At 53.1% G+C, this 60948-nt stretch overlaps 6 protein-coding genes across 8 annotated transcripts; 1 reads left to right on the top strand and 5 right to left on the bottom strand.

Annotated features, from left to right (window-relative positions):
- Nucleotides 1-204: 204 nt before the first annotated feature.
- On the bottom strand, nucleotides 205-2655 carry CHCHD5 (coiled-coil-helix-coiled-coil-helix domain containing 5). The gene is made up of 4 exons (XM_080361388.1): nucleotides 2582-2655; nucleotides 2368-2508; nucleotides 2134-2285; nucleotides 205-496 (listed from the first exon to the last, which is right to left on the bottom strand). Coding segments are annotated over exons 1-3 (294 nt in total). The 5' UTR covers nucleotides 2584-2655; the 3' UTR covers nucleotides 205-496; nucleotide 2134.
- Nucleotides 2656-2756: 101 nt separating this feature from the next.
- On the top strand, nucleotides 2757-23764 carry ATP13A1 (ATPase 13A1). The gene is made up of 26 exons (XM_080361436.1): nucleotides 2757-3095; nucleotides 4489-4578; nucleotides 5738-5928; nucleotides 6228-6300; nucleotides 6434-6589; nucleotides 6701-6770; nucleotides 7304-7410; nucleotides 8012-8141; nucleotides 8406-8461; nucleotides 8959-9085; nucleotides 9308-9445; nucleotides 9587-9707; nucleotides 10401-10558; nucleotides 11747-11922; nucleotides 12038-12148; nucleotides 13700-13825; nucleotides 15259-15367; nucleotides 15711-15910; nucleotides 16738-16834; nucleotides 17951-18132; nucleotides 18388-18502; nucleotides 18698-18894; nucleotides 19972-20114; nucleotides 21618-21729; nucleotides 21906-22049; nucleotides 23450-23764. Exons 1-26 carry the CDS (start codon nucleotides 2769-2771, stop codon nucleotides 23558-23560), a joined length of 3567 nt encoding a protein of 1188 aa, XP_080217562.1. The 5' UTR covers nucleotides 2757-2768; the 3' UTR covers nucleotides 23561-23764.
- Nucleotides 23765-23920: 156 nt separating this feature from the next.
- MVB12A (multivesicular body subunit 12A) lies at nucleotides 23921-26958 on the bottom strand. 3 transcript variants are annotated; one of them, XM_080361419.1, is made up of 9 exons: nucleotides 26479-26950; nucleotides 26299-26394; nucleotides 25859-25955; nucleotides 25629-25755; nucleotides 24837-24944; nucleotides 24627-24688; nucleotides 24293-24357; nucleotides 24167-24217; nucleotides 23921-24085 (listed from the first exon to the last, which is right to left on the bottom strand). In XM_080361419.1, exons 1-9 carry the CDS (start codon nucleotides 26557-26559, stop codon nucleotides 24023-24025), a joined length of 750 nt encoding a protein of 249 aa, XP_080217545.1. In that variant the 5' UTR covers nucleotides 26560-26950; the 3' UTR covers nucleotides 23921-24022. The 3 variants fall into 3 exon arrangements, with proteins under 3 accessions (XP_080217545.1, XP_080217544.1, XP_080217543.1); XM_080361418.1 differs by having other exon boundaries at nucleotides 23921-24217; nucleotides 26482-26958; XM_080361417.1 differs by having other exon boundaries at nucleotides 23921-24217; nucleotides 26479-26955.
- A 121-nt stretch (nucleotides 26959-27079) lies between these two features.
- DSN1 (DSN1 component of MIS12 kinetochore complex) lies at nucleotides 27080-30620 on the bottom strand (the record flags this gene model as incomplete). Its single annotated transcript, XM_080361323.1, has 10 exons — nucleotides 27080-27245; nucleotides 27335-27422; nucleotides 27514-27661; nucleotides 27738-27809; nucleotides 27954-28013; nucleotides 28093-28180; nucleotides 28437-28509; nucleotides 28639-28712; nucleotides 29066-29395; nucleotides 30440-30620. The coding sequence occupies 10 exons, from the start codon at nucleotides 30618-30620 to the stop codon at nucleotides 27157-27159; spliced, it is 1203 nt and encodes a 400-aa protein (XP_080217449.1). The 3' UTR covers nucleotides 27080-27156.
- A 172-nt stretch (nucleotides 30621-30792) lies between these two features.
- PBX4 (PBX homeobox 4) lies at nucleotides 30793-42809 on the bottom strand. The gene is made up of 9 exons (XM_080361411.1): nucleotides 42539-42809; nucleotides 39091-39164; nucleotides 35744-35985; nucleotides 35224-35414; nucleotides 34211-34346; nucleotides 33850-34003; nucleotides 33650-33756; nucleotides 33186-33272; nucleotides 30793-31619 (listed from the first exon to the last, which is right to left on the bottom strand). Exons 1-9 carry the CDS (start codon nucleotides 42736-42738, stop codon nucleotides 31527-31529), a joined length of 1284 nt encoding a protein of 427 aa, XP_080217537.1. The 5' UTR covers nucleotides 42739-42809; the 3' UTR covers nucleotides 30793-31526.
- Nucleotides 42810-47255: 4446 nt separating this feature from the next.
- Nucleotides 47256-51478, bottom strand: LPAR2 (lysophosphatidic acid receptor 2; the record flags this gene model as incomplete). The annotated part of the gene is made up of 2 exons (XM_080361383.1): nucleotides 50740-51478; nucleotides 47256-47557 (listed from the first exon to the last, which is right to left on the bottom strand). Exons 1-2 carry the CDS (start codon nucleotides 51470-51472, stop codon nucleotides 47256-47258), a joined length of 1035 nt encoding a protein of 344 aa, XP_080217509.1. The 5' UTR covers nucleotides 51473-51478.
- Between the last annotated feature and the right edge of the window lie 9470 nt (nucleotides 51479-60948).

Genomic DNA, 60948 nt, shown 5'->3' with positions numbered 1-60948 from the left:
GACCTACGTGGGATGTTTTCAAGTGGGAGATTAAATCAAAGAAACCTTAGTCCAGCTCAGGGAGCAGCTTCTGTCACCAGCGGGAAAAGCCACGAGTGGTTTCGGATCTTGAAAAGCACGCGGGGGTGTTTGGTTTTTAATATTGTGCTTAATTACCGAAGGAAGCGTCAACGAACAGACCGCGAAAATAGACGTAAGGGCTGGTTTTAGCTTTTGGTTCTTATTCAAGGCATCTGTTGCTGATCCTTGTGTGTCGCTTCGAGATGGTTGTGTTGTTTATTGACTCCTAAGGTTTTTAGAGGCAACCGGGCAGACAAAACCCAGCAGTGAGGGCACGTGGGTGCTGACGGGTCAGGAACGGCCACTCGGAGTCCAGAAAACCAAGACAACCACAACTTCATTTCCCAGAGGGGAAAACCCAACCCGGCCAAGCGCTGAGACGACATTCAGAGCACAGGAAGGTTGTTCATTCACTCCTGATGACGAACTTTAACTCCTATGAATAAAACAACACAAATAAAAGCATCAGGCAGGTCCGTGCGGACGCAGCGCACTCGGTATGAGGGACATTTAACCCACGCGGCCGTTTCTATACATTCGGTAACACGCTATTTATTTTAATATCTCTCCATAGACACAAGATCTTCAGCAGAGCCGCGAGCTGACCCACGCCAGCAAAACCAATCCATTTAATTCCTCTACTAAACTAATTAACAGGTTTGGATGAAGATCGTTATTTGACCTCCCCAAGGTACATTCACCCCAGAGCCTTTCGCCACAGATTTAATCTGACACCGAGAACTAAAACACATTTAGAGAAACATGCTGTTGTGTTCACAACCACAACGGCCCCGCGCGTATCACGTACCGCCCCGATAACCCAATGAATTACCACTCTTAGCCCAGATCAACTGCCTGGCTGCGCTCTCTATTATTTCTAAGACAGGATGGGAAGGTGGGTGGGAGATAAATAGGGGTCTCTGTGTATTTTAGGCTGGACTGTTCCACTGCAGCTGGTTAAACGCGCAGCTCCCCAGCAGACGCTGTTGTCAGGATTCACATCACAGCCTTTCAGTGCTTAAAAGGGGCTGATAATGAAGATGGGGATGGGCTTGTTGTGACAGGACAAGGGGTGATGGTTTCACAGGATATCAGGGGTTGAAGGGACCTCAAAGCTCATCCAGTGCAACCCCCCGGAGCAGGAACACCCAGCTGAGGTGACACAGGAACGTGTCCCTGTCCTTGAACTGAGGGGCACAACTGGACACACTATTCCAGATGTGACACACTATTCCAGATGTGGCCTCCCCAGGGCAGAGCAGAGGGGCAGGAGAACCTCTCTGACCTACTGAGCACCCCCTTCTAACCCCCCCAGGTCCCATTGGCTTCCTGGCCACAAGGGCCCAGTGCTGGCTCAGCCCACAGCACCCGCTGTTCCCAGCTGGTCTCCCATCCAAGCACTGACCGGGCCCGACCCTGCTTAGTTTCCCACATCAGATGAGATGGGGCGTTCTCAGGGTGCTATGGGTGTGTATATTATATATATGTACATATATATGTTCCCCAAGTATATCCTGATAGTATCTGAACTAAACCCTTTTTTCAAGGGCAGAGCAGAGGGGCAGCAGAACCTCTCTGACCTACTGACCACCCCCTTCTAGCCCCCACCATTGGTCTCCCATCCAAGCACTGAGCGGGCCCGACCCTGCTTAGCTTCCCAGATCACACGGGATGGGGCGTTCTCAGGGTGGTACAGCTGTATACATTATATATATGTATATATATATGTTGCCTAATTATATCTTGATAGTATCTGAACTAAACCCTTTTTTCAAGGGCAGAGCAGAGGGCTCCATCCTCCTGACACTCCCTCTTTCCATATTGATCACCATGAATGTCACCCCGCAGTCTCCTCCAGCCCCACAGCCCCAGCTCTTTATTCCTTTATTCCCTTTTTTACGCTGAGGGTGGTGAGATCCTGGCTCAAGTTGCCCAGAGATGGAGCCACCCCAAGCTGGACGTGGCTCCGAGCACCCCGAGCTGGTGACAATGGTGGGGGCTGCACTGGATGAGCTTCAAAAGTCCCTTCAACCCCAATTATTCTATGAGAACAACCTGCAGCCCATCACCCACCTCAGGCCGAGCCCTTCACCCGGTCAGCGCAGAGCAGGAAGGCGTTGACGTGGTCGCTGCAGTTGGTGACGGCGGCTTCATTCTCCTTCAGACACTGCTCGAAGGCGGCGAACGGCCCCGCGCAGTCCCGCCGGATCTGCTGCACGATGGGGCTGCGGGAGAAACACGGACCCTCAGCCCCGGAACGCGAGCGGCCCCGCCCGGCCCCGTTATCCCCGTTCCCCCCGCACTCACTGCGCGGCGGCGCAGCGGGAAATGCGGAGGCGCAGCCCGTGACAGTCGCGCTGCCACGACGCCGGGCTGGCGGCCACGCACCGCCCGTACTGCTCCATCTCGTCGCGGCAGTAACGCGCCGTGATCTCCAGGGCCGCCTGCCTGCGGGGACACGGCACCGTTAACGGGGCAGCACGTTAAACCGGACCCAGCCCTCCCACTGCCCGCAACTCACATGCCGCCGGTAAAGCGCCGCTCCGCTATGCGCCGTTTCCGCCGTACAGCTGCGCGGTTTCCGCCGTACGGCTGCGCGCATGCGCAGCCTCTGCGATGCAGCGCTCTGATTGGTTGCTGCTCAGGCGCCGGGCACCTCCCCCCCCGCGCCGGAAGCGGAAGTGGGCCGGTTGCGGCTTTCTCGGAAGATGGCGGCGGCCGCGCCGGGTGCGGTGGACGAGCTGGTCTCGTCGGTCACTCTGTACCGGCGGCGGCCGCGGCTCCTCCACGGCACCGTGTTGCCCTTCGTGGCGGGGCTCTACCCGGCGTGGCTGTGGCTGTGGGGCCCGCGCGTGTGGGCGGCATGGGGAGAAGCGGCGGCGGAGGAGGAGGAGGAAGGGCCGGGAGCGGGTCCGGGCCCCGCGCTCCCCGAGGCCGCGCTGCTGGCGCTCGCCGCGATCGGCGTCGTTCATCTGCTCACGGCGCTCTCGGGGCTGTGGTCGGTACACGCTCACTGCGCCCTCACCTGCGTGCGGGTGAGTCCTGGGGCTGCGGTTCGTTCCGCCGCCTCCCGGGCTCCTTTGGGGGTGGGAGCTGCTGAGGGCGTGGGGGCGCTGGGGCTTCACGGGGTGGGTGTTTGTTGCGGCGTGGCAGAGCGAGGAAGGTGCTGTGAGGGCCGATAAGACACAAGAGTGGCTGAGGGAACTGGGGGTTCAGCCTGGGGAGCAGGAGCTGAGGGGAGACCTCACTGTCTACAATACTTGAGGGGGGGATGGAGCGCGTTGGGCTCTTCTCCCAAGTGGCAGGATGAGAGGAAACACCTCAGGTTGCACCAGGTTTAGGTTTAGGTTGGATATTAGGCAAAAATCCTTCATGGAAAGGGCTGTGGGGTGTTGGTGGAGTCGCCATCCCTGCAGGGGTTTCAAAGGTGTTTAGAGGTTCTCAGGAATGCAGTTTAGCGCTGGAGTTGGGTTATGGTTGGACTATGATCCGAAAGGGCTGTTTCAACTGAAACGGTTCTATGAAACGCTTTGCACAGCGGCGCTTCTCCCTCGGGCAGCTAAACAAAAACCTTTAGGACAAGCTTCTTCCCCCAGGGGTGCTCACTGTCTACAATACCTGAGGGGTGGATGGAGCGCGTCGGGCTCTTCTCCCAAGTTATAGGACGAGAGGAAATGCCTCAGGTTGCACCAGGTTTAGGTTTAGGTTGGATATTAGGCAAAAATCCTTCATGGAAAGGGCTGTGGGGTGTTGGTGGAGTCACCATCCCTGGAGGGGCTTCAAAGGTGTTTAGAGGTTCTCAGGGATGCGGTTTAGTGCTGGAGTTGGGTTATGGTTGGACTATGATCCCGAAGGGCTGTTCCAATTGAAATGGTTCTATGAAACGCTTTGCACAGCGGCGCTTCTCCCTCGGGCAGCTAAACAAAAACCTTTAGGACAAGCTTCTTCCCCCAGGGGTGCTGGGGACCGGGCTCCCCAAGGAGGTGCCGCAGCCCCAACCTGACAGGATTCAAGACACGTTTGCCCAACGCCCTGGGACACACGGTGTGGATTTTGGGGCTGTCGCAGGGACCAGGGTTGGACTCGATGATCCTTGTGGGTCCCTCCACCTCCGAACGTTCCCTGATGATTCTCTGGGGGGAGCTGAGTGTTCAGGGCAGGACCCGGCGGCTTTTGCTGGTGTCAATCGTTCCATCTTTTGACGATGGGAGCTCTGTCTTAACAGCGAGTGAAGCACCGAATCTGTTTCCTGCAGTTGTACCGTACAATTTTGGGGGTGGATTGTGCTAATTGGAACATTTTTTTTGCTAACAACAGCAAAAGCGTCCTACTGCACAGAGCTGTTTTCTCTCGTTGCGATCCGACACGGATTCCTCGCAATTTGTTAAATGAATCAGGTTAATGAAGCGTCTCTCGTTTGCGTTGTAGGAGCCTTGCGCTAAGAAAGCCACGCTGGCCAAAGTCGTGCCCACCCCGAACAACGGGTCGGTGGAGCTGGTGCCGCTGCACAGAGACCAGGTGAGGACGCGGCTGTCGCGGGAACTGACCCTCATCCCTTCACCTGCTGCGCGGATTAACGGCTTTAACTTCAATAATTAGGGAAAAATCAGCCAAATCACGGCTCAACTGAGTCTGGATGAGCGGGATGAGGTGACTGCGAACTGGGGAAGGGAAGAAGCCAGAGAGTCGTGAGCAATGGGGCCAGTTGGGGCCTGGATCCAGTGCAGTGCCCCAGGGGGTATATTATTCAATATATTCATCAATGATTTGGACGAGGGAATAGAGTGACTGTCACCCAGTTTGCTGGTGACACCAAGCTGGAGCAGTGGTGACACTGGGAGCTGTGCTGCCATCAGAGACCTGGACAGGCTGGGGAGGAGAAATTCAATGAAATAGAACAAGTGTAGAGTGTTGATGTGGGCAGGAACAGCCCCAGGGTCCAGTGTGAGTTGGGGAGTGAGCTGTTAGAGAGCAGCGTAGGGGAAAGGGACCTGGGGGTCCTGGGGACAGCAGGGTGACCATGAGCCAGCACTGGGCCCTTGTGGCCAGGAAGCCAATGGGACCTGGGGTGGGTTAGAAGGGGGTGGTCGGTAGGTCAGAGAGGTTCTCCTGCCCCTCTGCTCTGCACTTGAAAAAGGGTTTAGTTCAGACACTATCAGGATATACTTGGGGAACATATATATATATATATATATATATAATATATACAGCCATAGCACCCTGAGAACGCCTGATCTCGTCTGATCTGGGAAGCTAAGCAGGGTCGGGCCTGGTCAGTCCTTGGATGGGATACCATTAGGGAATAGCGGGTGCTGTGGGCTGAGCCAGCACTGGGCCCTTGTGGCCAGGAAGCCAATGGGACCTGGGGGGGATTAGAAGGGGGTGCTCAGTAGGTCAGAGAGGTTCTCCTGCCCCTCTGCTCTGCCCTGGGGAGGCCACATCTGGAATAGTGTGTCACATCTGGAATAGTGCGTCCAGTTGTGACCCCTCAGTTCAAGGACAGGGACACATTCCTGTGTCACCTCAGCTGGGTGTTCCCGCTCCGGGGGCTTGCACTGGATGAGCTTTGAGGTCCCTTCGCCCCCTGACATTGTGTGACTCTGTGATCCTTTTATCACCTTTTGAAGCCTTTGGGGTGCGCTCACCTTGGTTGGTTGGTTTTCCCCCCTCTCCGCAGGGTGAGGACGGGCGTGAGGCTCTTTCCTTTGAGTTTCAGAAGATCAAATACTCATATGAGACAGACGGCAAGAAACAGTTTCTTCCTGTGGCTTTTCCCGTGGAACATCCGCTGTGTTATTACCAGAACGCCCGCGGGTACCAGGAGGACAAAGAAATCAGAGCGGCGGAGAAGAAATATGGCACAAACAAGTATGTTTTCCAGAAAACGTGTGTTGGGAAAAACAGTGTTGAACCACAACCCCACTCTCGTTTCTTTTACATTTGAATTATTCCCAGCACTTCAAATTCCTTTAAGGACAGAGAATTGTGTTGAACCAAGAGGTTTCCTCCAGTAAATGGGAATTAATTGCATGTAATAAATTAACTGAACGAAAGGAATTGAAAATAGGGGGATTGTGGGTGTTCTGGTCCGACCACTGAGGTTTTGGGTTGGGATTTTGCTGTGAATCTGCAAAGTGTCGGTTGATAAGTGTTCAATCATTTCCCAGGGCTGAGATGGTGGTGCCGGAGTTCTTGGAACTCTTCAAAGAAAGAGCGACAGCTCCGTTCTTCGTCTTTCAGGTAAAATAACCCAACAAAAAGAGATGTAATTACTTCTCCCTGCTACAAAACGCTTGCAAATAAACCCCAGCAACAAAAGGCCTTTGTTTTCTGGGGGCCGTCGGAGTAATTTCGGCGTCGCGTTCCCCGCCAGGTGTTTTGCGTGGGCCTGTGGTGCCTGGATGAGTATTGGTACTACAGCGTTTTCACCCTCTCCATGCTGGTGGCGTTTGAAGCTTCTCTGGTCCAGCAACAAATGAGGAACATGTCGGAGATCCGAAAAATGGGCAACAAGCCGTATATGATCCAGGTAATCAGACCCGCAGGGGATTGTGTGTGCGGTTTTCGATTTGTTGTTCCCTTTTCCCATCTTTTCCCCCCAATCCTGATTCCTAAAGTGGTTTAATTTCATTTCCTATAGGTTTACAGAAACCGCAAGTGGCGCCCGATTTCCAGTGACGAGATTATTCCCGGGGACATCGTTTCCATTGGTAACGGTTTGCTCGATGGTTGGTTAAAAACCGGGTTCTTTGCGGCGCGTTGGGTTGTGCGGTGAATTGAATTAGGTGCAAAATCCCGACGCTCTCGGTCGGGCGCTTTGGGGACTTTGATTTGTAGGTGTCACAGTTCGAGGGTCTAAGAGATTAATCCGTGGGCTGGATCTCTTGAACCTGCTGCCTGTCTTAAAGGCAAATACCAAGACTAAATCAGTCTCATGTTCTTCAGAGCGTGAAGGTGAAGAGTTCCCTTCCTGCTGACAGTATTTTCCTGTCTCTTAACCCTTTTAAAGCGCTTTCACCCCCACTTGTGATGCCTGAACGACAATAAGAACAAAGCGATTTGATTTTATACTTTCCTGGTCTCAACAGAGACCAAATAACATTCAAACCTTTTCATTTCTCAGCGACGCTGGGGCAGCCTGGGCAGGTTTGAAGCTTTAGGGATCTCCTGTCCCTCACCTAAACCGCGGGAGAGCTTTGCCGCGCCACGGCCAAACGCTTCTTGGTTTTAATCTGTATCGCAGGCCGGTCCCCGCATGAGAACCTGGTGCCGTGCGACGTGCTGCTGCTGCGCGGGAGGTGCATCGTGGACGAGGCGATGCTGACGGGCGAGTCCGTGCCGCAGATGAAGGTCTGTGCAACATCCTCTGCGCCCTTCCCTTATTGCAACCCGCACAAGGAGGGATATTCGAGCCTATTCGAGCCGCTGCGGCGTTTCGGAGGGCGAACGAATCTCTTGGTGCGAGCGCTGGCCCGAGCGACCCGCTCTGTTTGTTACCGGCTCCCTATCAGTGATTAATGGGCTCCGGTAAATGAGAAACAGCAACGGCTGGTTTGGCTGGCGCTGAATCCAGCCCGTGGGTCTGAACTCAGGCTCTGCCGTCGCCCTCCCACGCATTCCCCGCTTTGGATTCCTTCGGTGGGTAGATGTGGGACGAGGAACAAGTGCAGAGCGCTTCAAAGCCCCGAATCCTCCTTTTTGTGGCTTAAGTCGTGCTTGCAGAGCCTCTCTCACCAAATTCAGCGTGGTGAGTGCGAACTAGTCCCCCAAAAGCGGCATTTCCGCAGATGCCAAGCTCTAAACCCTGGAGCTGAATGTTCTGTTATGATCTAGATTCAGCTCAGGTCGCTTCGGCTGAAGCCGAGAGCATCACGTGGGATTAAACCAGAACATAATCCTTTAAATATGCTTGTTTAGAGCCGTGATTCTGAGCCTGAGCGTTATCCCGCAGGAACCCGTGGAGGATCTGAATCCCGAGCACGTCCTGGACATGCAGACGGACTCCCGGTTACACATCATCTTCGGGGGAACCAAAGTGGTGCAGCACATCCCTCCCCAGAAAGCCAGCACCGGCCTGAAACGTACGTACCTGCCCCAATTCCCTCGGGGACAGCGCTTTGTATGCTCACAGATTTATTCCAACACCTCAATGCGACTTTTGAAGGGTGTTACTGCGTCATTTTCATGTCGCTAACAATGATTATTTGACTACCGTGATGTTCTACAATATTAAAGTTGACTCCTTCCCCTTGCAAAGGAGAGGAGGGTGCAGCTTTGAGCACGTGTTCCCTATAAAAGCCTATATAAGATTTGCGTTAGATTGATGATCTTCATTCCCGTTGCAGCCGTCGATAACGGGTGCGTGGCGTACGCCCTGCGAACCGGCTTCAACACATCCCAGGTGAGGTGTGAACGCGCCTTCTCGCCTCGGCAATGCGGGTTGTGTCTCTAGCGCTCGAATCCTTAACGTGCAGCAATGGGGAATATAAATCAGGGCATTAAATTAATTGCAGGAGGAATAAATAAAGGTGGTGAAATAGTTGGATACAAGGGGCTGTTTGTGAGTGGCTGCAGCTCCTGTTTCTGTGATTCGAATTGTCAGGAAAAGGGATTTGAGTGCGTGTGTAGAGATTGGAGATGTGAATCTGAGCTTTTCCAATTGAAAATTAAAGGCTGCTTTAAAGAAATCATCAACTTAAGCGACGCAGCACGAGTTTGAGCGTTTTTAAATGAATTAATTATTAGTGGCTATTAAGAGAATCACAGAAATGGGCGTAATTTTCAGGCTTTAGCACCAAAACACCACAATGTGCTGTTAAACTTGGGTTCCACCGCTATATTTACCGACCCTCTGCGTGCTGCAGAGCGCGCTTCTCGCGCTGACGACCTTTTCCGCAGGGGAAGCTGCTCCGTACCATCCTCTTTGGGGTGAAGAGAGTGACGGCCAATAACTTAGAGACCTTCATTTTCATCCTGTTCCTGCTGGTCTTCGCTGTGGCCGCTGCCGCCTACGTCTGGATCGAAGGTGAGGTCTCTTCTTGCCCCTTTCCGCGTCTCTACGTGGGGTTTGTACCAAAGCTTTTCGGGCGGTCGACGTGATTTCTGGCAGTTAAGGATATGTGGGTTGGGCTGTAGAAGCGGTACAGCGTTCCGGTTGCTTTTCTTGCCTTTCCGAGGCTTCTCGTCGTAGTTCTGGGGGGCACACGGATTGAAAACGGGGGGTCCAGGTCTCCGTCTCGTTCCATAGGCACCAAGGATCCCAGCAGGAACCGCTACAAGCTCTTCCTGGAGTGCACGTTAATCCTGACGTCGGTCGTTCCCCCTGAGCTTCCCATTGAGCTCTCGCTGGCCGTCAACACCTCCCTCATCGCTTTGGCCAAGCTTTGTAAGTACCGAGCCTAAACGCGCAAAGATAGGACCGACTTGTCGCGTCGGGGAGGGGATGGGGGTGAAACGACAGCTGCTGAGCATCCTGTCGTGGCTTTTTTGGAGCTGATGTCTCAGAATCTCCTCTCCTCAATCCCAGACGTGTACTGCACGGAGCCCTTCCGCATCCCCTTTGCCGGCAAAGTGCAAGTTTGCTGTTTTGACAAAACGGGCACGTTAACCAGTGACCACCTCGTAGTGAGAGGAGTAGCCGGGCTCAGGTAGGTCCTGCGTGGGTTTTGCTACCTGATTCTTAGAATCATAGACTCATTTTGGGTAGAAAAGCCCCTCAAGATCATGGAGTCCACCCATAACCCACCCCCGGCGCTAAAATGTCCCCAAGAAGCTCCTTTGTTCCCCCCGCAGTGATGGCGGCTCCAGCACTGCCCTGGGCAGCCTGTTCAATGCCCCACAGCCCTTTGGGGAAGAAATCCCCCCTAATTTCCACCCTCACCCTCCGCTCGTGCAACTTGAGGCCGTTTCCTCTCCTCCTATCGCTTTATTTCCCTTGTTCTGGGCTATGGACGCTGTCGCCGAGACCTTCGTGGCTCCTCCACGCAGTAACATCCTGCGTCCTCATTCCATGCCCATAACAAGCTGTCCTTGACGACTCAGCGCCGCAGCAAAGCCGTCCGAGTCCTTTGCTTCTATATCTACTTCAGTGCGTTAATTCAGGCCCCTGTTTCTGGTTTTCTGCTCCAACTCAGTTTGCTTTGGACAACGGGCAAAAATTAGGGGGTTTGGCGCTGTTTGCCGTTGAGCCAGCGCCAACTTTGCTCCACCTTTGATCTCCCCATGGGAAGCTCCACTGTTTAGGGCCCTACAACAGGAATTTGGCCGAGATAATGGGAATGGGCTCTGGTAATGCAAACGGGCTCTATTTATTGACGGTGTTGAAACTTTCAACGCCGCAGGGATGGGAAGGAGGTGACGCCGGTGTCCGACATCCCCGTGGAAACGCACCGCGCCATCGCCACGTGCCACTCGCTGGTGCAGCTGGACGACGGGACGCTGGTGGGAGATCCGCTGGAGAAGGCCATGCTGATGGCCGTGGATTGGACCTTAACCAAAGGTAAAACCCCTTTTCCACCTCCGATCCCCGAGTCCCGTTGGCGCCGCGCTGGGTTTTTGGGGAGGCGACGACGATGACGCTGCTTTTGGCAGTTCCGAGCGGGGCGTTATGTAGCTTATGGAGGTTCAAGGAGTGAATTGCAGCTGGTGCGATGCCAGGAGGTGGGTGGGAGAGATTGAAATCCCCACCCTGTGTGTCTACGGGGCTGCGAACAGCAGAAATCCGCTCTCAGCGCTGCAAATCTGCGCCTCTTTGGTGCCTCTTCGCTCTCCTTGTCTTTGCTAAAATCAGAGCGTGACCGGCACAACCGCAGCGTGAAAACACAACGATGTGGGGTTTAGCGTCTCTCTGGAGGCTTTTTGCTCTGAGCTCTTGTATTTCACGTTCCCGGGGAGCTAGAGGAGAAATCTGCCACAAATACAACGTGCACGTCCCGCTGAACCCCGTGTCGTTGTGGGTTTTGCGTCTGGATTTTTACCCGTGATAATAATACGCGCTATAAATGCACCTTCCACCCGCCACGTACACACAGGCCTTATACCCCAGATGTGACACACTATTCCAGATGTGGTCTCACCAGGGCAGAGTAGAGGGACAGGAGAACCTCTCTGACCTACTGAGCACCCCTTTCTAATCCCCCCCAGGTCCCATTGGCTTCCTGGCCACAAGGGCCCAGTGCTGGCTCAGCCCACAGCACCCGCTGTTCCCAGCTGGTCTCCCATCCAAGCACTGACCGGGCCTGACCCTGCTTAGCTTCCCAGATCACACAAGATCAGGCGTTCTCAGGGTGCTATGGCTGTATATATTGTATATATGTATATATATATGTTCCCCAAGTATATCCTGATAGTATCTGAACTAAACCTTTTTCAAGGGCAGAGTAGAGGGGCAGGAGAACCTCTCTGACCCACTGACCCCCCGCTTCTAACCCCCCCCAGGTCCAATCCCCCCCAGATGTAAGTGATATAACATCACTTATATCCCCTAATTGTGTGCATGAGTCTTTCCAGCTCTGTTCTTGTGTCTAAAAGAGGAAATTCATGTGGTCTCGGTGACCTGTGGGCACGTCTGGGACCCAAAATTCTTATGGTCTTGGTGACCTGTGGGCTCCTCTGGGGACCCAAAGGGAGGGATGTTGCTTTTGATACCCAGAGACCTTTCAGGATTTCCTGATCTGTTTGTTTCCAGATGAGAAAGTTTTCCCCAGAAGTATTAAAACTCAGGGACTGAAAATTCACCAGCGCTTTCATTTTGCCAGTGCCCTGAAAAGAATGTCTGTGCTGGCGTCGTACGAGAAGATCGGCTCCACTGAGCTCTGTTACATTGCAGCTGTGAAAGGGGCCCCGGAGACGCTGCACAAGATGGTGAGAGCATCTCCCTGCGAGAGGAAGGGCCTATTTTAATGAGAAACGCTGAAATATCATACAAAACCACCTTTGGAATTGTATTAACGTGATGCTTTCCATGCGTCTTTCCCAGTTATCTCAGTGCCCGAGCAACTATCACGCCGTCCACACGGAAATCTCACACGAGGGGGCGAGAGTGTTGGCCCTGGGCTACAAAGAGCTGGGACACCTCACTCACCAACAGGTATTTCCATCTCGTTCAGCCTTAAATCCAACTCTTGCTAAAGTGACACCAAGCTGGAGCAGTGGTGACACTGGGAGCTGTGCTGCCATCAGAGACCTGGACAGGCTGGAGAGTTGGGTGGGGAATAACCTGCTGAAATTTAACAAGGGCAAGTGTAGAGTCTTGATCTGGGCAGGAACAGCCCCAGGGTCCAGTATAGATTGAGAAATTACGTATTAGAGAGAAGCGTAGGGAAAAGGGACCTGGGGGTCCTGGGGACAGCAGGGTGACCATGAGCCAGCACTGGGCCCTTGTGGCCAGGAAGCCAATGGGACCTGGGGGGGATTAGAAGGGTCAGAGAGGTTCTCCTGCCCCTCTGCTCTGCCCTTGAAAAAGGTTTAGTTCAGATACTATCAGGATATACTTGAGGAACATATATATGTAATATATACAGCCATAGCACCCTGAGAACGCCCCATCTCGTCTGATCTGGGAAGCTAAGCAGGGTCGGGCCTGGTCAGTGCTTGGATGGGAGACCAGCTGGGAATAGCGGGTGCTGTGGGCTGAGCCAGCACTGGGCCCTTGTGGCCAGGAAGCCAATGGGACCTGGGGGGGATTAGAAGGGGGTGGTCGGTAGGTCAGAGAGGTTCTCCTGCCCCTCTGCTCTGCCCTGGGGAGGCCACATCTGGAATATTGTGGCACATCTGGAATATTGTGTCCAGTTCTGGGCCTCTCAGTTCCAGCAGGACAGGGAACTGCTGGAGAGGGTCCAGCATAGGGCAACGAAGATGATTAAGGGAGTGGAGCATCTCCCTTATGAAGAAAGGCTGAGGGAGCTGGGGCTCTTTAGTTTGGAGAAGAGGAGCCTGAGGGGTGACCTTATTAATGTTTATAAATATCTAAAGGGTGAGTGCCATGAGGACGGAGCCAGGCTCTTCTGGGTGGCAAACAATGATAGGACAAGAGGTAATGGGATCAAGCTGGAACACAAGAGGTTCCACTTAAATTTGAGAAGAAACTTCTCAGTGAGGGTGACGGACACTGGAACAGGGTACCCAGGGGGTGTGGAGTCTCCTTCTCTGCAGACATTCAAACCCACCTGGACATGTTCCTGTGCGACCTCACCTGGGTGTTCCTGCTCCATGGGGGGACTGGACTGGATGAGCTTTTGAGGTCCCTTCCAATCCCAAACATACTGTGATACTGTGACTCTTTGGGGATGCGGTTGCCCAAAGCTGCTCTAACCACGTTGCTTTTGACCATCTGGATCTTCTCGGTGTTGCTTTGCGCTCCCAGCTTTGAATTCCTGCGTGTTAGCCGTCAAAACCTCTGTTTCTTCGGTTGTAAAGCAGCGTCGATTCTTTCCTTGTAACAGCTGAAATTGTAGCTGCGAACTCGTTTTTACGTGACGATGGGCACGTGGAACTGTGTTCTGTGGGTGCTCTGGGGTCGCTTTGCGCATCTCGGAGCAGCGTTTGCGTTTCTGGCGACGTTTTAATTGCAATCAAGCCGCCCGTTGGGGAAGAAAATAGAGCGTCAGGTAACGCTTTGTTCACCGATTCGCTTCGGCAGGTGAGAGAGATGAAGCGCGAAGCTCTGGAGTGCGACCTGAGGTTCGTGGGATTCATGGTGGTTTCCTGTCCTCTCAAAGCCGACTCCAAATCCGTCATCAGGGAGATCCAGAACGCATCGCACCGTGTAAGCGGCGCTTTGGGATGTGGGGTTTGGGGTCGAAAGCCTTTGCGAAGGCCAAGACTTCCCCGTGGTGAACGAGATTGTGTGGATATGATGTTGGGTGCGTTGGGATTTGCTTTGGCCTGGAGGAAAGGATTATGGAGCAGATCATCCTGAATGGAATCACACAGCACCTTCAGGATGGACAAGGGATCACCAGCCAGCATGGGTTTAGGAGGGGCAGGTCCTGTCTGACCAACCTGATCTCCTTTTATGATCAGGTGACTCACCTGGTGGATGAGGGGAAAGCCGTGGATGTGGTCTATCTGGACTTCAGCAAGGCCTTCGACACTGTATCCCATAATATACTCCTGCAAAAGCTGGTAGCCCATGGCTTGGACAAGTGCACTCTACGCTGGGTTAAGAACTGGCTGGAGGGCCGGGCCCAGAGAGTGCTGGTGAATGGGGCCGCATCCAGCTGGCGGCCACTCACTAGTGGTGTCCCCAGGGGTCAGTGTGGGGTCCAGTCCTGTTTAACATCTTTATCGACGATTTAGATGAGGGGATTGAGACCATCAGCAGCAAATTTGCTGATGACACCAAGTTGGGAGGGTGTGTTGACCTGCTGGAAGGCAGGAGGGATCTGGATAGACTGGAATAATGGGCTGATGCCAATGGGATGAAGTTCAACAAGGCCAAGTGGCGGGTGCTGCACTTTGGTCACAACACCCCCCTGCAGCGCTACAGGCTGGGTGCAGAGTGGCTGGAGAGCAGTCAGGCAGAAAGGGACCTGGGAGGACTAATGTCCGGGAAGCTCAACATGAGCCACCAATGTGGCCAAGAAGGACAATGGTGTCCTGTCCTGGATCCAAAATGGCGTAGTTGGCAGGATAAGGGCAGTGATGCTCCCCCTGTGCTCTGCATTGGGGAGGCCACACCTGGAGTGTTGTGGGCAGTTCTGGGCCCCCCAGGTCAGGAAAGAGATTGAAGTGCTGGAGCGGGTCCAGAGAGCAACAAGACTGGGGAAGGATTGAACACAAGCCCCATGGGGAGAGGCTGAGGGAGCTGGGCTTGTTTAGGCTGGACAAGAGGCTTAGAGGTGAGCTCAGCACTCTCTAGAACCACCTGAAGGGAAGTTTGAGCCAGGGGGGGATTGGGCTCTTCTCCCAGGAACTTCGCAATAGGACAAGGGGGCTTAAACTTAAATTTAGGCTGGAGATTAGGAAGCAGTTCTTCACAGAGAGAGTGGTCAGGCATTGGAATGGCTGCCCAGGGAGGTGCTGGACTCACCGGCCCTGGAGGTTTTTAAACTCAGATTGGACATGGCACTTAGTGCCATGATCTAATAAACGGACTAGAGTTGGACCAAGGGTTGGACTCGATGATCTCTGAGGTCTTTTCCAGCCCAGTCGATTCTGTGTGATTCTGTGATTTAACCCTTCTTGCTTTCCCCCCAGGTAGTGATGATAACGGGGGACAACCCGCTCACCGCCTGCCACGTGGCGCGGGAGCTGCATTTCCTGCAGAGGGAGCACACGCTGGTCCTGCAGCCTCCTGCGAGCCCAGGTAACATGTCACAGCTCCGCGTTTTGGGGTTCAACAGCCAAAATGATCCATGATGGAGGAAACGACTCGCTTTCCGGGATCGTTGTCCTCCTCGCTCTGTTTTGCGGCGCTGCGCTCCAAAATGGAGCCGTCTGAGCACTGAAATAACTCCTTGCTGCTCGGGTTCTGAGGGAGCTGAGAGGCAGAAAAGCCACGTAAAGGCCGTTTTGAGTTGGGATGTGGATGTGTTGCTATCCCAAGAAGCGAAGGGTCTCGTGTCCCTCGCACCGAGGGGCCGCGAACACCGGATTTGGTGTCTTTTGGGAGCGTTTCTCTTGTGCGGAGCTCTGGGTTCTCTCCGCAGGCTCCGGCTGGCAATGGCGCTCGGTGGACGGCGCCGTGGCGCTGCCCGTCCTGCCGGCGTCTCTGCGAGAGCTGACGCAGCGCTACGACCTGTGCGTGACCGGCGACGGGCTGGCGCACCTGCAGGCTCTGGACAAGCAGCGGCTGCTGCAGCTCATCCCGCACGTGCAGGTGTTCGCACGGGTGGTGCCAAAGCAGAAGGTGAGAGGTTGCGGATGGATAACGAGTGTAGAGTCTTGTATCAAGGCGAAAAAACCCCAAAATTGGTTCCCTTGGGGCTGCCATTTTGATCCCTGAGGCGATTCTGGCGCCATTTTGAGCCCTGAGGCGATTCTGGCGCCATTTTGAGCCCTGAGGCGATTCTGGCGCCATTTTGATCCCTGAGGCGATTCTGGCGCCATTTTGATCCCTGAGGCGATTCTGGCGCCATTTTGATCCCTGAGGCGATTCTGGCGCCATTTTGATCCCTGAGGCGATTTTGGGGCCATTTTGATCCCTGAGGCGATTCTGGCGCCACTTTGATCCCTGAGGTGACTCTGGCGCCACTTTGATCCCTGAGGCGATTCTGGTGCCATTTTGATCCCTGAGGTGACTCTGGCGCCATTTTGATCCCTGAGGTGACTCTGGCGCCATTTTGATCCCTGAGGTGATTTTGGGGCCATTTTGATCCCTGAGGTGATTCTGGCGCCATTTTGATCCCTGAGGTGATTTTTGGCGCCATTTTGAGGCACTTGGGGGTCGCTCCCTTGTTCTCCTGCCCCTCTGCTCTGCCCTGGTGAGGCCACACCTGGAATAGTGTGTCACATCTGGAATAGTGTGTCCAGTTGTGCCCCCTCATTTCAAGGACAGGGACACGTTCCTGTGTCACCTCAGCTGGGTGTTCCCGCTCCGGGGGGTTGCACTGGATGAGCTTTGAGGTCCCTTCACCCCCTGACACCCCGTGTTTCCATGAATCCAACGAGTCCTTCAGACCCGAAGCGCTTGGCCGGGCCCTCAGAACCGCTTCTCACCGCACGTTTCCATTGCAGGAGTTCGTCATCACGGCTCTGAAGAGCCTGGGCTACGTGACGCTCATGTGTGGGGACGGCACCAACGACGTGGGGGCTCTGAAACACGCCGACGTGGGTGAGTCGGGACCCCCCAAAGGAGGGGGACCCCCGCGCCCCCCTCATTCCTCTGCTGTTCGGATGGTTGCGATTGATTCCTCCTCATTTTCCCCCCTCTAAGCTTTCCTTCAGCAAACAGAACGTGTCTCGAGTCCCTGCCCGCCCGGCTCTGGGTAGAAATAGCGGTTGGGACTCCTGCTTGGTGAAAATGTTCTGCCAGCAAAGGGTTTACACCCTAGTTTTCTCCCTACAGCTCATGTTTTACCCTCATTACACCCCATATCCCCTACAGCTCATGTTTTAACCCTCTTATTACATCCCTTTTCCCTACACCTCATGTTTTACCCTCATTACACCCCGTTTTCCCCGCAGCTCATGTTTTTACCCTCTTATTACATAGTTTTCTCCCTACAGCTCATGTTTTACCCTCATTACACCCCATTTCCCCCACAGCTCATGTTTTTACCCTCTTATTACATAGTTTTCTCCCTCCAGCTCACATTTTAACCCCCATTACACCCCATTTTCCCTCCAACTCATGTTTTTACCCCCATTACATCCCATTTTCCCTCCAACTCACGTTTTACCCCCATTACACCCCATTTTCCCTCCAGCTCACGTTTTTACCCCCATTACACCCTGTTTTCCCTCCAGCTCATGTTTAACCCTCTTATTACACCCTGTTTTCCCTCCAGCTCATGTTTTTACCCCCATTACACCCCATTTTCCCTCCAGCTCATGTTTTACCCTCATTACACCCCATTTTCCCTCCAGCTCATGTTTTTACCCCCATTACACCCCATTTTCCCTCCAGCTCATGTTTTACCCCCATTACACCCTGTTTTCCCTCCAGCTCATGTTTTTACCCCCATTACACCCCGTTTTCCCTCCAGCTCATGTTTTACCCCCATTAAACCCCGTTTTCCCTCCAGCTCATGTTTAACCCTCGTATTACACCCCTTTTCCCTCCAGCTCACATTTTTACCCTCATTACACCCATTTTCCCCACAGCTCACGTTTTAACCCCCATTACACCCCATTTTCCCCACAGCTCACGTTTTAACCCCCATTACACCCCGTTTTAACCCCCATTACACCCCGTTTCCCCCCAGCTCACGTTCCTCTGCCCTCACAGGGGTGGCACTGCTGGCAAACGCCCCTGAGCGGCTCCCGGAGCGGAAGAAACGCCCTCGGGACGGTGCCAGCGACGCCAGATCCGCGTTGCCGACCACGGCGAGCGGCGCCGTCAAACCCACGTCCCGCGGCGCCAAACACAGGGTCCTGTCCCAACGGGAGGAGCAGTTGGCCATCCAGAGGGTTTGTAACCGCATATTTCACTTCTCCTTTCTCTTCATTCCTCCTCTGGTTTACCGGAGAGCTGGAAATAACGAGATGTGCTGGGAAAAGACCGGATTTGCGTGGCCGGAAAGGAGCAAAACGGGCTTTTCCAGCCAATCCTCCAATTCATGGAGGTATCGCAGGTTGGAGTGGGGGTGCGGGGAGAGGATGGTGCGAGATCCCAATGGATCTCAGGTGCTGTAATCACATTGATCTCGCTCTTATTCCCCACAGGAGCGCATCAGCCAGGTCCTGAGGGATCTGGAGGAGGAGCGTGTGCCGGTGGTGAAACTCGGCGACGCCAGCATCGCCGCCCCCTTCACCTCCAAGCTCTCGTCTATTCAGTGCAGTAAGTTCGCGCCAGGCACCAACAGCCCATCCGCACCTTCCCCGCGTCTAGATTCCAAAAGATACCCCAAAACGGAGCGGAGAAACACCCGCAAAGCCGTGGCGTCACCTGTTGTGTTTGGAAGCAGCCCCGGGGATGTTTGTTAGATACGAATGAAGCCCCAAAAACGTGTTTATGTTTCCTCTCGCTCCTCAGTCTGCCACGTCATCAAGCAAGGCCGCTGCACGCTGGTGACGACGCTGCAGATGTTCAAGATCCTGGCGCTCAACGCGCTGATCTTGGCCTACAGCCAGAGCGTCCTCTACCTGGAGGGCGTGAAGTTCAGCGACTTCCAGGCCACGCTGCAGGGGCTGCTCCTGGCCGGCTGCTTCCTCTTCATCTCCCGCTCCAAGGTGAGCGCAGGACACAGAATCACAGAGTGTCAGGGGTTGAAGGGACCTCAAAGCTCATCCAGTGCAACCCCCCGGAGCAGGAACACCCAGCTGAGGTGACACAGGAACGTGTCCCTGTCCTTGAACTGAGGGGCCACAACTGGACACACTATTCCAGATGTGACACACTATTCCAGATGTGGCCTCCCCAGGGCAGAGCAGAGGGGCAGGAGAACCTCTCTGACCTACTGAGCACCCCCTTCTAATCCCCCCCAGGTCCCATTGGCTTCCTGGCCACAAGGGCCCAGTGCTGGCTCAGCCCACAGCACCCGCTGTTCCCAGCTGGTCTCCCATCCAAGCACTGACTGGGCCCGACCCTGCTTAGCTTCCCAGATCAGATGAGATGGGGCGTTCTCAGGGTGCTATGGCTGTATATATTATATATATGTGTATATATATGTTCCCCAAGTATATCCTGATAGTACCTGAACTAAACCCTTTTTCAAGGGCAGAGCAGAGGGGCAGGAGAACCTCTCTGACCTACCGACCACCCCCTTCTAATCCCCCCCAGGTCCCACTGGCTTCCTGGCCACAAGGGCCCAGTGCTGGCTCATGGTCACGCTGCTGTCCCCAGGACCCCCAGGTCCCTTTCCCCTCCACTGCTCTCCAATAGGCAGCATCTCCCAAGAATCCCTCTCTTTATAAAAACCAATTGATTTTAATAAGCGAACGCTCCGCAGCGCTGGCGAGGGGGTTTAGTTTGGGTTTTGTTTTGGGGCTCTCTTAGGGGTTTAGTTTGGATTTGGGTTTGGTTTTTGTTTCGCGGTTTTCTTGGGGGTTCAGTTTGGGTTTAGCTTTGGTTTCAGGGTTCTCTTGGGGGTTTAGTTTGGATTTGAACAAAGGAGCATCTCATGATTTCAGGCTCATTCCCAAACCTTTGCTCAGGTCTCGAAGAGCATTTGGTATCAACAGTTTAATTGGGGGGCTTAACGAAGCTTTGGGGGGGTCTCACGTCCACCCAAAGCAAATCTCACCCCGGCGTTTCCCACGTAACACAAATTGGAGTCGAGATGCTCGAACCCGCTTTTCCTTTCGCAGCCCTTGAAGACGCTTTCCAAGGAGCGGCCGCTGCCCAACATCTTCAACCTGTACACGGTGCTGACGGTGCTGCTGCAGTTCCTGGTGCACTTCCTCAGCCTGGTGTTCCTGTACCGCGGCGCCCAGGCGCGCAGCGGCGCCAGGTCAGCCGGCAAACGCCGTAAAACCATCAGCACACATTTCATTTCTGGTTTGGGATAAAGAAGCAATGATGAGCGGTGGTTGCAGCGCCTGCGGCTCCGCTCTGAGCTGCAAGCGTGTGTGCTGGGGAGCAAACTGGGTTTTGCCCAACAAACTGGGTTTACACAAGACTTAAGGAAACTGTGGTCGCCCCCATCTCAGCCTTGTCCCCTGATCTCTCCTTGTCCCCCCATCTCCCCTTGTCTTGTCCCCCTATCTCTTCTTGTCCCCCCCATTTTGGCCTTGTCCCCCCATCTCCCCTTGTCTTGTCCCCCCCATCTCTTCTTGTCCCCCCCATCTCTTCTTGTCCCCCCCATCTCTTCTTGTCCCCCCCATCTCTTCTTGTCCCCCCCATCTCTTCTTGTCCCCCCCCATCTCTTCTTGTCCCCCCCATTTTGGCCTTGTCCCCCCATCTCTGCTTGCCTTGTCCCCCCCATCTCGCCTTCTGCCCCCCATTTCAGCCTTGCCTTGTCCCCCCCCATCTTGCCATGTCTTGTCCCCCTCATCTTGCCTTGTCTTGTCCCCCCATTTTGGCCTTGTGCCCCCATCTCTCCTGGCCTCGTCCCCCCATCATCTCCCCTCGTTCCCCCCATCTCCCCTCATCTTGTCCCCCCATTTTGGCCTTGTCCGCCTGTCTCACCTTGTCTTGTCCCCCCCATCTTGCCTCGCCTTGTCCCCCCATTTTGGCCTTGTCCCTCCATCTCTCCTTGGCTTGTCCCCCCCATCTCCTCCTTGTCCCCCCCATCTCCTCCTTGTCCCCCCCATCTCCTCCTTGTCCCCCCCATCTCCTCCTTGTCCCCCCCATCTCCTCCTTGTCCCCCCCATCTCCTCCTTGTCCCCCCCATCTCCTCCTTGTCCCCCCCATCTCCTCCTTGTCCCCCCCATCTCCTCCTTGTCCCCCCCATCTCCTCCTTGTCCCCCCCATCTCCTCCTTGTCCCCCCCATCTCCTCCTTGTCCCCCCCATCTCCTCCTTGTCCCCCCCATCTCCTCCTTGTCCCCCCCATCTCCTCCTTGTCCCCCCCATCTCCTCCTTGTCCCCCCCATCTCCTCCTTGTCCCCCCCATCTCCTCCTTGTCCCCCCCATCTCCTCCTTGTCCCCCCCATCTCCTCCTTGTCCCCCCCATCTCCTCCTTGTCCCCCCCATCTCCTCCTTGTCCCCCCCATCTCCTCCTTGTCCCCCCCATCTCCTCCTTGTCCCCCCCATCTCCTCCTTGTCCCCCCCATCTCGCCTTGTCCCCCCCATCTCGCCTTGTCCCCCCCATCTCGCCTTGTCCCCCCCATCTCGCCTTGTCCCCCCCATCTCGCCTTGTCCCGTCTCCCCATTTCAGCCTTGTCTTGTCCCCCCATCTCTCCTTGTCCCCCCATTTTGGCCTTGTCCCATCCCCCCATCTCAGCCTTGTCCCCTGATCTTGGCCTTGTCCCCCCATCTCCCCTCTCCCCCTGATCTCTCCCCGTTCTTCTGCAGGCAGGAGGAGTTTGTGGACCTATACAAGGAGTTTGAGCCCAGCTTAGTCAACAGCACCGTCTACATCATGTCCATGGCCATGCAAATGGCCACCTTCGCCATCAACTACAAGGCAAGTTGCGCTTAAACCCCTTAAACCCCCGTCTCCAGCAGCACCGCAGAAGCGCTTTTTGCACTTAAGCTGCGATAACATGAAACAAATTGTTTCACGCGGGGGTAACGCTCTCATTTTGGAAGGAGCCGAGTGCGTTTCGAGCCTCCGCTGAGGGTTTCTCGGTGCCGTTTCAGGGCCACCCGTTCATGGAGAGCCTGCGGGAGAACAAACCGCTGCTCTGGAGCATCGTCCTGTCGGGACTCGCCATCGTGGGGCTGCTCAGCGGCTCCTCCCCGGAGTTCAACGCGCAGTTCGGCCTGGTGGAAATCCCCGCCGAGGTGAGCGTGACCTCTAGCGCAATATCAAACACTAATAACTCACAGCAGCACTAAAACACCCTCGAGATTCCTCATATTGGGCTTTTTTGCCTCTAAAATACATTTGGTTGCAAGGAGGACTTGAGTGGAATTAGAGATGTTGATGTCAAAGAACATCAAGTGGTGGGTTCTTAGTGTTTAAACTCAATCAACGTTGGGAGCAACAGACTTGAAATTTCTTACGTTTTGGGCTCTTTTTGCCTCTAAAACACATGTGGTTGCCAGGAGAACATAAGAACTGAGCAGAATTAAAGGTGTTGATGTCAAAGAACACCCAACCAAAACGGGTGGTGAATTCTTAGTATTTAAACGCGATTGACACCAGGAGTGTTAGACTCGAGATTTCTTAAGCTTTGGGCTTTTTACCATCAAACACATTTGGTTACAAGGAGAATTTGGGTGGAATTGGAGACGTTGATGTCAAAGAACATCAAGTGGTGGGTTCGTAGTGTTTAAACTGGATTTACACCATGAGTGAGATGCCTTAAGCTTTGGGCCTTTTACCATCAAACACATTTGGTTTCAAGGAGAATTTGGGTGGAATTGGAGACATTGATGTCAAAGAACATCAAGTGGTGGGTTCTTAACTCAATCGACACCAGGAGCGTTAGACTCGAGATTCCTTAAGCTTTGGGCTTTTTACCATCAAACACATTTGGTTACAAGGAGAATTTGGGTGGAATTGGAGACGTTGATGTCAAAGAACATCAAGTGGTGGGTTCTTAGTGTTTAAACTGGATTTACACCATGAGTGAGATGCCTTAAGCTTTGGGCTTTTTACCATCAAACACATTTGGTTTCAAGGAGAATTTGGGTGGGATTAGAGACGTTGATGTCAAAGAACATCAAGTGGTGGGTTCTTAGTGTTTAAACTCAATCGACACCGGGAGCGTTAGACTCGAGATTCCTTAAGCTTTGGGCTTTTTACCATCAAACACATTTGGTTTCAAGGAGAATTTGGGTGGAATTAGAGCCATTGATGTCAAAGAACATCAAGTGGTGGGTTCGTAGTGTTTAAACTCTATTGACACCATGAGTGAGATGCCTTAAGCTTTGGGCTTTTTACCATCAAACACATTTGGTTTCAAGGAGAATTTGGGTGGAATTGGAGACATTGATGTCAAAGAACATCAAGTGGTGGGTTCTTAACTCAATCGACACCAGGAGTGTTAGACTCGAGATTCCTTAAGCTTTGGGCTTTTTACCATCAAACACATTTGGTTACAAGGAGAATTTGGGTGGAATTGGAGACGTTGATGTCAAAGAACATCAAGTGGTGGGTTCTTAAGTGTTTAAACTTGGCCGAGTCGCGAAGCCGGGGAGGAAAAGGGGATTAATAGGTCGTGTTTTGGTGTCCCCAGTTCAAGGTGGTGATCACCGAGGTGCTCCTGGCCGACTTCTTCCTGGCTTTGCTGGTCGACCGGATCCTCCAGCTCCTGCTGGGCAGCGCCAAACTCAAAGTGCCTTCGTGAGCCGGATCCACGTCACCGCGACACCGGGGGCCGCGTTTCGCCGCCCCCATCGTTCTGCCAACAACCCACGGAACCACCTCCGCAAACAACCCCTTTTTAAACCCTCCCGGGACGCCGTACGGGGGTTTTGTACCAACCGCCCTAAACGTTTCAAGGAAACGCGCAGAATTTGGTAACTAAAGGGAGAATCGCTGTGTTTTGAAAGGTGTTCGCAACGTCCTTTGCGGGGCGGGGGGGAGAGTGCCGGGGTGTTTATAATGGGGTGGGTTAAACCCCGATAAACACTCGACGCTCGGAATAAAGAGCCAAAGCGGCGCGTAGAACCAACACCCTGAATTTCAACCCCAAAAACTGCTCAAGGTGAGAAAATCAACACGTTTATTCGATTCCTCGGTGATTAAAATATCGATCCTTAGGAGCCCGATGAGCGTTAAGCTGCGGTTTAACCCCTCGAGGTCGGCGCTAAGAGACACCAGGCGGGAGCCGAGCGGCCGCCGTCCTTTCCACCACGAACGTGTAATTGTACTGCAAACGACCACAATTAATCAACGGAGATGAGATAATGAGCGGAATCACCCGTTTCACCGCCCCAGAAGAGCCCGTCACCTCTTTGTCGATGTCGGCGAGCGATTTGACGCTTAGATCGGCGAGAAGAGCCTGGAAAAGGGGGAAAACGGTCAAAACGAAGCCCTAGTGGTGATGGATTAAATGGGAGCTTAAGGAAGAACTCACGTTGGTGCCAGAGTTAAGCTTGGCTTCGAATTTGGGGTGCAGGGTGAAGGGGACGCCGTCCATCGCTGGGGAGAGAAGCGGAGACGCTTTAATACATAAAAACACGTCTAAAAAGGACCGAATTACTTAATTACTGCGTAGACGAGCGGATGGGAAACCTATAGAGAAGAGTCTGAGCGAGACAATCCAAGCTTAAGCAAACCTTTGTCTTAAAAACCGAGCTCAACTCCAGGCTTAGCAAAACTGGTGTGTGAACAAGCACTAAGCCTGGCTTAGTATTTTAAATACTCTAAGTATTGTTGCTTTACGCAGCTTCCTCGAGGAAATTATTTACCCGAGAGGCCGTAGATGCCGGAGGCGTCGTAGGGAGATTCGTGTTTGATGCTCATCGGAGACCTGGAGCAGAGATTAATTAATATGTAATCAATTAACGAGCCACAGAGCCAGGGAGGGGAACCACATGGTGGCAGCAGCGTCCATGGGGTTTGTACCCCATTTAGGGCCAGTTTAGGTAAGATGTGGGGCGCACGTGGGGGTTTTGTACCTGTTGGGGGGCTGCAGGGGGAGCTGGCGTGGGGAGGGGCGCATGGGGGGGCTGGGGGGCCCCGAAAACGGCCCCTTCTTGCACCAAATGGCAAAACCGCCCATTTCCCTGGAAAAAAACAAAGAGAAAACAACCCAAAACCCCACGTTTGGGGGTCCCAAATGCTTCCCTACCCCATTTGGAGGTATTTTGGGGGTCCCAGACCCTATTTTGGGGGTCCCATTCCCTATTTTGAGGTAGTCGGTGAGGTCCTGAACTCTACTTTGAGGTACCACGGGGGTCCTGTATCCCCTTTTGAGGTATCTAGGGGGTCCTGTACCCTCTTTTCAGGTACATGGGGTGTCCTGTACCCCATTTTGAGGTATTGGGGGTGGTCCTGTACCCCTTTTTGAGGTAACAGGTGGGGTCCCATACCCCATTTTGAGGTATTTAGGGGGTCCTGTACCCTATTTTCAGGTATTTAAAGGGGTCTCGTACCCCATTTTCAGATACTCAGGGGGTCCCATGCCCTATTTCGAGGTATTTAGGGGGTCCCATACCCTAATTTGGGGTACAAGGGGGGGTCCCGTACCCTATTTTGGGGTGTTCAGGGGGGGTCCCGTACCCCATTTTCAGGTATTTAAAGGGATCCCGTACCCCATTTTCAGATACTCAGGGGGTCCCATGCCCTCTTTCGAGGTATTTAGGGGCTCCCATACCCTAATTTGGGGTACAAGGGGGGTCCCGTACCCCATTTTCAGCTATTTAAAGGGCTCCCGTACCCTATTTTGGGGTGTTGAGGGGGTCCCGTACCCTATTCTGAGGTAGCCGGGCAGCGTCCTGCTCTTCCCGGTCACTTTGAGGTCGGTCACGGCCGTTTCGGCCGCCCCCGCCGGCAGCAGCTTCACGTACACCCGTTTCTTCCGGGAGGCGGCGGCTCCTGCGTTGGGGGGGACACACACAGGGGGTCCGGGAGGATCCGGGAATCGAACCGGGAACCGTTCCCGGGGTCTCTTCCCCCCCCCACCCCCCGCGGTACTTACGGGACTCCGGGAACTCGGGGACGCGGGTGTAACCGGGGGGGTGGGGGGTCCGCTCACTCAGCACTTGCACGTCGGTCACCACCGAGCCGGGGGGGGCCTGGAGGGGACGGCAACTGGTACCGGGTTGGGAACCGGGCACCGGGATGGGAACCGGTACCGGGATGGGAACTGGGTACAGGGATGGGCACCGGTACCGGGATGGGCACCGGGTACCGGGATGGGCACCGGGATGGGCACCGGTACCGGGATGGGCACCGGGCACCGGGATGGGAACCGGGTACCGGGATGGGAACCGGGTACCGGGACGGGAACCGGGCACCGGGACGGGAACCGGCACCGGGATGGGAACCGGGTACAGGGATGGGAACCGGGCACCGGGATGGGAACCGGTACCGGGATGGGACACCGGGACGGACTAAACCCGCTTCCCTGCCCCGCACCTGCGCTCCGCCGGTGCTCACGCACAGGTACCCGCCGCCCTTGTTCCCGAAGCCCTTGCCCAGGTTGGCCGGCGTTCCCTCCACGGTACCGGTGATCTGCGGGCACGGGGAGCGTCAGAACGGCCCGGGACCGGGCAGCGCTCCCCGCTCGGCGCTTCCCCCGCCGCCCCCCGCGCCCACCACGGTCCAGCCGGCGGGAGCGGCGTCGGGCGCGGCGCTCCAGGCCACCCCGGTGAGCGCAGATCCCTCCGCCGCCGCCATGGTCGCCGCTTCCGCGCCGGGAGTGGGGGAGCCCCGCCTCCTCCCCGCTGCTGAGCAACCATTGGATGGGTGTACACTACGGCTGCGGCGATTGGTTGGTGAGTTCTGAGCGACGTTCGCATCAACCACTAAGCGGCGAGCGACTCCCCCAAAGGGCGCGTTGGAACGCGGAAGTGCGGGAGACCAACCACCGCGAAGGCTCCGCCCCCTCTTCGCTGCTAAGCAACCATTGGGCGGCGCCGAAGACCAACCACCGCGAAGGCTCCGCCCCCTCTCCGCTGCTAAGCAACCATTGGGCGGCGCCGGAGACCAACCACCGGGAAGACTCCGCCCCCCTCTCCGCTGCTAAGCAACCATTGGGCGGCGCCGGAGACCAACCACCGGGAAGACTCCGCCCTCCTCTCCGCTGCTAAGCAACCACTGGGCGGTGCCGGCTACGGCTGCAGCGATTGGCTGGTGAGTTCTGAGCGACGTTCGCGCCGACCAATAAACGGCGGCCAAGACCCCTGAGACGCGTTGAAATGCGAAGAAATCGGGAACCGGAGCCGGTACCGGGTTCCCGCCGCCTTTATTGAGAGCAGCACCGGTTCCCAACCCTCAACCCTCCGGCAGCGGCGGCTTCCTGGGCGGGGTGGTGATGAGCTTGCGCACGGGGGAGCTCTCCAGCTTCCGGAAGGTCCTGGCAGCTGGAACAGGGGGGGGAAAACCCCGTTAACCTCCCGGTAACGACCCCCCCGGAGGCACCCACCCCAAAAACCGGGGCCGTCCCGCTCACCGAGCTGCTCCGAGAGGCTCCGGAGGTAGCGCTGACTGTCCTCGCTGAACCCCTGCAGCAGCTGCACCGCTTGCTGCAGCTCATCCAGCTGCAAAACCAAAACCCCATTGAAAAAGCCTGCAATAAAACCCCCAAATCTCCGCGTTTTACGCCCAAAACAGCCTCCGCGAGCTGCTCACCACCAGCTCCATGAAGCTCAGGACCTCCCCCTGTTCATCCAGGATCTGCTGGTAGTTGGGTTTGGTGCCCAGGACGTGCGCTTGAGACGGCTGGAGGGGACTCGGGCGCTCGGCCGCCCCCCCGTTCTGCTTGTGCTCCTCCAGCCGCCTGCGGAAACAGCGTTTACAACCCTTTTCACCTAAAAACACCCCAAACCGGTGAGATTTAGGGGGACAACCCCCACCTGGAACTTTCCTCCGCGCTCTCCCGGTAGCGCAACAAGAGCTCGTCCCACGATTGACTCTCGGCCGCGAACCTGCGGAGACAACACGTTTGTACCCACCAGAAAGCTCAGAAAACACCAAAATCATCAAAATCCACCCAAAAAACCCTCTCGGAAGGGGCGTCCAAACCCGTATTGATCTAAAGCGTTTCAGCTCATCCCGGCAGCCAATCCTACCTGGCGATGTGCTCCTTAATTTGCGCCACGGACTCATCCAAAGCCGGGTCCAGCGAAGCCCTAAAGCAGCGATAAACCATCTATAGATGGGCAGATCTATACGTCCCGCATGTATATCACAGGCTGCTCAGGTTTTGACCTTTTAGGGTCGTCTACGCAGCTCGTTAAGGTCCCATCTCGATGCAGCTTCTGCACGTAGCGCTTCAGCTCTTCGGAAACCGACTGCGCTGGAGATTGGGGACAAAATAGGACAAAACTGGGACATTGGGAACCGCTAAAGACAAGAAAAGGAGCCCAAATGTGAAGAAAACGCCGCGATTCCTCGTCAAGAGGTAATTGCGGTTGTTATTTTTAGCGTTTTAAAGGGATAATCCACCCCCGTGCGCACAGGTGATGGTTTCTCGTCCTTTAAAAAGGTAATTAGCACGTTTTTTGGTTGCGTTGGGTTTAATTTGGGGGGATTTTGGGGGGTATCGCACTGACCGTTGGCTTTGAAAAGCTCGGGGCTGAAGCCGTCGGTTTCCTTCAAGGTGTCTTTGAATTTCTGTGCTGAAAACTAAGGGGAAAAAGAACCTCTTGGTGCCACATCCAACAAAGTTTGGGGGGAGGATTCGTTATCAGAATGTTTAGTGGTAAAAGACAAGAGGAAAATGATACAGTTTTGTTTTAAAAGCAAGAACGTTACCTGGAAACTGGACAATAGGAGCAGGGAAAGCCGATCTGGCTCCGGCAGATCCAGGCTGATTGATTTGCTTAATTCTGAAAAGCCACAACAAAAGCGTTTCAGGACAATTAAAATTCAACCTGATTGATTTGCTTAATTCTGAAAAGCCGCAACAAAGCTGTTTCGGGACAATTAAATCCAGCGCCGAGCGGTGAAGGGTTGGGATGGGGCTGAAAGACGCTAAGAGCTGTTTTAACAAAGCGGGGATACAAAAAGCAGCGAAAAGAGGGAGAAACGGGGTTCCCAATGAGGAAAAGTCACAACCATGACAATAAACCATCTCCCGGACCGCTGAGACAGTGCGAATAACGCAATTAAGATGAATTACCCTAAACGTCAGGCTACGGGATTACATTAAGTAGCGAAAGGGTCGATGTGGAGCGCGTACCGGAGACGTCCTGGTGAACGGGAGGGAGAGACTTGCGGCGTTTATTCCCCTTGAGGCTGGAGCGGCGCCAGGAGCAGCGTTTGGCTCGCGCCGCGCTGACGACGGGTTTCGGGGACAAATTAAAGGAATTCATGGTGTGTTCTTTGCTGGAGCTGCTTCTCCAGGGCGACAATCGCCTGGGACTGGGGCTTTTCCTGGCGTTGCCGTGGGGTCTTTTCCTCGGGGCCGCTTTGCTGGGTTCGCAGGGACTGATGTTCTTGCGGACGGCGGATACGTCGGGCTGCTTTGGGAATTGCTGGGGATCCGCTTGTTGCTCACCAGGGGCACATTCTGAGGAATAAGAGATATCACGGGCGTGTAAACAGAGAAAAAGGGTCTTTCCCAGCGAGGTTGTTCTTTGCGCTTTGCTTTGCTCCCATCACCCCAGTGCTGCAGCCTCATCCCCTCCTTTGAATTGTAGAGTCGTTTGAGTTGGAAAAGATCATGGAGTGCAACCATAACCCACCCCGGCGCTAAAATGTCCCCAAGAAGCTCCTCTGTTCACCCCCCAGTGATGGCGGCTCCAGCACTGCCCTGGGCAGCCTGTTCAACGCCCCACAGCCCTTTGGGGAAGAAATCCCCCCCAATTTCCACCCTCACCCTCCTTCTCCAGCCCCTTCCCAGCTCCGTTCCCTCCTCTCAACCCGCTCCAGCTCCTCAAGGGTTTTAATGGCGTGAGGTGACCCCAACACCCCTGGGGCCGCCAGTTGAGCCCTGAGGTGATTCCGGTGCCAAGTTGAGCCCTGAGGTTATTTTAGTTCCCCCATGTTGAGCCCTGAGGTTATTTTAGTTCCCCCATATTGAGCCCTGAGATTATCTTAGTTCCCCCATATTGAGCCCTGAGGTGATTCTGGTTCCCCCACGTTGAGCCCTGAGGTGATTCTGGTGCCAAGTTGAGCCCTGAAGTGATTTTAGTTCCCCCATATTGAGCCCTGAGGTGATTCTGGTGCCAAGTTGAGCCCTGAGGTGATTTTAGTTCCCCCATATTGAGCCCTGAGGTGATTCTGGTGCCAAGTTGAGCCCTGAAGTGATTTTAGTTCCCCCATATTGAGCCCTGAGGTGATTCTGGTTCCCCCATATTGAGCCCTGAGGTGATTCTGGTTCCCCCATATTGCGCCCTGAGGTGATTTTGGCGCCATTTTGATCCCTGAGCTGAGGGTCCCAAAACCACCCCCAGGATCCGCAGTTTCCACCCCCCCCACACCCACCCAGTGCCCAGTTCAGGCCACTGCTCTGGTCCCACTGGCCACAGCGCTGGTGACACAAGCCAGAACGCTGGTGGCCACCTTCAGCGCCCCCAGGTCCTTTTCCAGCCGCCCCCCCCGCCTTCCATACCTGACACCGCACCGCGGGCTCCGCCGGGGGAACGCTGAGGGGAAAAGCGCTCCGGAGCTTGCCAGCGTGGCCCCCCCAGCTCCCCTCCAGCGCTCCCGTCCCGCTCAGCCCCGCCGCACGATGGCGGGGAAGCGTTGCTGCCGGTCCCCGCGTTTCCCGCCCGCTGCGCTCCCTCCGCCATGGCGGCGCCGCTGGGCGGGAAGCGCGGAGGCCACGCCCACCCTGCGCGGCGCAGGCGCGGGAAGGCCCCGCCCACCGATGGGCGGGGGGGGGGGGGGGGCGCCTCTCGCGCTTCCCGCCCAAACTGAGGCAAAGCGAGAGGAAACAATCCCCATTAAAAAAGAGCGCAAAAAAAGGCTTTGGACGTTTATTATCTTTGATAAAATCTCAACGGAAAGGGGTGGACTCTGTGCTAACAGCGGCGGAGATGCGCAAAAGCTCGTTGTCTGTGGAGAAGTCCGGTGGTTTTGTTTCCTTTGTGGGGTTTTGTTTCCCTTGTGGGGTTTTGTTTGTTTCTTGTGGTGTTTTCCTGCTTGTTTCACTAAACATTAAATCAGAATGACACCGAATGACACAGGATGGACCGTCCTACCCAAGAGCCAAGTCCACGAGAGTTTTGGTAAAGCCACGTTGTGATTAATTAGCTCAGAATGGATTCTAGGTAAGAAAAGCTTATTTCCCTATACAAAATTACAATACAGAGAACGCGTACAATTACGATACAGGGGGTTGAACTGTTAGGAGCTATCGACTAGAACAGAAACTCCATCGTAAAAAAACCTCGTGGAAATTAAAAGAAATCAAGTAAAACTCGAGACAAACGCCAAGTTCTACAAGAGACGCTTCCCGATTCCCACCAGAAAATCCGGATCTAAACAAAATTCGGTTAGGAAAATGAAGCGAGTTCTTTCACGGGAATAAGTCAAAAGAACTGGGTTGAGAGGTAGAGAGGTATCGTTATAATCACAATCTTCTATTGGTTCCGGGCTTTGCTGAGGTAATTTGCTGTGTGTCAACTCATACAAACGACAGTAAAGGACAAATTACACTAATGACCTCTTTCCTCTCATCAACAGGTCCTAAAAGCTTAATTAGACGCGTCCGAATTAACGCTCCCGGGGTCTCCGGCGGGCGAGGTGATGGATGAAGGGGTGGGAGCGTCTTGCCAGCTGCCATTAGCCTGTGGGGGGAGAAATAGAGTCGTTAAACCTTTAAAAATCAACTTGAAGGCAGCAAAGTGGGGCTTTATACACTTAAAACTTCTATAAGGATATATACATATTGCTCTGCAAAGTACGGTCTGTAAATAGTGTGTAAAACCTCCTCCCTCCCTGTCCTGCTGGAACTGAGGGGGCGACAGCTGGACACACTATTCCAGATGTGACACAATATTCCAGATGTGGCCTCCCCAGGGCAGAGCAGAGGGGCAGAAGAACCTCTCTGACCTACTGAGCACCCCCTTCTAATCCCCGCCAGGTCCCATTGGCTTCCTGGCCACAAGGGCCCAGTGCTGGCTCAGCCCACAGCACCTGCTGTTCCCAGCTGGTCTCCCATCCAAGCACTGACCGGGCCCGACCCTGCTTAGCTTCCCAGATCAGACGAGATGGGGCGTTCTCAGGGTTCTACGGCTGTATATATTATATATATATGTGTATATATGTGTTCCCCAAGTATATCCTGATAGTATCTGAACTAAAGGGCAGAGCAGAGGGGCAGGAGAACCTCTCTGACCTACCGACCACCCCTTTCTAACCCCCCCCAGGTACCATTGGTCTCCCATCCAAGCACTGACCGGGCCCGACCCTGCTTAGCTTCCCAGATCAGATGAGATCAGGCGTTCTCAGGGTGCTATGGCTGTATATATTATATATATATATGTTCCCCAAGTATATCCTGATAGTATCTGAACTAAACCTTTTTCAAGGGCAGAGTATAGGGGCAGGAGAACCTCTCTGACCTACCGACCACCCCCTTCTAATCCCCCCCAGGTCCCATTGGCTTCCTGGCCACAAGGGCCCAGTGCTGGCTCATGGTCACCCTGCTGTCCCCAGGACCCCCAGCTCCCTTTCCCCTACGCTGCTCTCTAATATGTCATTTCCCAACCTATACTGGACCCTGGGGCTGTTCCTGCCCACATCAAGACTCTACACTTTCCCTTGTTAAATTTCAGCAGGTTATTCCCCACCCAACTCTCCAGCCTGTCCAGGTCTCTGATGGCAGCACAGCTCCCAGTGTCACCACTGCTCCAGCTTGGTGTCACCAGCAAACTGGGTGACAGTCACTCTATTCCCTCGTCTAAATCATTAATGAATATATTGAATAATATTGGCCCCAGTACTGCCCCCTGAGGCACCGCACTAGATACTGGTCTCCAACTGGCCTCCGCACCATTGACCACCACTCTCTGGCTTCTCTCCTTAAGCCAGTTTGCAACCCACCTCACTACTCTATTGTCCAGACCACCCCTCCTCAACTTAGCAACTAGGATGCTATGGGACACTGTGTCACTTTACTGAAATCAGGGTGACCACATCCACCGCTCTGCCATGGTGTTAATGCTATTCCTTTATGGCAAAAATTCACAGCAACGCTCCAACGTTCTGGTGGGCAAAGCGACGGTTTAAATCGAGTCTCTAGGAGGGAAATGCTGGGGGGTTAAACTACATCTCTTCCAGCTTTTTGCTATGGGGGCAGGAAATACAAAGTGGCCGTTTCGTCGCTAATTAAGTGATATCGTGGTTCTTACGTCGATGCGCTGCGTCGTGTACAAAGGGTTCCCCACGATGGCGTCGTATCTCCCCGCCTGGTGGATGACGTGGTGTAAGGAATCCAGCTGCAACAGGGACACAAATCGAGCTGAAGAAACGCAGCGATACGTTGTACATCATCTACAAGGCCAAAATGCCTTAAATCCCGCCAGATTTGTCGCGGAAAGCGCGTTTTTCTTGCTATTAACTCAGCTACACCCAGTTGCTTATAGAGCTTATCACTTAGAGCTTTATGGCGGATTTTACGCCGTTCAGATGGATTTAGAAATTCAGCATAAAGCTCAAAGTGTGGCCGTTAAGCAGAAATCCCACGCAAAGTTTTACTTGTATAAAAAAAATTGACTCTAAATGAGAAAACACCGCTGGATTTCTATACTTTTCTATGGCTAGAAGAGCGGTATGTTAATTTAGGTATTAACGATGTATTTTCCCCGTTACTGACCTGGGGCTGCACGTTGGTTCCCACCGGGGAGCTCTGATAGGAACCCAGCGACTGCAAGTTTAGAAACGAATCTCCTGAATTCGTCATCTTGAAAGAGCCGGAGGAGGCTGGAAAACCAACCCAAAACCCGCCTTTTAATGAGGAATAAAACCCCCCACAAACCCAAACTCACGAACCCACGAACGCTCATTGTCGCTCACCTGAATTTGGCGTCGGGGGAGAATTCGCCTGGTTGCCTTGAGCCGCGTTGGTCGCGTCCACGGCTGTTTTTGCCGCGTAAATATTGGCTTCTTCTTGGAACTTCCCCATGTTCTTTTTGTACCGGATCCTTTTATTCCCGAACCAGTTGGAAACCTGGCGACACCGCATCAAAGTGTTACATTTTAAACTTTATTTGAAGCAAAGGTGACGTTTTTAACTGCGCTTCAAACAACTAAACCCTTCCCAATAACCTAAATCGTACTTAAAGTAGCAAAAAATGAAGCCCGTTGACAACTATATGCGAAAAATTCATCGTTAAAGGATAAAAAGGTCCCTTAATTGCGGATAAGCCCCGGTTACCTGTGAGACGGTGATGCCGCCTTTCTTCGCGAGCTCTTCTTTGGCCTCTTCGCTGGGGTAAGGATTACTCAGATGCGAATAAAAATACTCGTTGAGCACTTCCGTGGCCTGTTTGCTGAAGTTACGTCGTTTCCGCCTATAAAAGACGAGTTGTTCCTGTTTAAATGGTATTAAACGCTGCGCTTTGGGCTTTTTTACCTCTAAAATACATTTGGTTATGAGGAGAAATTGAGTGGAATTAGAGACGTTGATGTCAATGAACATCAAGTGGTGGGTTCTTAGTGTTTCAACTCAATCGACACTGGGAGCGACTGACTTGAGATTTCTTACGTTTTGGGCTCTTTTTGCCTCTAAAATACATTTGGTTACAAGGAGAACACAAGAACTGAGCAGAATTAAAGGTGTTGATGTCAACACCCAAGCAAAATGGGTAGTAAATCCTTAGATGTCAACACCCAAGCAAAATGGGTAGTAAATCCTTAGTATTTAAACTCGATTGACACCGGGAGCGACCGATTCCTTAAGCTTTGGGCTTTTTACCATCACATACATTCGGTTTCAAGGAGAATTTGGGTGGAACTGGAGACGTTGATGGCAAAGAACATCAAGTGGTGGGTTCTTAGTGTTTAAACTCGATTGACACCATGAGCGTTAGACTTGAGATTCCTTAAGCTTTGGGCCTTTTACCATCAAACACATTTGGTTTCAAGGAGAATTTGGGTGGGATTAGAGCATCAAGTGGTGGGTTCTTAATGTTTAAACTCAATTAACATTGGGAGCGACAAACTTGAGATGTCTTACGTTTTGGGCTCTTTTTGCCTCTAAAATACATTTGGTTGCCAGGAGAACACAAGAACTAAGTGGAATTAAATACATTGATGTCAACACCCTCCTGAGCCAAACGGGTGGTGAATCCTCCCCATTTAAACTTGGGAGCGACACACTTGACGTTCAACGCGCTCAAGCAATTAAAGGAGCTCAGGCCTCACGGTCTGACGGTGTTTTGGCCATACCTGGCGTCGAGGAAGCGCGACCGCAGGATCATGACGGCCTCGCATGTGCTCTGCTTCAGCTGCATCTGGATGGTGCTGAACTTGCCGTGGATGATGTTCACCATGCGCTCGATCTCCTTGGGCGAGATGGGCCGCGTCCGGCTCTGCTCCCTCAGCAGGTTCATCACGTGCGTGGTGAACTCGCTGCAGGCCTGAAAATACACACGTTGGTCTCCACCAACCACAAAACACCCGCGAGTTTTTTCCCCCCAGCGAGTATATCGCAAAAAATACACTTTAAAGGAGCTTTCATGTTTATTTACTCTTTAAAAAGGCAACAACGATAAGCGAGACGTTTATTATCTTTCATGTCCAACCCCTCTGTCTTCACCTGCAACGCTGAGATACGTTTGCAACGGGACTCGCTATCACCTGAATTCATTCTCCCTCCTCTCCTGTTCTCAAAACCGACACCAAAAGGGGGGAAAAAAGGGTTATTTGTAATGGAGATGATAAAAACTCTTCCATGCAGAAAGATCACCTGTTCATATTTCTCTAGCTCAGAGTGGTAAATCTGTCGGATCTGTGACAGCTTGGCCCTGTAGTCAGAGTGCTCAATGCTATTGTCATTTGGACAGCCACCTGATGCTGCTGCTACGGCCACCGATCCTCCTCTTCCTCTTTTCTCGGGCCCGGAGACGCCCTCGGCCAGCAACATGTTATCAAGTCTCATTAGCTGAGCGTCGGGGGGATCTTCTTCCTGAATACCGCGAATACTTAACACTGGATCAACACAAAAAAGGAAGCAAAAGGTTATTTCTGAATTGGGAAAGAGCATCCGAGCGGTGGCTTCGGATTCCAGCCAAGCCTTTCGACGCCTTTTGGGAACTTATAGAACATCCCGAGCTGGACGGGACCCACATGGACCATTGAAACGCACACGAAATATTGAGTCCACGCCAAAAACACCGAGAGCGTTTTGCCTCTTGATGGCGATTCGAGCTGCGCGAATAGTTTGTTCTCCACCTTGTGAAGCTACAAAACGCGAACAGCCTTTTCCCCAGCCATAACGGGTTAGGAAGATGTTGTGTTCCCCACACAAAGGGCCTCTTGTTACGCAAAGATTTGAGTGTGAAAGCAAGCGAACAATGTACAGAGATATTTTGTAGGCTCAATAGAAACAACAGCACAATTCTGGAGTAAAAAGGGGGTTTTGGAGTGGCTGCGGAACATCCACATCTTATCCAGAGCATCCCCAGGGCTTTTGCGAGCAGAAAAGGTAGGAAAAGGGCAGGAAAAGAGCAGGAAAAGAGCAGGAAACATATTAAGGATAAGAGGGTCATTAGGGGCAGCCAACATGGCTTCACCAAGGCCATGGTAGAGTCTTGAATCTCAGCAGGAACAAGCCCAGGTTCCAGTATAAGTTGGGGAATGAGCGGTTAGAGAGCAGCGTAGGGGAAAGGGACCTGGGGGTCCTGGAGACAGCAGGGTGACCATGAGCCAGCACTGGGCCCTTGTGGCCAGGAAGCCAATGGGACCTGGGGGGGGGCTTAGAAAGGGGTGGTCAGTAGGTCAGAGAGGTCCTCCTGCCCCTCTGCTCTGCCCTTTAGTTCAGATACTATCAGGATATAATTGGGGAACATATATATATCCATATATATAATATATACAGCCATAGCACCCTGAGAACGCCCCATCTCGTCTGATCTGGGAAGCTAAGCAGGGTCGGGCCCGGTCAGTGCTTGGATGGGAGACCAGCTGGGAACAGCGGGTGCTGTGGGCTGAGCCAGCACTGGGCCCTTGTGGCCAGGAAGCCAATGGGACCTGGGGGGGATTAGAAGGGGGGTGGTCGGTAGGTCAGAGAGGTTCTCCTGCCCCTCTGCTCTGCCCTGGGGAGGCCACATCTGGAATAGTGTGTCACATCTGGAATAGTGTGTCCAGTTGTGGCCCCTCAGTTCCAGGACAGGGACACGTTCCTGTGTCACCTCAGCTGGGTGTTCCTGCTCCGGGGGGTTGCACTGGATGAGCTTTGAGGTCCCTTCAACCCCTGATATCCCATGATTCTGGGATTCTGTGGTTATTGAAAATCACTGGTTGTTTTTGTCCAGCAATTTGTTCCTCAGGCTCTTTGCTCAAACTCACACTAAATTCAGCAGAAACCGCTATTTTGGCGTCACCTTCTCATCCGAACGTTGTTGCGCTAAACACCTTTTAATGCACATTACGATGCATATCAGGGCGCGTCGAGCTCCCAGCTGCAGCTTCATTTTCTGTCACTTGTCTAACGACGGTAATTAGCCATTAGTTATCATCAATTACACATAAGCTCGGCTCAAGTTGCTGCTGAGGAGCATGCGTGAAGCTCCTTCCAGGGAAGACTCTGGTTCTAATAAGCCAACCACGTATCATAAACTGCATTTCCAACCTTGAGATTCACACTTTTACTCCATAAACTCTCCCAAAGGTGAAGGGAACTACGAACTAATGGGTGCAAGAGGTTTGGTCTGTTTGTCTTGCTTCGTTGGGTTGATTTTCAGCTTTTGGTGTAACCGTGGCTTTATATATTACCCAGAAATCAAACCCAACGTCTCCTTCAATGGCACCTTTTGCTTTACCGTTAGTTTTACTCCTAGTATCTCCATAATACCAGGATAGAGTGTAAGTTACCACCACGTCACCTCCCGCACGTTCATCAACAACATCCAATAATTACACCCAGCCAAATGAAACCCGCGTCGTTTCTAATTAATCTCTCATTAAAACACATCGCAACCTATGGTGCCGAAGCCTCGCTCCGTATGCAAATGCAATCATCGCAATATATTTACATCTCATTAATTAAAGAGTTGCGGTTCTGCAATGAACTCCCTGGAACCGAAAGAAGCGATAAACACTTTGCTTTCCTTTCCAGATCTTCCTTCGTAGAGCAGAACAGCATGATAAACGCATTTATTTGGTATAGAATACACTGAGTTTGAGCAAACTCAGCGACAAAGTGTTTTAAGACAGAATTATGGTTGAATTGTATCCGAAATCGAGGTTTTGCTGGTCAGGTTACGCTTGTTGTATCGATGAAAAACACTCCAAATGCTTCTGTGAGCCCCAAAAACCCTACGGAGGTTTATTGGATTAGACGCCTCTTCCAATAGTTAAATATCGCCCAATATTTCATATTTATTGTTAAATATTGTGCGTATTTAAGACCTGAAAATCAGTATTAAATATGGCCCAATCTATTGTAATTCCTTTTTAATTAGAGGGAGAATTTGCCAGCACCTTTGAGTGGTTGCGACGGTGGACGGTTTATTTGGAGCTATTGTGAACGACACAAAGAGAGAAACAAGGGGTGGGGAGAAACACCTTTGAACCCCATTTCTGAGCTGGAAAAGAGGCCCAAAACCTCACACTACGGCCCGGCCGGGCTTTTGTTCACCCAGAGCCGCAACATCTGCTCCGTCATTTAAATAAGGGATAGACAGAGCAGCAGACGCCCCAAAACCAACCATGAGAGCGATCAAATAGATGTTCAGGAGGTTAAATGTTAATACAACCTCAAGTTAACAAACCAACCAACCCATAGTGATCTAGTTACGGATAACGCAAGTGGTTGTTCTCTAAACAAAGGTCAGAATTCTCTATGGTTTATAGAAATGAGATATATTAACCTATAGATGCTTCACATACAACAAAAACCATACCTGCAAACACTCCCCACACCTGCACGCAGCCGGCATTATAGAAACCATACCAAGCCATTTTCCAGCTTACGGAAAACTGTTAAGCCCCCAAAATTGGCCTTAAATTGGCGAAACTATGGGGGAAAATAGTCGCCAGGTTAAATGAGAGCAAGGCAGTGATTGAACGTGGGTTTTTGTGAGGCCAACACACCTGTTTTCTCCTTGATCTCGCAGAGCACGCTGAAGAGCGCCGGTTTCATTCTATGGCAGTTCAGGGCGTGTTTTCTGAAAGAAAATGAGAACAAATGAGCGAATGCCAAGAGGAAAAGACGCCGAGAACTGCGTCGCGCTCCAGAACCAGGTTAGTGCATCAGATGAGACCATCAGCAGCAAGTTTGCTGATGGCACCAAGTTGGGAGGGAGTGTGGAGCTGCTGGAAGGCAGGAGGGATCTGGATAGACTGGAGAATGGGCCGATGCCAATGGGATGAAGTTCGACAAGGCCAAGCGGCCACAACACCCCCCTGCAGCGCTCCGGGCTGGGCACAGAGTGGCCAAAAGGGACCTGGGGGGACTAATGGCCGGGAAGCTCAACGTGAGCCAACAATGTGGCCAAGAAGGCCAATGGTGGCCTGTCCTGGATCCAAAATGGCGTAGTTGGCAGGATAAGGGCAGTGATGCTCCCCCTGTGCTCTGCATTGGGGAGGCCACACCTGGAGTGTTGTGGGCAGTTCTGGGCCCCCCAGGTCAGGAAAGAGATTGAAGTGCTGGAGCGAGTCCAAAGAGCAACAAGACTGGGGAAGGATTGAACACAAGCCCCATGGGGAGAGGCTGAGGGAGCTGGGCTTGTTTAGGCTGGATAAGAGGCTTAGAGGTGAGCTCAGCACTCTCTAGAACCACCTGAAGGGAAGTTTGAGCCAGGGGGGGATTGGGCTCTTCTCCCAGGCATCAGCAATAGGACAAGGAGGCTTAAACTTAAATTTAGGCTGGAGATTAGGAAGCAATTCTGTGCAGAGAGAGTGGTCAGGCATTGGAATGGCTGCCCAGGGAGATGCTGGACTCACCGGCCCTGGAGGGTTTTAAGCTGAGATTGGACATGGCACTTAGTGCCATGATCTGGTAAACAGGCTGGAGTTGGACCAAAGGTTGGACTGGATGGTCTCTGAGGGCTTTTCCACCCCAGTCCATTCTGGGATTAAGAAAGAAACGCCTGAATTCAGGTTGTATATTTGATATATATGACCGTACTCGACCAGAGAATCACGTGGGCCTTAGAATTCTCATTCTGTGTCGCTTATAGGAGCTGCCGGCGCCATTCTACCAAAAAGGGTGTTTTTAGAGTGTTTTTAGAGCATATCAATCCTGACCAGCAGGAAGACGAGGGAACACAGGTCTGGTTTACACCATGAATGGTTGAGATAGTGTTTAACACTTTTAATATGCCCCTATGTGCTCATTTTGCCTTTTTGAAGCTTCTCCTCCCGCTTCTCCCCAGGAAACGCCAACATGTGCCACATCATTCACGCCAAATCCATCCTGATGGATAATTAAGGCAGATAATTACATCTCGGGGTTGAAAACACACGTGAAGTGTGGTCAGAAGGTGGAAAACCAGGAGGCGAGGGTTTTCACCCAATTATCGCCCGTTTTCAAGGGCAGTAAAGTACCCGTTGTGGATACAAGTCTCTAACTACAACACAGCCCCCGTGGAAAGTCTCTTTTCCCTGTTGCGACCCTTTTTGTCACTCAGAAATAACATTTCAATCGCCTTCATCGCTAATTTTCAATGTGTTTCTTATATAAATATGAATCAGGCTTGAATTGGACGGCGCAACGCTGAGAACGCGCCTTTGTCACCAAAACCGCGCGACCTGAACCCCATCGGCCACCCAGGGAAGGATGGAACCTGCTCAGCTCCGGAGCCGCCGGGTGACACCGAGCCCGAGACAAACAGGCTGAGAACAAAGGCAGCTGAGCCGGGGCCGGTGCAGCCCTATTGTCCTTGTTTGCCAAGGGAAAAACGGGGGGAGAGAGCAGGAATTCCGCGCTGCACCCCGCTCCAAAAAGCACAATTTAGGGACAGAGACATCCGCGGAGATAATTGCTTAATTAACACACTCCTGCGAAGAGGACGAAGGGGATAACGTAGCGGCGTTCGACTCGTTCTGGCGGATTAATTCCCTTTCGGTGACGCTCGTCAGCCAAGTTTGCAAGTTGGGTTTAAATATTCCCGTTGGCTGCGCCGAGCGGAGCCGCCGAGGTTCGATAGGCGTTAAAATAACGCGCGTGAAAAGCGCATCGTGTGCGGTTTTAATACAAAGGAATCAAAGGAATCCTCGTTAATGCAGCGGGGAGAAGCCCCAGGTCCCCCCTAATCCCCCATGCGATGGGTTTAACCAGGCTCGGCTTTACTTAAGGAGAACTAAGTAAACCCAACAAACTCAAAGCTCAACTCTTCCTTGAGAAACTGGAGTTCCTGGCAAATTTCTTCTGCTCAAAATCACCTTAAATATGAGGCTGGGAGAGAAAACTGTGGCTCTTACGCAACACACGGGCAAATCCACACCTATGGAATCCATACAGGAGCTGTGGGTGGTTATTTCTGAGACACAAAAGCTACAAGTTTTGGGTCCTGCAAGCGCCACTCACGTATTTTGGACAAGTTACATGGAAGAGTTGACTTGAAACCCAAATTAGGACGTTTTTAGAACATGTGGTTTTTCCTTAGGAAAACTTGACCATCAGGAACCTGCGACCTGTCCTTGGGGACACAGAAGCAACAGGCGGACCCAAAACCAGCTAAACTTTGGGTGGATTCAACACAAATCCAGCCCTGGACGGGTCTTTTCGACACAGGTGGGGAAATGAGGGAAAAGCTGGAGCAGCAGCACGGCGGAGAACACACCAGAACATGCTGAATTTGGTTGATTCTGGGCTGGTTTTGCCATGGAATTATTGACATCGCAATGAAGTCAACGAGAAGGGGAAAAAAACAACCTTAATTGGTTTTGCTTTAAATGTTGTTATAGAGACTTGGTGATGGGGGTGACAACCCCCCCGAGCTCCTCTCGCTTTCCCTCCCCAACAAACTTCACCCTTAGGGGTGAAAAATGGGAATGATAAATGGAACAACCGCGGCGCCACCGGGACAACCGCGGCGCCACCGGGACAACCCGTCACCACCGGGACAACCGCGGCTCCACCGGGACAACCGCGGCTTCACCGGGACAACCACGTCGCCACCGGAACAACCGCGTCACCACCGGGACAACCCGTCACCACCGGGACGACCGTGGCACCACCGGGACGACCCGTCACCACCGGGACAACCCCGTCGCCACCGGGACAACCCCGTCGCCACCAGGCTGATGGTTGCGCTACCGGTATTTACATCACCCGTGCGTTTGATAACGCGGTGAAAAGCTAAAAAAAGAGTCGGAAAATTGGTACCGAGGAGCCCGAGCATCCCCTCGGGTGTTCGGGGAGGAGCGATCGCTCCCAATGGGAACGGGAACCGGGAACCCAGCGGGGAATTCGGGGGGGATGTCCTCGCTAAACCGCCCCCCCCCCGCAGCGCCGGTACCGGGGATCTCCCCCCACCCTCCCCACCCCCCCGCACACCCGCTGAGTCACGGCGCGGGAAGGCGCCGGTGCCGGTACCTGGCCTGGGCTTCGTCCAGGCTCTGGTCGGTGATGGCCATGATCTGCTGCAGGACGTCGCCCGTATCGTGATGCGCGGGCGGCGGCGGCCCCGCTGCGGCCGGATCCCCGGCGGCGGGCGGAGGGGGTGGCGGGATCCCAGCCGCTACGGTCACCCCGGCCCCGTGCGCCGCCGCCAGCAGCCGCGCCGGGTCCTCCATGGCGGGGACGGGGCGGGAACGGCGGGACCGGGAACGGGCAGCGGCTCCGCACAACAGGGCCCAGCGCCCGCGGCCCCGCCCCCCGACGTGCCACGCCCCCCCGCAGGCCACGCCCACGCACGCTGTGGGCGGGGCCGATCCGCAGCGGCTGCGCACAGCGGGGCACCGCCCCCGACGTGCTGCACCCCCCCCCGCAGGCCACGCCCTTGAACGCTGAGGGGGGCGGAGCCGTCGGAAGCGCCGCGCTGGGTCCTAACGCCGCCCGCTCTTTTCGCGGTTCACACAGGGTGTAGTGGGTTGGAAGGGACCTTATAGAATTATAGAATCATAGAATTATAGAATCACAGAATGTCAGGGATTGGAAGGGACCGCACTTATAGAATCAGAGAATTATAGAATCATAGAATGTCAGGGATTGGAAGGGACCTCAAAGCTCATCCAGTGCAACCCCCCGGAGCAGGAACACCCAGCTGAGGTGACACAGGAACGTGTCCCTGTCCTTGAACTGAGGGGCCACAACTGGGGCCACAACAAGTCTCTTCCCATATTCAAGCAGAACCTCCCGTGTTCCAGTTCGCACCCATTGCCCCTTGTCCTATTGTCACCGATGGCTCCATCCTCCTGACACTCCCCCTTTCCATATTGATCACCATGAATGTCACCCCTCAGTCTCCTCTTCTCCAGCTCCAGAGCCCCAGCTCTTTATCCCTTTCCTCACACGAGAGATGCTCCACTCCCTCCAGCATCTTCATTGCCCTGCGCTGGACTCTCAACAGTTCCCTGTCCTTGAGCTGAGGGGCCACAGCTGGACACACTATTCCAGATGTGACACACTATTCCAGATGTGGCCTCCCCAGGGCAGAGCAGAGGGGCAGGAGAACCTCTCTGACCTACTGAGCACCCCTTTCTAATCTCCCCCAGGTCCCATTGGCTTCCTGGCCACAAGGGCCCAGTGCTGGCTCAGCCCACAGCACCCGCTATTCCCAGCTGGTCTCCCATCCAAGCACTGACCGGGCCCGACCCTGCTTAGCTTCCCAGATCAGACGGTATGGGGCATTCTCAGCGTGCTATGGCTGTATATGTTATATATATGTGTATATATGTATTCCCCAAGTATATCCTGATAGTATCTGAACTAAAGGGCAGAGCAGAGGGGCAGGAGAACCTCTCTGACCTACTGACCACCCCTTTCTAATCCCCCCCAGGTCCCATTGCCTTCTTGGCCTGTTGTTGCCCATAGGCACAACTGCAGCTTGAGGGATTCCAGCACATTACTTATTAGTGGAAAAGCTCCGTAGCATCCAGCATTTACTTATCCCAACATACACCCCAGATTTAGCCCCGGCACAGTCACCCTCACTTGTGACACTGTGCACATATAATCTTTTCTCAGGCTTTATTTTAAGCAGGATCTCACATAAAATGCCGGGGCCAAATCCACTTGTGAGTACCACCCTTTGAGACCCCAAAGAAAGCAAAACCCAGCTCCACACATTCGCATTGTCAGGTTTTCACCCATTTTCCCCTGTCACAGGGCACAATGTTTATGACCCTGTGGCTCTGAGAACGCTGACAAATGAAATACGGAGCAGACGCTGCTGAAAAACACACTGTATCTGCTAAAATGATTAATAAACCATCTCTCTGCATTCACAGCCTGACTATAAGGGGAAAGGGAGCCGGATTAAAAGATGACAAGAAATTAAATTGTCTTGCGCAAGTTCTTGCTGATGCAGCCAAGGGAGCGGGCAGAGCTGTCTCCAGCTCGCTGATAAATCGCCCCGTGCGCGTCGATTGGAAATGGACTGGGATGTAATTAGCAAGTGAATTCCCTCCTGTCAGCACAAAATAAGGGGGTGGAGGTAGAAGAGTCCAATTTAAAACTAAAGCCAGGACTTGAGATGCCAACTGAGTTCTAAACAGCCCGCAGAGCATGAATTGCCAGGGAGATTCGCCCCCGCTGTAGTCTCTGCCTTATCTCTGGGCATTTCCACAGCGAGAGCTCAAAGAAATGTGTGTGTTGGGATTAAATTAAGCACTAGAGCTGCGATCTCGCCGTCAAGAAACCAGAACGCTCCTCTGGGTATGTAAATTATACGTATATATGTGAAGACACCCACCCGCCTATGTCTACGTGCTGTTCCTGTCCTTACAGCTCTGACTGTCTCTTGCTGTTGTGTCCTGGAAGTTGGAGTTTCGTGGATCAATCAGAGGATTCGCTCAGCCCCAAAACTCCAAAGCTGAGGCAGAGACTGGAAAAGGAACGAAAAGCCTGGCCTAAAGCTTGGCCTACATTTTCTCCCGGCAGAGGAAGGAAAAGCCTGGCCTAAAGCTTGGCTTACATTTTCTCCCGGCAGAGGAAGGAAAAGCCAGGCCTAAAGCTTGGCCTACATTGCCTCCCGGCAGAGGAAGGAAAAGCCAGACCTAAAGATGGGCCTACATTGACTCCCAGCAGAGAAAGGAAAAGCCTGGCCTAAAGCTTGGCCTACATTGTCTCCCAGTGGAGGAAGGAAAAGCCAGGCCTAAAGCTTGGCCTACATTGCCTCCCGGCAGAGGAAGGAAAAGCCAGACCTAAAGCTTGGCCTACATTTTCTCCCAGCAGAGGAAGGAAAAGCCAGCCCTAAAGCTTGGCCTACGTTGTCTCCAAGTGGAGGAAGGAAAAGCCAGGCCTAAAGCTTGGCCTACATTGCCTCCCGGTGGACACTCATCCCCTCCTGCCATCAAGGGGACTCAAGAGCCACTTCCAACGAGAATCGTGCACTCACCATTTCATTTCCAAAGGATTTTGTGGAGGTTTTCGTGGGCTCCGGAGCGCAGCACCATTTATACTTACTGAAGCATCTCCTGGACTCCCCGTGACCTGCCCGGGTTTCCAAACACCGGTGGGTTCCCCTTTGATTTGGGCCGTGAGCTGAGGCGCCCACTCTAGCTCAACCAAGCGGGTCCAGCACCACTCACCATGCCAGAGACATCGAGATCCAGCCCATCCCTCCAGTACCATCTTTCCAGGCGTTCGCTATCACAATCTTCCTCCAGCTCCTGCTGATTCCCCTCCCGCTCCCTCTACATCCCGCACCGCATCCCAAACCCAATATTTTCCAGGGAAAATAGCTAGAATTCTTTGGCAACGAAAATAAAAGTGTCTTCTCTTAACCCCACCACCTTCTACGCTTTAATGGTTTGAAACTCCCCCAAAATAGCCAAGTATTTGCAAGCAACCCAAGACCGATGTCAACATCGTGACACAACGGATGCTCCTTTCCCCAGGGCTTGAGACGTGGAAAACCACCAAATCTTTCCTAAAACGCAGCACAACACATTTATTCCAAAAGTCTCTGGACCACCGAGGTGGGAACTGCATTCCAAGGCTGGTTTAGTCAAGCCAGGAGACTCGGCTTAACCTGACCGCGTTCTGCAAGACACACACCTGAGTAACGAAGCCTTTGGTTAATTGTCTCCTCTGCAAAGCCAGCAAGGTGGTGTCAGGACCGTCCGACAGAACGGGGTTGGTTTATTGTCAAATATCCTGGAGTTATTAATTTAGACAACACTTAAAACCTGCTAAGCTCGGCCTGCTTAGTCATCACAGAGTTCCTAACTTTGGATTTTGGGCTGACACGGACACATTCACACCATGAGAAGTTTAACACCGTGAAGGTGAAGTATTTATGGTTTCTCAGCTGTAAATTCACCCTCTGCCTGCCCAACCAAGAGCGTTCATCGCACATCAAATGGACTCGAAATAGATCCTACGTGCACCGATATTAATATTGCTAATTCCTCACGGTGCTTTGCTGAGAGAAAGACGCTCGGACAGTGGAGTATTAAGGTACAACCTTCACTTTAAAACCTCCAGTTGCCTTGGAATCCAACCTGAGCCCATCCCAGAGGGGTTGGGGTGAGTAGAAAGATGGTTTAACAGGAACACAACTTGCTCCACATGTACAAATAGGCGACGAACTTGAACACCGCGCGGTACCGCTTAGAACACAAACACCCGCAGGTAGTTCCAGCACCATTTTAGGCAAGAATTAGGTGCTCTAAAAGCCAAGAACGCTTGGAAATTCAACAAGAGACACTTGGGAAAGCCGGAATCTGCTGCTCAACCAACAGGAAGAGGCCGCAAGAAGGACATGAGCGCTGAAGGTGGCGGAACGTGACCCACGTCGGACTCTGAGCAAACACTGAGCAGCTCTGCTTAGGAAGCAACATAGGAACACGCTCCCACCGAACAACCATTTCCACCGGTATTAATACTGAAGTACCAAGAAACCACTTTGCTGGTTGAGAGACCACGCGAGATTCCTGTCGCGCCCCACGTACTCAACGCTGCTAAATTAAATCAACTCGGCGTTAGAAACAGCGGTCTTTAATATGAATACTACTCAGTGTGTTCGTCCTAAACAACACCCCGTCCTTAAAAGCATCTTGTCCTTTCCCGTTGACAAGTATCACTGGAAATATTTCTGCTCGAGCCTGTGCTTCAGGACCACGTCGCTCTTCCGCTCCACCAAGAGCTAAATGGAGGAATCCACAGTGAAGTGGCCGTTCTGCGAAAGTGTCCTGCGATCCGCGGTGTTCAGCTTCACCACCGTGGGGGTGTATTTGGAATTCCTGTAGCACACGAAGCAGAGGATCCTCCGGAAGGTGCTGCGCATCTCACTGTCCCTGTACGAGTAGACGATGGCGTTGATGAGCGAGTTGATCTCCGCCAGCAACAGGACGTATTTCTCCACGGCCAGGACGTTGCAGCTCTTGCAGCCCAGGCCGTCCAGGAGGAGCACGACTTGGCCTGGGGTCCAGCAGATGACAAAAGCACCTGCGGAGAGAAGAAACCCCATTAGAACGGTAAAAAAGAACCCCAAAATACCCCAAAACCAGGTTCCTGGCCACGCCACCATAAAGATGCTCAATACAATTGGTTTGCCTCAAAACTTAAACAGGGAGGGAGGCAAGGGGGAAATAGTTCCGCTCTGTATTTTTGCTTTGGAGGAAGATCAAGGATTCAACAAGCAAATACTAAGAATTGAGACACTGAATCCTTACCCCCCACTCTATTCATTCAGAAAACTTCCAAGTAGTACTTTTCTCTCCCTGCCCCTCTGTTGCATTTACACATAAAGTGATTTATTTCCTATTTATGTGCAACTCCCTCCAAATAGGGGAACAAGCCAGGAAAGAAGAGTCAGCGTGATGCATCTTGAATAAAACAGTCTGAGTTAACAACCGGAGTTTAGAACAACACCGCGACAGAGCCAAACAGACTCCAGCACCAACTCCGTCGGGTTTGTATTATGTTCTTGCCACCACCTGCAAAGCTCTTGGGCAAAAGGATAATTGCTGCTTTGCATGACGGAGGAGGCGCCCGCGGCTTTGAAGCCCTTTTTGATGGCTGTGATTTTCAGGCTGACGTAAAGGCAGCGCTCGCCCGTGGCTGCAGCTCGGGTTGCAGGAGCTGCGGCGCCTTCTGGGAAAGGGCGGGAGAAAGCGACACCAAAAACGACGCCACCCTTTACCGAAAACCAGCTGGCGGGGGAGAACGACGGCCGGACGAGCCGCGGCACAGCCCGCGGGCTCCATTGGAAGCTGTTGCTGAGCGAAATGCTGTGACACAAAGGAACACGTCGAGGGATGTTCTGGGTTCCTGGGAGTGTTCCCCGCAGAGTTCAGGCCATGACTTCTTGATATAAAGCCAATTTCACGCCCAGGGCAGCGCAGCTTTCCCTGCACTTAACGACTTAACCCCTTTAATTTAACAAATACATGGAATTAACCCCTGGTTGACTTGCAGGAAGGTCCAATAGTTCTATCTCAAGGGAGCCTGCAGGGAAGGGACCTCTGTGTGTAGCGATGCGACTCTTTAAGGCAGGTTTTAGCATCCACAAGGAAAGCCACATTATTTTAAGACTGGCTCCCAGCAGCACAAATTAAAACCAGAGGAATATTAAAGATGAGAAGGGGGGAAAAATGAGGTACCTGAAAAGTTTTGGGGCTTTGCCTCCAAATCCAGCTGATTTCCTCACTCCTTAACGCAAGGTGTTCAGAATGAAGCCCAAACTCAATCTACCCGGCGTGGCCACTAACAGTTTCATCACCATCACGCTCAACTGGTCTGTGGGAAAACTCGCTACTGGTTTCCAGGTGTACCTTGGACTCATTACCGGTTTCCAGGTCTGGTTATAGACCCGTTCCCAACGCCCAGGACCTGCAGGATTATCGGCCTTGGCTCGCGCCGACTGTTCCTACCGCACCCTCGGCTTCCTCGAGCGGCTACACCCTCTGATGCATCAGGCGCAAACATTCCTCTGCGCACAGTCCAAGTTTGCAGGGGAGCAAGGGTGGGGAAGGAATTACAGCAGGGAGGGAGAAAACCCTCCACAGCCTCCAAACCAACTCCAAACCGAAAGGGATTTTGCCCAAATTGAGCGATTCCTCCTGTTCAAGGGACCTGGATGGAACTGGTGCCACTTTGACACCATCCCATGGAGGCAGAGAAACACTCTTGGGTTACAAGACACAGGAAAGGATCCCCCAAAACAAGGTGATGCACCAAATGTCATGAAGCCCCATAGGACTCATGAGTCCTGCTGACACCACCGGGTGACCCCCCGATGTTATTCGGGGAGGAAAAGCGCAATAAAGCCTTTTTCTCTACTGTGGATTGTGCAAAACTACATGATGTAAATAACTCCTCCTGAGCTGCATCTGATGGGCTCCAAAGCGGTAACGCAAACTCAACCACACGCATGAGATGGAGAGATTGGGGAAGGAGACACCCCAGCAAAGGCAGGAACGGGCAGAAAACTCCAGTTTCGCCGCTCACAAGTTGCGACAGGAGCCGGCGTGCGCCCCCGAGCAGGGAGTTCACCGCAGCCTTTGTTTGCGGCTCCGAGCTTTCCCTGACGGAGCAAATTCTGCGCTTATCAGGAAGGATTTGCAAGCAAGGGGGTTGTGGCGTTCGGAGTCGGAGCAGAGTCGAGACGGGTTGCGGAAGGTTTGGTTCACTTCGTTAGACCCTTAAAGCATCGTGAAAAAGCAGATTAAAGGAATCACAGCTGCTGAAAGGACGTACCCAAATAAAGCTCAATATGCTGGAGAGGCAGCGCCTGAGCCGCCTCGGGGAGCGAGCTGAATGTGGACAGACAGACGGCCATGGTTAGTGCTCTGCGGGGTTTCTGTGCTCAATGAGAGCAGGTCAAACAGAGTTTCCAGGTATATTTACCCCAGCAAACCAAGACCTGGCTCAAAAATAAGTAAATCTGATGGTTCAGTGCTTTGTTCCGGCAAACAGGAGGGAATTTGGACACAACCCCCTCTATTTCTCTGTTACCTCCTTATATCTGCCCCAAGCCCCTCTCCATCCTTTAATAAAGGATGCACCAAGTGCTGCTGCTTCTCCAGGGATGGGGCGTCCACCACCTCTCCGGGCAACCTGGGCCGGTGTTAATATTGAGATTCACCTCCCCAGCCCCACACAACCCAGGATGGGGGATCAAACATCGTTTGGATCGACTATGGCACAAGGACTTATGTAGGATCCCATCTTGGGTTGTGTGGGGTTGGTGATGGGATCAAAGCATCATTTGGATTGACTATGGCAAGAGGACTTATGTAAGATCCCCTGTCTCAGGTTGGTGATGGGATCAAAACATCGTTTGGATCAACTACAGCACAAGGACTTATGTAGGATCCCCTGTCTTGGTTTGTGTGGGGTTGGTGATGGGATCAAAGCATCGTTTGGATTGACTACAGCACAAAGACTTATGTAGGATCCCCTGTCTCAGGTTGGTGATGGGATCAAAGCATCATCTGGATCAACTACGGCACAAGGACTTGCGTAGGATCCCCTGTCTTGGTTTATGTAGGGTTGGTGATGGGATCAAAGCATCGTTTGGATCGACTACGGCAAGAGAACTTATGTAGGATCCCCTGTCTTGGGTTGTGTGGGATGGGTGATGGGATCAAAGCATCGTTTGGACCAACTACGGCACAAGGACTTACTTAGGATGATAGTGACCGTCTTGACAAGGCTGATCATGGTCTCCTTGTAGCGGGGGTGGAAGCTGGTGTGCTTGGACATGCGCGTCATCTTCCTCTTGACGTAGATGAAGATGTGCGTGTACACGACCACCATGATGAGGAAGATGACGAGGTTGGAGATGGCCCAGAAGGTCAGGTAGCTCCTGCTGTAGAGCGGGGCCATGCTGGAGCACTTGTCCAGGGCGCAGAGGCAGTGCCACCCGTAGGAGGGGATGAGCCCCAGCAGCAGAGCCGTGACCCAGATGCAGAAGATGAGGATCATCACGCGCTGGTTGGACATCTTGCTGTGCAACTGCATGGTGAACACAGTCTGGTGCCTCTCGACGGCGATGGCCAACAGGTTCACCACGGAGGCCGTCAGGCTGGTGTCCAGCAGGCTCTGCCGGATGAACCAGGTCTTGAGGGAGAGCTCCGCGGTCCGGGGCCCCGTGTGGAACATGAGGAACATGTAGGCGATGCCGGCGAAGAGATCGGCGGCCGCCAGGTTCCCCAGCAGGTAGTAGATGGGGTAGTGGAAGCGCCGGTTGATGATGATGGCGGTGATGACCAGCAGGTTGGTGAGGAGCACGATGACGCTCACCGTCAGGCCCAGGGCCACCACCAGCACGTCTTTGGTCCTCCAGTACGTTGTCAGCTCTTTGCGGCTGTTGTTGTAGAAGAAGCCCACGGTCTCATTGTAGAAACAGTGCTTCATCGCTGCTGTCCTGGAGGGGGACGAGAGCATCGTTAGCTGCTTGTGCACACACACATGAGCTGGGGAGACACTGAGCGCCACAATAACACCTTTGACACAGATGGAGGAGCTTCAAACACACACAAACAATCGCACAAGCAACAGGAAACCACTTCTGTGCTCCAGACAAGAGCTACACGTCTCGCACCCCGTGTCCTCAAAAGCGCATTGAGGATGCGGCAAATCCTTGAACGTTCATGGGAGGAGATAAGCTTTGCCAGATCTGATAAGAGATTCTCCCCGTCCGGCCCACGCGGCTTCGCGGGGATGACAGACAAAACTATTCTTGTCATCCCAGATGTCCCACATCACAACAGTAAAAACAAAACAGCAGCAGAGGTTTATCACTCAATCACTAAACGCCACTCTGCTGCACCCCCAGGACTGCGGCTTCTGCATCAAACACACACGGTTCATCTTCTCCTGGGTAGTTTTATTGCTCAAAGGCCACTGTCATGCACAGCTGCTTCCGAGCACCCATCCTGCCCAAAACAGGCACTTCCTGAGAGGCAAAGAGCAGGTAGAGCTGTGCAGAAACAAACTCTCAGCACATAAAACCGTGGGGCTGCATCATCTACCCAGGGTGTGGGTCAGCACCGTATCACGCGTGCAGCACGGGGAGCAGCTCCCTCCTTCCCCAGGGCTGCGATTGCAAACTTACTGCAACCTGCAGGAAACCCGGAGGGGAAAAGATGTTACACCCCCCGCAGACGTTCACGTTCCCAAGCGAGAGCGTGGAAATGTCAACTCGGGTGGGTTTTGGCCCCGCTGGGAAGGGCAGACCCGGTTCGGCGCCTCGCGGCACCGAGGTGCTGACAAATGACCCTGTTTTTCCTTCCCCAGTGTGTCCTGCGCATGAAGTCACCGCTTCTCCCTGTCCTCATGAGCTCAACCATCACCCTAACTTAATCTAAGTTTAAACTTAATCCAAGCTTAAACTTAATCCAAGCTTAAACTTAATCCAAGCTTAACGCAGCACGAGCGCCGTCCTCTTCGGGCAGGGAAACAAACCAAGTGCCTGACTCACGGTTCCCTTTAATCACCCCAAAACTCAAAACACAGCTCAGGGGCCCTAATTAGTTGCACATTCCCCTGCTCTCCAGGGTTTTCCAGGATGCTCTGGTGGCAAAGCCGCCGGTGCTGAGGGAGGCGACATCGCCGCGGGTTTGTCACTAAGTTGTGCAAACAAGGAAACCTTATCGCACCTACAACTAAACTTTTCATCTCCGCCGTCTAATGGGCTCCGTACCGGGAAATATTATTTCTACAAACATTGGTGGGGAAAAGGAAAAGAAAAAGGAAAAGGAGGGAGAGAAGGAATCAACCTGCCCCCAGGGGGTGGATTTGTGGGATTGGTACCACCAAACAGCTCCATCTTTGCTCTCTTTCCAGGCCCTGGGATGTCGATGTGGGGTTGTTGAGGAGCCACGTGGTCCGAACACAACCGAGTGGGTCCTGCGGAGGTATCATGTGCAGGCTTGGAAGGTAATGGGGGGTGTTTTGGCTTGAATGGGGGGGAATCGGTGGAAAAACGATGAAGGAATGGGAATAAGAACCACAAAGTGCTGTGAAGTGCGAGTGGGTGGGTCTTGAACTGCACCGGGGGCACTGGGGAGGCACCCAAGGCACCAAATTCAAGGCTCGGCCATTCTTGCATGAAACAGCTTCCACTAAATACGTTTGAAAGCTTGAATCCCAAACCAAAATGGAAATTGCTGTTCAAGTTAGATGAGACGTCACATTTTTAATATTACACATGTGGATGCCCAGGGAAGAAAGGGGGAAAGCGGCATCGTGGTCCTGAACACCCCCATGTGCAATCCAGCAGGTTTCAAATGCCATTTCATCTCATTCACATTTTCACTGGGGAATAGAATGTGTTATAAAATTAATCGGATACGATGCAGATCACAACAGGGACGTGTGTGCGCAGCACAAAGCTCACACTACACTTTAATTCTTCAGAAACGTCAAAAACACTACAGTGGAATAATGGATCTAGGTTGTATTCTCAGTCATTCTTAAGCTGACACCAAGACAAATTAAATCCAGATAAGCCCAGCTTTAAAATTACCACTAAATTACAGTGCCCCATGTTATTTTGCTGCGAATATTAAAGATTCCACAGCCATGACGGGCCCCACAAACTTCCTCCATTAGGATTTCACACTCGCTGGTGAAACGGGAACCGTTTAACGAGCATTTTACAGGTTCAATGGTCTGTTTATTGAGGGGGGCTGGAGCTGTGTGAACCCACAAAGGAGCCGTGTGGTGTGGAATATCCCCATCTAGAAACAGACAACGCCCAGAATGCTTCTCTATGGAAGAGCCAGTTCGGAGAAGAGTCGGGGAGCTGCAGATCCCTGGGAAAGGTGCGTGGGTTGGAAATGAAACACGGGCGATCCCCTGAGCTGGGTGGGGACAGGAGGCACTGACAGGTTAACGCTGGTCCCCGGGCCGCTTTGCCACCACCCTGCAATTAGAAAAGTGCCCTTGGAGCGCAGCGTCAAGGGCGGCCAAGGCCACAAACCCCAGTTTCACGGGGAGAAGAGAAACACCCAGCGTGGAACAACCGGTGGAGAGCGAGTCGGGCCGGTGCCATGATGCACAAAGGAGCTGGACGGCTCTATTGTTCGGTGGCCGAGCAACCTTACGCTGCTCAGCAGGATCTGACAAGGTTTGCCCGTGTTTAATGGGTAAAACGAGCCCGTGGGGCCGCGCAGCGGCGATGGAGCTGCCCCTCTCCTTGAGCAAACAGCTCCGATCGCGCTGCCTCTCCCCCTTCAACACCCAGTGCGGTTTGGGAAGGAGCAGCACACAAAATGAGGGAAGAACGCGTCCTTTCTCCTCCCCAAACGCGTTCGCCGTCTCCCTTCTTTGCTCAGCTCATCGCCGCTCCGGGTTCACAGCGAGTTCAGCGGGTTTTGCACGGAAAAGAAAGGTGTTAAGTGCCCTCCCTTCTCCATTTCCTCCCGCTTGCAAAAAGGGGAAAGCGCTGCTGAGCAAATTGAGAGCTGGGAAGGCGTTCAACACTTGGGAACAACCCCCAGCCTGGTGGGGAAGCGAAGGGGACGAACAGCTGAGTCTTTTCGCCCGCTAATAACCACAATTGAGGCAGAACAATGGATCTAAACGCTCGCAGGGACTCACACCCCACCTGTGCTACCCACGTCCTGCACATTTACGCAGCCAAACACTCAAATCTCTGCTGGTTTTAAGCCCTGAAGAGCGCACGGTTTCACCCCGACGAGCAGCGTCCTTACCTGGAAGCACAACCACCGCATCCGAGCATCGATCAGCATCGATCCCTCCTCCGTGAGCAGCGATCCAGCCAGGGGATCCCCATCTCCAGAGGGGTTTTCCAAGGGTTAAACAAGAGCCAAACGCCTCGCAGGGAAGTTTTAGCCCAGCGATCCAGAGTCCATCCCGCAGCGCTCCTGGGAGGCAAGTTTGCAAGAGCTTGCGATGAGCCCGGCCCTCCTTGAGTCCTCCCATAGGCGGGTCCTTCCAGGAGCCCCAGGAGCTGTAACCCGAGTCCTCGCCGCCTCCATGGAGCCCAAGAGCCGCTTGCCCGGCTCCTCCGGTTGCGACTGGAACGCGTGAGCTCCGATCCGCCGCCATCGCCCCGCAAAGCTCGGCCCCGACGTTCCCACGGGCGGGATTCGCTCCTGCCGCTCCACCGCCTTCACCCCAGCGCGGGATCTTCCTCCCGAGAACCAGGTGTGATCCGGCTGTCTCACCGCGGCTCCCAAAGGCTGTTTGCCCGGCTCACAACCGCAGCACCCGCATCTCCAGGGGCTGTAAGGATCCAGCCCCCCCCGTGCCCGCAAGGATCCAGCCCCCCCGTGCCCGCAAGGATCCAGCCCCCACATCTGTAAGGATCCAGCCCCCACATCTGTAAGGATCCAGCCCCCTGTGCCTGCAAGGATCCAGCCCTCATGTCCATAAGGATCCAGCCCTCATGTCCATAAGGATCCAGCCCTCATGTCCATAAGGATCCAGCCCCCCCCATCTGTAAGGATCCAGCCCCCCGCATCTGTAAGGATCCAGCCCCCCATGCCTGCAATGATCCAGCCCCACACATCTGTAAGAATCCAGCCCCCGTGTCCATAAGGATCCAGCCCCCCACATCTGTAAGGATCCAGCCACCTGTGCCTGCAAGGATCCATCCCCCAGATCTGTAAGGATCCAGACCCCCCACACCCGCAAGCATCCAGACCCCATGTCCATAAGGATCCAGCCCCCCCGCGCCTGCAAGGATCCAGCACCCTTGTCCATAAGGATCCAGCCCCCCCATCTATAAGGATCCAGCCCCCTGTGCCTGCAAGGATCCAGACCCCGTGTCCATAAGGATCCAGACCCCGTGTCCATAAGGATCCAGCCCCCCACATCTGTAAGGATCCAGCCCCCCGTGTCCACCGCATCACTTGCCCAGCGCAATGCGAAAAGCCTTTAATTGAGGAAGGAGCAGGGAAAAGAAGTGGTGGGACATGGGGAAACTGAGGCACAGCCGGAGGAGGAATTTCCCGCTATGTATAGCTAGCAAAGGAGCTCCCATTTCTGCTATGCCAGCCTGGCGAGCCCTTCACACGTGAGGTTCTTATAACAGCGCTTGTAAGGTATCTTAACAGCCACCACTCAGCACTAACAAGCCATAGTGTATAAATTACAAAGGGGAAAACAAAATAACCACAACGCTGAGTTTACAACACCCATTCAGGTTGATTTATGCCACTCGCTCTCTCGCAAAGGCCCCAGCAATTTCCATTCGGCTCCAATTTCCTCCTCTCCCACCCTCCTCCTGCCATCCCCAGGAACAATGTTATCACCGGCTCAGCCCTAATCTGCCAAGCAGACACCGGGGGAGTTTGGCAAAGCCAGCGCTATGATGTAAAATACATCTACAAAGCAGCACAAAGGGGAAGGAGATAGGGCCGGAGACCCAAGGACACATTAACAGAGCAGGAGAAAAGGACCAACAGGACGGGCTGGGAGAGCAGAGCGGTGATTATAGTCCTGAAAAACTCAGCGTCGCACCAGGCTCGTGAAATTCTACCCCTGCAAAGGGTGAAATCGCAGCGGGAAGCTCAGGATGGCGATAAAACCCCTGGGAGAACCCGCTTACAGATTGTGCACCATCGGGCCGTGATGCTGCACGCACGGTGGTACCAGACACGGGATTCCAGGTGTGTTCGTAGGAGAAGCAAAAGTTGCGCTAACAGGTATGACAGAGTCCTTTCTCGGAGTAATAATATATATATATATATATATTAACAAACTCATAGCAAAGAACAACCGAGTTACCAAGAAGTCCAGAGCGCCAGAAATCCTTCGTGCAGAGTTACAACAACGTTACAAGAAGTCATTTCAAATTTGGAGCACCTTACTCAGGTGACACAGGGCAGCCCCTTCACCCTCCCCTGAGCCTTTATTACCCATTTAGCGCCACAATTAAGTCGAAAACCAAAGAGATCCGACTCCAAGCTGCAATCAAACAGCAGCCCCATCTTTTCTATGGGGTCAATCTTCTCCGCGCTGGAGCACAAGAGCAGAATTAGGGTCAGAAGGAGCTTTACTTCTGTACATCGGAGTTTGGGAGCGCGTTCATCTTCAGGTTTGGGGGGATATCTGCAGGAATCAAGAGCCGGTGAGTTCACTTCTCCAGGCACACGCTGTTTGGCCCCAACGTGGCTTCACCCATCCAGGGTGGCACCTGCACAAACACAGACCTCACATCACCTTTTGCAACCACATAACCATTTATTAGAAGACCAAACTCAATTATCTTCCAACGATGGTACTAACGGGAGTGAGTTCTGGATGCTGAATGATTTTCTTTCGCTGAGACCCCTCTCCTGGAATCCCAGGAATGTCCAAACCCCTCAGAACGGAGCCGCATCATCATCACCCCCCAGCAGATCCCCGCAGAGCCCGCTCGCTCCAATTAATACTCCCCAAGCCCCTGGAGACCCCCAGAGCGAGGAGCACAACACCGCGCTTCTCCCGACCCCGAACAGCCGGAGCTCTGCATGGAAACCGGCGTCAACACCGGCGTTATAATGCAGGAATTCCAAAACACCCACTGCTGCTGAATCGCCGCCAAGCCCGAGGTGGAGCAGAGCTGTTTGTGAGCCCACGGCATCACAAAACGCTTCCCAACAAAGACACGGGGGAGAAATCGGTGCCCGCTGCAGCCTTGCCTACAATAGGAATCTTCTTTCCCTCCAGCAAGTTCACAACCGTTTACAGTCACAAAGAACACGGAAAACTCCTCTCCCCCTTTCACCTTTGAGGTTTGGACACTTAGAATCGAGGCGTTTCCATCTTGTGGACAACACCTTCGATTGAAGCGGGGAGACCCCGGCGACAAAGCCTCACGTTACGTCTTGTCACCTTCGCCTTGGTGGACAAGACGGGAAAACAGCCGGGGAAGAACAACGGGGTTGTTTCCTCGAATCCTGGTGGAACAACGTCCTTCCTTCCCCAGGTAACTGTCCTGGAAATGGGGTTTTGGGGGGTTAAGTCCCTTCTGTGCGGTTGCTGGCTCTGCGAGATGAAGGCGTTTGTTGTAGAGGGGAGGACGCTGGGGTGTTTTGTTTGGAGCCGGGATGGTCCAGAGGCCCCTAATTCACACAGGAAGGAGGAGATTACCCTACGCAGAGAGCCAAGGAAGCAAAGCTCAGCCCCCCCGCGCCGTATCGCATCACGAGGAGCCATGGCGAGGTCCAAACCGAGCCGGGACGCCGCCTTCACCGAGTGCCACCGGCCTCATCCTCACCCAAAGCCAACCCCACCCGGCGCTGTTGTCAATACAAACCAAAACGGGGTGGGAATTGCCCTTGTTGGGAACCACACGCCGCGGCCCCGAGCTCCTTCAAACTTCACAGCCGCTCGCGCTTTGGCTTTTACAGGGATTACTCCGAAAAAGCCGCTTCCCCCCGCGGCTCCGCTTTGGTTTCGCGCCGGCCGCCTGCAGTTTGGGGCCGGGGACTCATAAAGAGCGTTTAACATGCCTTTCTGCTTAAGTCTCGCAAGCAAAAACAAAACCAAGGCAGGAAAAGCCTCCAGCGGCGGGACGAGCAGATGCGGCACGACTGCAGCTTCATCTTGCAAAGCACATCAGCGACCAACGCGCTTTCTGTTGCTGTTTTCTTAGATCCAGGCCCATAGCGCTCAAGGTTCCCATTACACATTAAACAGTCTTTTCTACTCTTAATTCCTGATTTCTGGGGATGTTTTCCAGCTTCCTAAAGCCTTGAGCTTTTAAGCACGTTTATAATAGGGAGAATAATTGCTTCGGATGCTTTCTGCTGTTGCAAACAAGAAAACCTTCTCTCCTTTGAAGAAAAATACTCCCTTAATTAAGTTATTCTTGTAAAGGGCACGGGAAGCCTGAACGTTCATTTATTAAAGAGATTTAGACTGAAAAATACAACTTGCTTGAAACAAGCCCATAAGATACCAATAAAACCAGGTCCCTGGATGCCAAATATACAAGGCGTGTTGTCTTAGCAAAGCTTGAATTACAGCTCTACGCGTCTCTTTTTAAAGTAAATGATAGGGAAGAGGAGCCAGCGGCCTGAGAGGCTCCCAGCCGCAAGCTGGATGGACAGACAGACAGACACGCGTGTTGGATTAAGGACAGAACCGCTTCCTAACTCAGCTCCTTCAGCAAAACCTCCCCAAGCGAAGCGTTTGTTGAATTGATGATTCGTGCGCCTGGTTGACCTTCTCTCCCATCTTCTATATGGCGGTAGGTACCACTGCTCTTTATGTTCACAAAGCCGAGACTATCACAACATACGCCGGGTGGGGAGAAGCAAACAAAAGCTGTTTGTCCGCAGCAGCGGGGGCTCTCAGCGGGACACGAGGAGCTCGCTTTTCGCTACATCATCTCAAGACAGCTCTCAAAAGGGAAATAGAACAAGAAGGCAATAATACCAACCTATCTTCTACCCCACAACTTTGCAGATGCGTTAACAGCCAAGGTGCGGGGAGGAAGAGTTGGATTTGACTCTAAATGGCAACGTATTCAGCTGCTCTTGCTGCTAAACCACCCGCTATAGCGTGAGACAACAAAACAGCTTCAGAAGATGAATAAAAGTGAGTTTGGTACATACTGGTAAGCGCTGGATTAGCTAAGCGGAGCATAAAGGCCTAAGCTGAGGGTAATGGGAACAAAACCTCCCACCCCAATCCCAGCCGAGGGTTTAAGAGGTGCCAACAGCTCCATAGCATCTCATATTTTAAGGGGTGAGTTTTAGGGGTAGCAAAGACTCTCTAATGTTCCACGATTCGAGAGGCACAGCCTGGTAACCAAACTCATCTTGCACTCGGACGGTGGATCCTGCAAAGCAGAGAAGCCCAAAGAGGCCGGGACTAAAGGCCAAGGAGGCCAGGACTAAAGGCCCAAAAGAGGCCGGGACTAAAGGCCCAAAAGAGGCCGGGACTAAAGGCCCAAAAGAGGCCGGGACTAAAGGCCACTCACCTCCCATGTTCCCCCCAAAGCCTCAAGCCCCCACCAAACCCTTTGTCCTCCCTTTATACCCCAGGGATGCTGCTGTGAAGGCTGAAGAACCGTTAACGGCTCAAAAGAAGCAGCTGTGAGTGAAGCAATTTCCAGCTCACAAATGGCCTCAATTGTCTCTTTTTTCCCCCAGACTCTCTTTCTGGGGGTAATTTCAAGAAATATCAGGTGTGTTTTAATCTCCATTTTCCTCCTCCAAGTAGATAATAAGAAACAACAGCACTAAACTTTGTTGGCAGGGTTCTCATTCTGGCTCTGTTGGTTCCTTGAATTATAAACTCTTGTTACCTTTGTTTTGCAGAGACCTGAGTGTGCCTGGCACTGTTCACAATAGAGCCGTGTTTACTCCAGCCTTCGCTTATATGGGAAATATATAATAATATATAAGAATATATAATAATAAAACACCCCGTAGTTTATTCACAGAAGTTCTACAGTACAAGATAATTTAGGATTCAAGAATTCAAAGCATTCCATTAACAAATATACATTGCTCCGGAGATGCAAACCCTCTTGAGCCTGAACTATACGAAGACTAAGGACAGATGCTTAGCGTTTCTTCTACAGCTTTACGTTTTGGTCCAGTTTCCTACCAGCCTGGCGATGACACAAAGGAAACGTGTGGATTGTTCAACCTGCTTGGGGTAAGCGTCATGTTTTCGCTTTTAAATTCATCGGCGCTTGTTGCGCTGCCAGAAAATGACCCTTTTAGAATGTTTTCTATCGGACGGCCTCTATTCCAGCTGCCTCCACCTTTCAACCTGTGTTTCCCCGGCTTCTCGCGTCGTCCTTCACGCTGAGCGGGGCACGTTCCCTTTGCTTCGCTTCTCGTCACAGAATCAATCCCAGAATGGACTAGGTTGGAAAAGCCCTCAGAGACCATCCAGTCCAACCCTTGGCCCAACTCCAG

The sequence above is a fragment of the Nesoenas mayeri genome (genome assembly GCF_963082525.1).
Source record: "Nesoenas mayeri genome assembly, chromosome: 31".
Lineage (NCBI taxonomy): Eukaryota > Metazoa > Chordata > Aves > Columbiformes > Columbidae > Nesoenas > Nesoenas mayeri.
Note: the sequence above shows the minus strand (reverse complement) of the source record. Positions and strands in the feature narration are given on the sequence as shown.

Excerpts from the sequence above, each read along its gene's own strand:
- CHCHD5 (XM_080361388.1), bottom strand. Across the intron at positions 2,286-2,367 it reads TCCCGCTGCGCCGCCGCGCA|CCCCATCGTGCAGCAGATCC; the intron begins GTGAGTGCGGGG and ends TTTCTCCCGCAG.
- ATP13A1 (XM_080361436.1), top strand. The coding sequence starts at position 2,769 with ATGGCGGCGGCCGCGCCGGGTGCGGTGGACGAGCTGGTCTCGTCGGTC. Across the intron at positions 3,096-4,488 it reads GCGCCCTCACCTGCGTGCGG|GAGCCTTGCGCTAAGAAAGC; the intron begins GTGAGTCCTGGG and ends TTTGCGTTGTAG. Across the intron at positions 11,923-12,037 it reads CGGAGACGCTGCACAAGATG|TTATCTCAGTGCCCGAGCAA; the intron begins GTGAGAGCATCT and ends CGTCTTTCCCAG.
- MVB12A (XM_080361417.1), bottom strand. The coding sequence starts at position 26,559 with ATGGCGGCGGCGGAGGGATCTGCGCTCACCGGGGTGGCCTGGAGCGCC. Across the intron at positions 25,956-26,298 it reads TGAGCACCGGCGGAGCGCAG|GCCCCCCCCGGCTCGGTGGT; the intron begins GTGCGGGGCAGG and ends CGTCCCCTCCAG. Across the intron at positions 24,689-24,836 it reads CCCCTGCAGCCCCCCAACAG|GTCTCCGATGAGCATCAAAC; the intron begins GTACAAAACCCC and ends TCTCTGCTCCAG.
- PBX4 (XM_080361411.1), bottom strand. The coding sequence starts at position 42,738 with ATGGAGGACCCGGCGCGGCTGCTGGCGGCGGCGCACGGGGCCGGGGTG. Across the intron at positions 35,415-35,743 it reads AGCTAGAGAAATATGAACAG|GCCTGCAGCGAGTTCACCAC; the intron begins GTGATCTTTCTG and ends GTGTATTTTCAG. Across the intron at positions 34,347-35,223 it reads TCGCGCTTCCTCGACGCCAG|GCGGAAACGACGTAACTTCA; the intron begins GTATGGCCAAAA and ends CGTCTTTTATAG.